Raw genomic sequence first — 72,089 nt, forward strand, 5'->3', positions numbered from 1 at the left:
CATTGTTCCAGAGAACGGAGTCTTAGTCATCTTGCCCATGAGGCATGGTTCGCAAGCATCAACTGATTCATAATCAAGTGATTCCAAAAGCCCATCAGCATGGATTTTCTCCATGCGCTTTACACTAATATGACCTAAACGGCAGTGCCACAAATAAGTTGCACTATCATCATTAACTTTGCATCTTTTTGGCTTGAATATTATGAATATGTGTATCACTACGATCGAGATCCAACAAACCATTTTTGTTGGTGTGTATGAACATCGAAGGTTCTATTCATGTAAACAGAACAACAATTGTTCTCTAACTTAAATGAATAACCGTATTGCAATAAACATGATCAATCATATTTATGCTCAACGTAAACACCAAATAACACTTATTTAGGTTCAACACTAATCCCGAAAGTATAGGGAGTGTGCGATGATGATCATATCAATCTTGGAACCAATTCCAACACACATCGTCACTTCACCCTTAACTAGTCTCTGTACATTCTGTAACTCATGTTTCGAGTTGCTAATTTTAGCAACCGAACAAGTATCAAATACTTAGGGGCTACTATAAACACTAGTAAGGCACACATCAATAACCCGTATATCAAATATACCCTTTGTTCACTTTGCCATCTTTCTTATCCACCAAATATTCAGGGAATTTCCACTTCCAATGATCATTTCCTTTGCAGTAGAAGCACTCAGTTTCAGGCTTTGGTCTAGCTTTGGGCTTCTTCACGGGAGTGACAACTTGCTTGTCATTCTACTTGAAGTTCCCTTTCTTTCCCTTTGCCCTTTTCTTGAAACTAGTGTTCTTGTCAATCATCAACACTTGATGCTCTTTCTTGATTTCTACCTTCATCAATTTCAACATCAGAAGAGCTCGAGAATCGTTTTCGTCATCCCTTGCATACTATAGTTCATCACGAAGTTCTAGTAACTTGGTGATGGTGACTAGAGAACTCTGTCAATCACTATCTTATCTGTAAGATTAACTCCCACTTGATTCAACTAATTGTAGTACCCAGACAATCTGAGCATATGCTCACTGCTTGAGCTATTCTCCTCCATCTTTTAGCTATAGAACTTGTTGGAGACTTCATATCTCTCAACTCGGGTATTTGCTTGAAATATTTAACTTCAACTCCTAGAACATCTCATATGGTCCATGACGTTCAAAATGTCTTTGAAGTCCCGATTCTAAGCCGTTAAGCATGGTGCACTAAACTATCAAGTAGTCATCATATTGAGCTAGCCAAACGTTCATAACGTTTGCATCTGCTCCTGCAATAGGTCTGTCACCTAGCGGTGCATCAAGGACATAATTCTTCTGTGCAGCAATGAGGTTAATCCTCAGATCACGGATCCAATCTGCATCATTGCTACTAGCATTTTTCAACATAGTTTTCTCTAGGAATATATAAAAAATTAAACGGGGAGCAATATCGCAAGCAATTGATCTACAACATAGATATGCTAATACTACCAGGACTAAGTTCATGATAAATTAAAGTTCAATTAATCATATTACTTAAGAACTCCCACTTAGATAGACATCCCTCTAATCCTCTAAGTGATAACGTGATCCAAATCAACTAAACCATGTCCGATCATCACGTGAGATGGAGTAGTTTCAATGGTGAACATCACTATGTTGATCATATCTACTATATGATTCACGCTTGACCTTTCGGTCTTCGTGTTCCGAGGCCATATCTGTTATATGCTAGGCTCGTCAAGTTTAACCTGAGTATTCCGCGTGTGCAACTGTTTTTCACCCGTTGTATTTGAACGTAGAGCCTATCACACCCGATCATCACGTGGTGTCTCAGCACGAAGAACTTTTGCAACGGTGCATACTCAGGGAGAACACTTATACTTTGATGATTTAGTGAGGGATCATCTTATAATGCTACCATCAATCAAAGCAAGATAAGGTGCATAAAAGATAAACATCACATGCAATCAATATAAGTGATATGATATGGCCTTCATCATCTTGTGCTTGTGATCTCCATCTCCGAAGCACCTCCATGATCACCATCGTCACCAGCGCGACACCTTGATCTCCATCGTAGCATCGTTGTCGTTTCGCCAATCTTATGCTTCTACGACTATCGCTACCGCTTAGTGATAAAGTAAAGCATTACAGGGCGATTGCATTGCATACAATAAAGCGACAACCATATGGCTCCTGCCAGTTGCCGATAACTTGGTTACAAAACATGATCATCCCATACAATAAAATTTAGCATCATGTCTTGACCATATCACATCACAACATGCCCTGCAAAAACAAGTTAGACGTCCTCTACTTTGTTGTTGCAAGTTTTACGTGGTTGCTACGGGCTTAGCAAGAACCGTTCTTACCTACGCATCAAAACCACAATGATAGTTTGTCAAGTTGGTGAGGTTTTAACCTTCGCAAGGACCGAGCGTAGCCACACTCGGTTCAACTAAAGTTGGAGAAACTAACACCCGCCAGCCACCTGTGTGCAAAGCACGTCGGTAGAACTAGTCTCGCATAAGCATACGCGTAATGTCAGTCCGGGCCGCTTCATCCAACAATACCGCCGAACCAAAGTGTGACATGCTGCTAAGCAGTATGACTTATATCGCCCACAACTCACTTGTGTTCTACTCGTGCATATTACATCAATGCATAAAACCTGGCTCGGATGCCACTGTTGGGGAACGTAGTAATTTCAAAAAAATTCCTACGCACACGCAAGATCATGGTGATGCATAGCAACGAGAGGGGAGAGTGTTGTCCACGTACCCTCGTAGACCGTAAGCGGAAGCGTTAGCACAACGCGGTTGATGTAGTCATACGTCTTCACGATCCGACCGATCAAGTACCGAACGTATGGCACCTCCGAGTTCAGCACACGTTCAGCCCGATGACATCCCTTGAACTCCGATCCAGTCGAGTGTTGAGGGAGAGTTTCGACAGCACGACGGCGTGGTGACGATGTTGATGTTCTACCGACGCAGCGCTTCGCCTAAGCACCGCTACAGTATTATCGAGGTGGACTATGGTGGAGGGAGGCACCGCACATGGCTAAGAGACGATCAACTTGATCAACTTGTGTGTCTAGAGGTGCCCCCCTGCCCCTGTATATAAAGGAGCAAGGGGGGAGGCGGCTGGCCTAGGAGAAGGGCGCGCCAAGGGGGGAGTCCTACTCCTACCAGGAGTAGGACTCCTCCTTTCCTTGTTGGAGTAGGATTCCTTGTTGGAGTAGGAGAGAAGGAAAGAGGAGGAGAGGGAGAAGGAAAAGGGGGCTGCACCCCTTGTCCAATTCGAACCAGAGGGGGGCAGAGGCCTCCTTCCTTTTGGCCTCTCTCCTCTATTCCCGTATGGCCCAATAAGGCCCATATACTCCCTGGCGAATTCCCGTAACTCTCCTGTACTCTAAAAAATACCCGAATCACTCGGAACCTTTCCGAAGTCCGAATATAGTCATCCAATATATCGATCTTTATGTATCGACCATTTCGAGACTCCTCGTCATGTCCCCGATCTCATCCGGGACTCCAAACTCCTTTGGTACATCAAAACACATAAACTCATAATATAACCGTCATTGAACTTTAAGCGTGCGGACCCTACGGGTTCGAGAACTATGTATACATGACCGAGACACATCTCCGGTCAATAACCAATAGCGGAACCTGGATGCTCATATTGGCTCCCACATATTCTACGAAGATCTTTATCGGTCAAACCGCATAGCAGCATACGTTGTTCCCTTTGTCATCGGTATGTTACTTGCCCGAGATTCGGTCGTCGGTATCTCAATACCTAGTTCAATCTCGTTACCGGCAAGTCTCTTTACTCATTCCGTAATACCTCATCCCGCAACTAACTCATTAGTTGCAATGCTTGCAAGGCTTAAGTGATGTGTATTACCGAGTGGGCCCAGAGATACCTCTCCGACAATCGGAGTGACAAATCCTAATCTCAAAATACGCCAACCCAACAAGTACCTTCGGAGACACCTGTAGAGCACCTTTATAATCACCCAGTTATGTTGTGATGTTTGGTAGCACACAAAGTGTTCCTCCGGTAAACGGGAGTTGCATAATCTCATAGTCATAGGAACATGTATAAGTCATGAAGAAAGCAATAGCAACATACTAAACAATCGAGTGCTAAGCTAACGGAATGGGTCAAGTCAATCACATCATTCTCCTAATGATGTGATCCCGTTAATCAAATGACAACTCATGTCTATGGTTAGGAAACATAACCATCTTTGATCAACGAGCTAGTCAAGTAGAGGCATACTAGTGACACTCTGTTTGTCTATGTATTCACACATGTATTATGTTTCCGGTTAATACAATTATAGCATGAATAATAAGCATTTATCATGATATAAGGAAATAAATAATAACTTTATTATTGCCTCTAGGGCATATTTCCTTCACTTCTGTGACGCACCATTTATCGTCATGGAAGTGGACACTTCTGTGATGATAATTTTGGTAATGTCATGGAACACTTCTACGACAACACAGGTATGACTATCTTGATTCTGTCATAAATTTGTCATGGATGTACATGCATGACAAAAAAGCGACCTACTGTGACAAACACGTATCATCACGGAAGTGTATTTTTTTTGTAGTGTTTGTGCCACTTGAAATGTTCTTGTTGAAGTTGGGCCTTGAGTTCTTCTTGCTCCAAAATTGCCCTGAAGTAAGGGCCATGTGTTCATGATAGGCATACTTCGTATCTTTGAGGTTAGTCTCCTATTCTTCCTCTTTGTCCTCTTCCTCCATACTAACCTTGGCCTTTAGAGCAAGGTTGGGTTTCTTTACTCGTTGAGAGCGAAGTACTGCATTGTCGGCGGTCTTGTCCAAGATGCTCATAGCAATGAACTCATCCAACACATCACTTGAGGACAAGGTGTGGAAGTCCGGCCTTTGACGAATGACGGAGGACATGGCTTTGTGGTAGGACATCATTGCCTTGAGGAATTTGTGTTGGAAATATGCCCTAGAGGCAATAATAAAATGATTATTATTATATTTCCTTGTTCATGATAATTGTCTATTATTCATGCTATAATTGTGTTATCCGGAAATCATAATACATGTGTGAATACATAGACCATAACATGTCCCTAGTGAGCCTCTAGTTAACCAGCTCATTGATCAATAGATAGTCATGGTTTCCTGACTATGGACATTGGATGTCATTGATAACGGGATCACATCATTAGGAGAATGATGTGATGGACAAGACCCAATCCTAAGCATAGCACAAGATCGTGTAGTTCGTTTGCTAGAGCTTTTCCAATGTCAAGTATCATTTCCTTAGACCATGAGATCATGTAACTCTCGGATGCCGTAGGAGTGCTTTGGGTGTACCAAACGTCACAACGTAACTGGGTGACTATAAAGGTATACTACAGGTATCCCCGAAAGTATATGTTGGGTTGACACAGATCGAGACTGGGATTTGTCACTCCGTATGACGGAGAGGTATCCCTGGTCCCACTCGGTAATGCATCATCACAATGAGCTCAATGTGACCAAGTGTTTGGTCACGGGATCATGAATTACGGTACGAGAAAAGTGACTTGCCAGTAACGAGATTGAACAAGGTGTTGGGATACCGATGATCGAATCTCGGGCAAGTAACGTACTGATTGACAAAGGGAATTAAATACGAGATTGATTGAATCCTCGACATTGTGGTTCATCCGATGAGATCATCGTGGAACATGTGGGAGCCAACATGGGTATCCAGATCCCGCTGTTGGTTATTGACCGGAGAGTCGTCTCGGTCATGTCTGCATGTCTCCCGAACCCGTAGGGTCTACACACTTAAGGTTTGGTGACACTAGGGTTGTAGAGATGTTAGTATGCGGTAACCCGAAAGTTGTTCGGAGTCCTGGATGAGATCCCGGACGTCATGAGGAGTTCCGGAATGGTCCGGAGGTGAATATTTATATATAGGAAGTCCAGTTTCAACCATCGAGAAAGTTTCGGGGGTAATCGGTATTGTACCGGGACCACCGGAAGGGTCCCGGGGGTCCATCGGGTGGGGCCACCTATCCCGGAGGGGCCCATGGGCTGAAGTGGGAGGGGAACCAGCCCCTGGTGGGCTGGTGCGCCCCCATGGGCCTCCCCCTGCGCCTAGGGTTGGAAACCCTAGGGGTGGGGGGCGCCCACCTGACTTGGGGGGCAAGTCCCCCCCCCCTTGGCTGCCGCCCCCCTTGGAGATTGGATCTCCTAGGGCCGGCGCCCCCTAGGGATCCTATATATAGTGGGGGGGAGGGAGGGCTGCCACACCCAAGCCTTGGCGCCTCCCTCTCCCTCGTAACTCTCTCTGTCTCTCTCTCTCTCTCTCTCTCTCGTTGGAGCTTGGCGAAGCCCTGCCGAGATCACCGCTGCTTCCACCACCACGCCGTCGTGCTGCTGGATCTCCATCAACCTCTCCTTCCCCTTGCTGGATCAAGAAGGAGGAGACGTCTTCCCAACCGTACGTGTGTTGAACGCGGAGGTGCCGTCCGTTCGGCACTTGGTCATCGGTGATTTGGATCACGACGAGTACGACTCCATCAACCCCGTTCTCTTGAACGCTTCCACTCGCGATCTACAAGGGTATGTAGATGCACTCCCCTTTCCCTCGTTGCTAGATGACTCCATAGATTGATCTCGGTGATGCGTAGAAAATTTTAAAATTCTGCTACGTTCCCCAACAGTGGCATCATGAGCTAGGTCTATGCATAGTTTCTATGCACGAGTAGAACACAAGTTGTTGTGGGCGTTGATTTTGTCAATTTACTTGCTGTTACTAGTCTTATCTTGATTTGGTGGCATCATGGGATGAAGCGGTCCAGACCGACCTTACACGTACGCTTACATGAGACTGGTTCCACCGACTGACATGCACTAGTTGCATAAGGTGGCTAGCGGGTGTCTGTCTCACCCACTTTAGTCGGATCGGATTCGATGAAAAGGGTCCTTATGAAGGGTAAATAGAAATTGGCATATCACGTTGTGGTTTTGACGTAGGTAAGAAACATTCTTGCTAGAAACCTATAGCAGCCACGTAAAAACATGCAACAACAATTAGAGGACGTCTAACTTGTTTTGCAGCATATGCCATGTGATGTGATATGGCCAAAAGGATGTGATGAATGATATATGTGATGTATGAGATTGATAATGTTCTTGTAATAGGAATCACGACTTGCATGTCGATGAGTATGACAACCGGTAGGAGCCATAGGAGTTGTCTTAATTTATTTATGACCTGCGTGTCAATATAAATGTCATGTAATTACTTTACTTTATTGCTAAACCGTTAGCCATAGTAGTAGAAGTAATAGATGACGAGACAACTTCATGAAGACACGATGATGAAGATCATGATGATGGCGATCATGGTGTCATGCCAGTGATGATGATGATCATGGCGCCCCAAAGATGGAGATTAAAAGGAGCAAATGGTATTAGCCATATCATGTCACTATTTGATTGCATGTGATGTTTATCATGTTTTTGCTTCTTATTTGCTTAGAGCGACGGTAGTAAATAAGATGATCCCTCACAATAATTTCAAGAAAGTGTTCCCCCTAACTGTGCGCCGTTGCGAAAGTTCGTTGTCTCGAAGCACCATGTGATGATCGGGTGTGATAGATTCTAACGTTCACATACAACGGGTGTAAGCCAGATTTACACATGCAAAACACTTAGGTTGACTTGACGAGCCTAGCATGTACAGACATGGCCTCGGAACACAAGAGACCGAAAGGTCGAACATGAGTCGTATGGAAGATACGATCAACATGGAGATGTTCGATGATGATGACTAGTCCGTCTCACGTGATGATCGGGCACGGTCTAGTTGAGTCAGATCATGTATCACTTAGATGACTAGAGGGATGTCTAATCTGAGTGGGAGTTCATTAAATAATTTGATTAGATGAACTTAATTATCATGAACTTAGTCTAAAGACCTTTGCAAAATGTCTTGTAGATCAAATGGCCAACGCTCATGTCAACCTCAACTTCAACGCATTCCTAGGGAAAACCAACCTGAAAGATGATGGTAGCAACTATACGGACTGGGTCCGGAACCTGAGGATCATCCTCATAGCTGCCAGGAAAGCATATGTCCTAGAAGCACCGCTAGGTGATGCACCCATCCTAGAGAACCAAGATGTTATGAACGCTTGGCAGTCACGTGCTGATGATTACTCCCTTGTTCAGTGTGGCATGCTTTACAGCTTAGAACCGGGGCTCCAAAAGCGTTTTGAGCGACACAGAGCATATGAGATGTTCGAAGAGCTGAAAATGGTTTTCCAAGCTCATGCCCGGGTCGAGAGATATGAAGTCTCCGACGAGTTCTACAGTTGTAAGATGGAGGAAAATAGTTCTATCAGTGAGCACATACTCAAAATGTCTGGGTTGCACAATCGCTTGTCCCAGCTGGACATTAACCTCCCGGACGAGGCAGTCATTGACAGAATCCTTCAGTCACTCCCACCTAGCTACAAGAGCTTTGTGATGAACTACAATATGCAGGGGATGGTGAAAACTATTCCTGAAGTATTTTCAATGTTGAAATCAGCGGAGGTGGAAATCAAAAAGGAACATCAAGTGTTGATGGTCAATAAAACCACTAGTTTCAAGAAAGGCAAGGGCAAGAAGAACTTCAAGAAGGACGGCAAGGGAGTTGCCGTGCCCGGTAAACCAGTTGCCGGGAAGAAGTCAAAGAATGGACCCAAAACTGAGACTGAGTGCTTTTATTGCAAGGGAAAGGGACACTGGAAGCGGAACTGCCCTAAATACTTAGCGGACAAGAAGGCCGGCAACACTAAAGGTATATGTGATATACATGTAATTGATGTGTACCTTACCAGTACTTGTAGTAGCTCCTGGGTATTTGATACCAGTGCGGTTGCTCACATTTGTAACTCAAAACAGGAGCTGCGGAATAAGCGGAGACTAGCGAAGGACGAGGTGACGATGCGCGTCGGGAATGGTTCCAAGGTCGATGTGATCGCCGTCGGCACGCTATCTCTACATTTACCTACGGGATTAGTTTTAAACCTCAATAATTGTTATTTAGTGCCAGCTTTGAGCATGAACATTGTATCTGGATCTCGTTTAATACGAGATGGCTACTCATTTAAATCCGAGAATAATGGTTATTCTATTTATATGAGAGATATGTTTTATGGTCATGCTCCGCTGGTCAATGGTTTATTCTTAATGAATCTCGAACGTGATGTTACACATATTCATAGTGTGAATACCAAAAGATGTAAGATTGATAATGATAGTCCCACATATCTGTGGCACTGCCGCCTTGGTCACATCGGTGTCAAACGCATGAAGAAGCTCCATACAGATGGACTTTTGGAGTCTCTTGATTTCAAATCATTTGACACGTGCGAACCATGCCTCATGGGTAAAATGACCAACACTTCATTCTCCGGAACAATGGAGCGAGCAACCAACTTATTGGAAATTATACATACTGATGTGTGCGGTCCAATGAGCGTTGAGGCTCGCGGTGGCTATCGTTATGTTCTCACTCTCACTGATGACTTAAGTAGATATGGGTATGTCTATTTGATGAAACACAAGTCTGAGACCTTTGAAAAGTTCAAGGAATTTCAGAATGAGGTAGAGAATCGTGGGGGAGAATATTTAAGTCACGAATTTGGTACGCACTTAAGGAAATGTGGAATCGTTTCACAACTCACGCCGCCTGGAACACCTCAGCGTAACGGTGTGTCCGAACGTCGTAATCGCACTCTATTGGATATGGTGCGATCTATGATGTCACTCACTGATTTACCGCTATCATTTTGGGGATACGCTCTAGAGACAGCTACATTCACTTTAAATAGGGCACCGTCTAAATCCGTTGAGACGACACCGTATGAATTATGGTTTGGGAAGAAACCTAAGCTGTCGTTTCTAAAAGTTTGGGGATGTGATGCTTATGTCAAGAAACTTCAACCTGAAAAGCTCGAACCCAGGTCGGAAAAATGCGTCTTCATAGGATACCCTAAGGAAACCATTGGGTATTCCTTCTACCTCAGATCCGAAGGCAAGATCTTTGTTGCCAAGAATGGGTCCTTTCTGGAGAAAGAGTTTCTCTCAAGAGAAGTAAGTGGGAGGAAAGTAGAACTCAATGAAGTACTGCCTCTTGAACCGGAAAGTAGCGCAGCTCAGGAAGATGTTCCTGTGGTGCCTGCACCGACTAGAGAGGAAGTTAATGATAATGATCAAGGTACTTCGGATCAAGTTGCCACTGAACTTCGTAGGTCCACAAGGACACGTTCCACACCAGAATGGTATGGCAACCCTATCCTGGAAATCATGTTGTTAGACAACGGTGAACCTTCGAACTATGAAGAAGCAATGGCGGGCCCAGATTCCAACAAATGGCTTGAAGCCATGCAATCCGAGATAGGATCCATGTATGAAAACAAAGTATGGACTTTGACAGACTTGCCCGATGATTGGCGAGCGATAGAGAATAAATGGATCTTTAAGAAGAAGACGGACGCGAATGGTAATTTTACCATCTATAAGGCTCGACTTGTCGCTAAGGGTTATCGACAAGTTCAAGGGGTTGACTACGATGAGACCTTCTCACCCGTAGCGAAGCTGAAGTCCGTACGAATCATGTTAGCAATTGCCGCATACTATGATTATGAGATATGGCAAATGGACGTCAAAACGGCATTCCTTAACGGCTTTGTTAAGGAAGAATTGTATATGATGCACCCGGAAGGTTTTGTTGATCCTAAGAATGCTAACAAGGTATGCAAGCTCCAGTGCTCCATCTATGGGCTGGTGCAAGCATCTCGGAGTTGGAACATTCGCTTTAATGAAATGATCAAAGCGTTTGGGTTTATGCAGACTTATGGAGAAGCCTGCGTTTACAAGAAAGTGAGTGGGAGCTCTGTAGCATTTCTCATATTATATGTGGATGACATACTTTTGATGGGAAATGATATAGAACTTTTGGATAGTATTAAGGCCTACTTGAATAAGTGTTTTTCAATGAAGGACCTTGGACAAGCTGCTTACATATTAGGCATCAAGATCTATAGAGATAGATCGAGACACCTCATAGGTCTTTCACAAAGCACATACCTTGATAAGATATTGAAGAAGTTCAATATGGATCAGTCCAAGAAGGGGTTCTTGCCTATGTTGCAAGGTGTGAAATTGAGCTCAGCTCAATGTCCGACCATGACAGAAGATAGAGAAAAAATGAGTGTCGTCCCCTATGCCTCAGCCATAGGGTCTATCATGTATGCCATGCTGTGTACCAGACCTGATGTAAACCTTGACGCGAGTTTGGTAGGAAGGTACCAAAGTAATCCCGGCATGGAACACTGGACAGCGGTCAAGAACATCCTGAAGTACCTGAAAAGGACTAAGGATATGTTTCTCGTATATGTAGGTGACGAGGAGCTCGTCGTAAAGGGTTACGTCGATGCTAGCTTCGACACAGATCTGGATGACTCTAAGTCACAAACCGGATACATGTATATTTTGAATGGTGGGGCAGTAAGCTGGTGCAGTTGCAAGCAAAGCATCATGGTGGGATCTACATGTGAGGCGGAGTACATGGCAGCCTCGGAGGCAGCGCATGAAGCAATCTGGATGAAGGAGTTCATCACCGACCTAGGAGTCATACCCAATGCGTCGGGGCCGATCACTCTCTTCTGTGACAACACTGGAGCTATTGCCCTTGCCAAGGAGCCCAGGTTTCACAAGAAGACCAGGCACATCAAGCGTCGCTTCAACTCCATTCGTGAAAATGTTCAAGATGGAGACATAGATATTTTCAAAGTACATACGGATCTGAATGTCGCAGATCCATTGACTAAACCTCTTCCGCGAGCAAAACATGATCAACACCAGAACTCTATGGGTGTTCGATTCATCACAATGTAACTAGATTATTGACTCTAGTCAAGTGAGAGACTGTTGGAAATATGCCCTAGAGGCAATAATAAAATGATTATTATTATATTTCCTTGTTCATGATATTTGTCTATTATTCATGCTATAATTGTGTTATCCGGAAATCATAATACATGTGTGAATACATAGACCATAACATGTCCCTAGTGAGCCTCTAGTTAACTAGCTCGTTGATCAATAGATAGTCATGGTTTCCTGACTATGGACATTGGATGTCATTGATAACGGGATCACATCATTAGGAGAATGATGTGATGGACAAGACCCAATCCTAAGCATAGCACAAGATCGTGTAGTTCGTTTGCTAGAGCTTTTCCAATGTCAAGTATCATTTCCTTAGACCATGAGATCGTGTAACTCCCGGATGCCGTAGGAGTGCTTTGGGTGTACCAAACGTCACAACGTAACTATGTGACTATAAAGGTATACTATAGGTATCCCCGAAAGTATCTGTTGGGTTGACACGGATCGAGACTGGGATTTGTCACTCCGTATGACGGAGAGGTATCTCTGGGCCCACTCGGTAATGCATCATCACAATGAGCTCAATGTGACCAAGTGTTTGGTCACGGGATCATGCATTATGGTACGAGTAAAGTGACTTGCCGGTAACGAGATTGAACGAGGTATTGGGATACCGACAATCGAATCTCGGGCAAGTAACGTACCGATTTGACAAAGGGAATTGAATACAGGATTGATTGAATCCTCGACATCGTGGTTCATCCGATGAGATCATCGTGGAACATGTGGGAGCCAACATGGGTATCCAGATCCCACAGTTGGTTATTGACCGGAGAGTCATCTCGGTCATGTCTGCATGTCTCCCGAACCCGTAGGGTCTACACACTTAAGGTTTAGTGACGCTAGGGTTGTAGAGATGTTAGTATGCGGTAACCCGAAAGTTGTTCGGAGTCCCGGATGAGATCCCGGACGTCACGAGGAGTTCCGGAATGGTCCGGAGGTGAATATTTATATATAGGAAGTCCAATTTTGACCATCGGGAAAGTTTCGGGGGTAATCGGTATTGTACCGGGACCACCGGAAGGGTCCCGGGGGTCCACCGGGTGGGGCCACCTATCCCGAAGGGCCCCATGGGCTGAAGTGGGAGGGGAACCAGCCCCTGGTGGGCTGGTGCGCCCCCCATGGGCCTCCTCCTGTGCCTAGGGTTGGAAACCCTAGGGGTGGGGGCGCCCACCTGACTTGGGGGGCAAGTCCCCCCCCCTTGGCCGCCGCCCCCCTTGGAGATTGGATCTCCTAGGGCCGGCGCCCCCCTAGGGGTCCTATATATAGTGGGGGGGAGGGAGGTCTGCCACACCCAAGCCTTGGCGCCTCCCTCTCCCTCGTAACACCTCTCTCTCTCTTTCTCTCTCTCTCTCTCTCGTTGGAGCTTGGCGAAGCCCTGCCGAGATCACCGCTGCTTCCACCACCACGCCGTCGTGCTGCTGGATCTCCATCAACATCTCCTTCCCCTTGCTGGATCAAGAAGGAGGAGACGTCTTCCCAACCGTACGTGTGTTGAGCACGGAGGTGCCATCCATTCGGCACTTGGTCATCGGTGATTTGGATCACGACGACTACGACTCCATCAACCCCGTTCTCTTGAACGCTTTCGCTTGCGATCTACAAGGGTATGTAGATGCACTCCCCTTTCCCTCATTGCTATATGACTCCATAGATTGATCTTGGTGATGCGTAGAAAATTTTAAAATTCTGCTACGTTCCCCAACAATTTGCGCTTGATCCAATTGTCATCCATGTCCTTGCTTCCATGATCTCGGAGCGAGACCGCGAGTTTGGTTACCCTCCGATAGAGCTCACGAGGTTCTTCATCTTCTTTCATTGCAAACTCATCGGCTTCGTCTTGCACCACTTCATAGTTGGAGCGTTGAATGCTTGCGCTTCCCCGGTAGATGGAAACCACTTGGCGCCAAGCATCTTTGGCCAAGGAGTAGGGCCGGAGATGAGGAAGGTCTTCGGGTGGGATAGCTTCTTGAATGATGAAGAGAGCATTCTCATTGAATTGATTATCCACGGCTTCTCTAGGAGTGAAGTTGCTTCGGTCATGCGGATAGAAACCTTCTTCAATGATTCTCCAAAGGTTAGTGTTCACATGATTTAAATGACGCTTAAAATGATAGACCCAAGAGTCAAATTCAACATTCTTCTCAATCTTAGGGGCTGGCCCGGCATGATTCAAATGAGTGGAAGGGAGAGGTCCACCATAAACAAGCAGAGGTTCCACATGGGCAAAGATGCCGGTGCCACTCTTACCACCAGTAGGAAGGGCTTTCTCGCTAGTAGCTTCCCCCTTGTCGGAGGTAGCATCCATCACCTTGTTGGCGGGATCACCCACTTTCAACGGTGCGGTGGAAAGTTTAAGCTCTTCTAAGAAATCTTTAAACATGCTTTTGACCTCGGTACTCATGGAGGTTTTCAACGTGTCCAACGCCACATTGAACTCCTCACGAGAGACCGCGGTTCCCCCATCTCCCGTAGGAGATACCAGATTTGCACTGGAGTGCTCCTCCTCACCTTCTACGACGTCAACCATACTCTTCGGACGGTAAAGTCCTTAATAAAGAGACGAGGCTCTGATACCAATTGAAAGGATCGATATGGTTGACTAGAGGGGGGTGAATAGGCAACTAACAATTTTAGCTTTTCTTTAACAATTTAAACTTTGCATCAAAGTAGGTTGTCTAGATATGCAACTAGGTGAGCAACCTATATGATGCAACAAAGATAGGAACACAAGCAAGCAAGGGATATATCACAAATAAGCTTGCACAAGTAAAGGCACGAGATAACCAAGAGTGGAGCCGGTGGAGACGAGGATGTGTTACCGAAGTTCCTTCCCTTTGAGGGGAAGTACGTCTCTGTTGGAGCGGTGTGGAGGCACAATGCTCCCCAAGAAGCCACTAGGGCCACTGTATTCTCCTCACGCCCTCACACAATGCGATATGCCGTGGTTCCACTATTGGTGCCCTTGGAGGCGGCGACCGAACCTTTACAAACAAGGTTGGAGCAATATCCACAAATCAATTGGAGGCTCCCAACGACACCACGAAGCTTCACCATAATGGACTATGGCTCTGCGGTGACCTCAACCATCTAGGGTGCTCAAACACCCAAGAGTAATAAGATCCGCAAGGGATTAGTGGGGGGAATCAAATGTCTCTTGGTGGAAGTGTAGATCGGGGCCTTCTCAACCACACCCAAGCAAATCAACAAGTTTGATTGGCTAGGGAGTGAGATCGGGCGAAAATGGATCTTGGAGCAACAATGGAGCTTAGGGTTGGAAGAGGTAGTCAACTGCAGGAAGAAGACACCCCTTTTATAGCTTAGGACAAAAATCCAACCGTTATCCACCTACCAGCCCGCGACCAGCGGTACTACCGCCCCAGACCAGCGGTACTTCCGCTTGCTGATAAGCGGTACTACCGCAAGGCCACGCGGTACTACCGTGCGGACCCGCGGTATTACCGCAGTAGCAGCAATAGCTAGGGCAGACCTGTAGCACAAGGGCTGAGGGCGGTGCTGGAATTTAGTCTATTTTGGGCAGCCCAATAACTATTTCAGAAATTCCTAATAAATCCTAGAGGCCCACTTAGCCCATTTGTGCAAGGCAAGGGATACTACTAAAGTTTAGTCCCACATTGCTAGTTTAGTGGGAGTTGGACCTCCTTATAAGGGAGGTTCTTTCCCCACTTGTATGAGCATGAGAACAAGAGGGATATCCACGTGCGCTCCTCCTCCGCCGCCCACCACGCCATGCCACGCCTCGTCACGACGCGCCGCGCCGCGGGTTGCGGGAATGAGCCAAGCCGATATCTAAATTTTTGCCATGCACGACGGGTATACGAAAGGTCATGTGGGAGTTGAAACGTTTTCTGTAGTGGACACTAAATTCGAACGGCGTGCCTCTTCGGCCGCTGCCTGTTCGCTTCGTCTCCCTTTGTTGCTTCACCTCCTGCCGCACCCTCTTCGCGTCCTTCTCCTGTGCCTATATAAGAGAGGTCGCTCCTCTCCAGAGAGACACAACAGAAGCTCCTCTTCCTCTCGCCACAAAGTTCCGACCACTGCGCTGCTGCTACGTTCTTCCCCATCCCGTCTTGCGGCGTGCACGGCAGGTCAGGACAGTAGGCCTCCGAAACTGCACCTTTTGAGTCCTGTACGGGAGAAGGGTGATAAGGTTTTTGGGGAGCGCTCAGTGCGACTACTGGCTGCTTCATCACGGACGATCCGGTCGCCGACGACTAGTTCCCCGACGACGACTTCTTCCCCGACGTCCATGACCTCCTCGACGACATGGCAGGCGAGGACACCGACCCCAAGTCCAGCGCTTCTGCTGCTGTTGTCCCGTGCGTGTTCTTGTCTTTCTTGTTAAAGGTTCTGCCGCAGTTCCTTGTTCTAGTTCTTGTCCTACACATGATAGGTTCTACTTCATATATGCTACTTGCTATACTGTCTGCTTTAGATATGATAGGCTACGGTTCATATATGCAGAAGCTATTTACCTTCTCTCTGTCAGAACACATGAATTGTTTTATCTCTATTATATTAGTCATGCTTTATCTAGTATTTCTATTAATAAAATCATTTGGTAAATTGCTCATATTTCCAACAATCCAAAAACCTTATTATAGGAAATTTACCCCAAGTGGTTTTGCTGCTTCCATGAGACCTCCTATGTTTGAGGGTATCCACTATAAGAGGTGGTGCGTGAGAGCAGTCTTATGGCTTCAAACCATGAGTTGCTATGATGCCACTCTCGGCAAACCTGAAGGAGAGCTTGATGCTCAACAGGCACAAGCTTTTCAGAAAATGGATACTCTGTTTAAGGCTGCTCTCTTGAGTGTTCTTGGTGAGAACATAGTTGATGCTTATGCGTCAATTGATAATGGGAAAGATCTGTGGGATGCACTCGATGAAGGAAATATGCCCTAGAGGCAATAATAATGTTATTATTTTATTTCCTTATATCATGATAAATGTTTATTATTCATGCTAGAATTGTATTATCCGGAAACATAATACTTGTGTGAATACATAGACAAACCAAACGTCACTAGTATGCCTCTACTTGACTAGCTCGTTAATCGAAGATGGTTATGTTTCCTAACCATAGACATGTGTTGTCATTTGATTAATGGGATCACATCATTAGGAGAATGATGTGATTGACATGACCCATTCCATTAGCTTAGCACCTGATCGTTTAGTATGTTGCTATTGCTTTCTTCATGACTTATACATGTTCCTATGACTATGAGATTATGCAACTCCCGTTTACCGGAGGAACACTTTGTGTGCTACCAAACGTCACAACGTAACTAGGTGATTATAAAGGAGCTCTACAGGTGTCTCCAAAGGTGAATGTTGGGTTGGCGTATTTCGAGATTAGGATTTGTCACTCCGATTGTCGGAGAGGTATCTTCTGGGCCCTCTCGGTAATGCACATCACATAAGCCTTGCAAGCATTAACTAATGAGTTAGTTGCAAGATGATGTATTACAAACGATAAAGAGACTTGCCGGTAACGAGATTGAACTAGGTATTGAGATACCGACGATCGAATCTCGGGCAAGTAACATACGTGACAAAGGGAACAACGTATGTTGTTATGCGGTCTGACCGATAAAGATCTTCGTAGAATATGTAGGAGCCAATATGAGCATCCAGGTTCCGCTATTGGTTATTGACCGGAGACGTGTCTCGGTCATGTCTACATTGTTCTCGAACCCGTAGGGTCCGCACGCTTAAGGTTTCGATGACAGTTATATTATGAGTTTATGAGTTTTGATGTACCGAAGTTAGTTCGGAGTCCCGGATGTGATCACGGACATGACGAGGAGTCTCGAAATGGTCGAGACATAAAGATTGATATATTGGACGGCTATATTCGGACACCGGAAGTGTTCCGGGTGATTTCGGAGAAAACCGGAGAGCCGGAGGGTTACCGGAACCCCCCCGAGAAGTAATGGGCCATATGGGCTTAGTGGAGAGAGAGGGGCACAGGGTGGGCCGCGCGCCTCCTCCCCCCTGGTCCGAATTGGACTAGGAGAGGGGGGCGGCGCCCCCCTTTCCTTCTCCCTCCCCACTTCTTTCCCCCTCCTAGTAGGAGTCCTACTCCTACTAGGAGGAGGACTCCCCTTGGCGCGCCAAGGGCGGCCGGCCTCCTCCCCTTGCTCCTTTATATACGGGGGCAGGGGGGCACCCTAGACACACAGTTGATCTCTGGATCGTTCTCCTTAGCCGTGTGCGGTGCCCCCCTCCACCATATCCTCGATAATATTGTAGGTGCTTAGGCGAAGCCCTGCGACAATAGAACATCAAGATCGTCACCACGCCGTCGTGCTGACGGAACTCTTCCCCGACACTTTGCTGGATCGGAGTCCGGGGATCGTCATCGAGCTGAACGTGTGCTAGAACTCGGAGGTGCCGTAGTTTCGGTGCTTGATCGGTCGGGCCGTGAAGACGTACGACTACATCAACCGTTGTATAACGCTTCCGTGTCGGTCTACAAGGGTACGTAGATCACACTCTCCCCTCATTGCTATGCATCACCATGATCTTGCGTGTGCGTAGGAAATTTTGAAATTACTACGTTCCCCAACAGTGGCATCCGAGCCTAGGTTTTATGTGTTGATGTTATATGCACGAGTAGAACACAAGTGAGTTGTGGGCGATATAAGTCATACTGCTTACCAGCATGTCATACTTTGGTTCGGCGGTATTGTTGGACGAAGCGGCCCGGACCGACATTACGCGTACGCTTACGCGAGACCGGTTCTCCCGACGTGCTTTGCACAAAGGTGGCTAGCGGGTGACAGTTTCTCCAACTTTAGTTGAACCGAGTGTGGCTACGCCCGGTCCTTGCGAAGGTTAAAACACACCAACTTGACAAACTATCGTTGTGGTTTTGATGCGTAGGTAAGATTGGTTCTTGCTTAAGCCCATAGCAGCCACGTAAAACTTGCAACAACAAAGTAGAGGACGTCTAACTTGTTTTTGCAGGGCATGTTGTGATGTGATATGGTCAAGGCATGATGTTTATGTATGAGATGATCATGTTTTGTAACAGTTATCGGCAACTGGCAGGAGCCATATGGTTGTCGCTTTATTGTATGCAATGCAATCGCGCATGTAATGCTTTACTTTATTACTAAACGGTAGTGATAGTCGTGGAAGCATAAGATTGGCGAGACGACAACGATGCTACGATGGAGATCAAGGTGTCGCGCCGGTGACGATGGTGATCATGACGGTGCTTCGAGATGGAGATCACAAGCACAAGATGATGATGGCCATATCATATCACTTATATTGATTGCATGTGATGTTTATCTTTTATGCATCTTATCTTGCTTTGATTGACGGTAGCATTATAAGATGATCTCTCACTAAATTATCAAGAAGTGTTCTCCCTGAGTATGCACCGTTGCGAAAGTTCTTCGTGCTGAGACACCACGTGATGATCGGGTGTGATAGGCTCTACGTTCAAATACAACGGGTGCAAAACAGTTGCACACGCGGAATACTCAGGTTATACTTGACGAGCCCAGCATATACAGATATGGCCTCGGAACACGGAGACCGAAAGGTCGAGCGTGAATCATATAGTAGATATGATCAACATAGTGATGTTCACCATGAAACTACTCCATCTCACGTGATGATTCAGACATGGTTTAGTTGATTTGGATCACGTGATCACTTAGAGGATTAGAGGGATGTCTATCTAAGTGGGAGTTCTTTAATATGATTAATTGAACTTAAATTTATCATGAACTTAGTACCTGATAGTATTTGCTTGTTATGTTTGATTGTAGATAGATGGCCGTGCTGTTGTTCCGTTGAATTTTAATGCGTTCCTTGAGAAAGCAAGTTGAAAGATGATGGTAGCAATTACACGGACTGGGTCCGTAACTTGAGGATTATCCTCATTGCTGCACAGAGAATTACGTCCTGGAAGCACCGCTGGTGCCAGGCCTGCTGCTGGAGCAACACCAGATGTTATGAACGTCTGGCAGAGCAAAGCTGATGACTACTCGATAGTTCAGTGTGCCATGCTTTACGGCTTAGAATCGGGACTTCAACGATGTTTTGAACGTCATGGAGCATATGAGATGTTCCAGGAGTTGAAGTTAATATTTCAAGCAAATGCCCGGATTGAGAGATATGAAGTCTCCAATAAGTTCTATAGCTGCAAGATGGAGGAGAACAGTTCTGTCAGTGAGCATATACTCAAAATGTCTGGGTATAATAATCACTTGATTCAATTGGGAGTTAATCTTCCAGATGATTGCGTCATTGACAGAATTCTCCAATCACTGCCACCAAGCTACAAGAGCTTCGTGATGAACTATAATATGCAAGGGATGAATAAGACTATCCCGAGCTCTTCGCAATGCTGAAAGCTGCGGAGGTAGAAATCAAGAAGGAGCATCAAGTGTTGATGGTCAACAAGACCACTAGTTTCAAGAAAAAGGGCAAAGGGAAGAAGGGGAACTTCAAAAGAACAGCAAGCAAGTTGCTGCTCAAGTGAAGAAACCCAAGTCTGGACCTAAGCCTGAACTGAGTGCTTCTACTGCAAGGCGACTGGTCACTGGAAGCGGAACTACCCCAAGTATTTGGCGGATAAGAAGGATGGCAAAGTGAACAAAGGTATATGGATATACATGTTATTGATGTGTACCTTACTAATGCTCGCAGTAGCACCTGGGTATTTGATATGGTTCTGTTGCTAATATTTGCAACTCGAAACAGGGACTACGGAGTAAGCGAAGATTGGCTAAGGACGAGGTGACGATGCGCGTGGGAAATGGTTCCAAAGTCGATGTGATCGCAGTCGGCACGCTACCTCTACATCTACCTTCGGGATTAGTATTAGACCTAAATAATTGTTATTTGGTGCCAGCGTTAAGCATGAACATTATATCTAGATCTTGTTTGATGCGAGACGGTTATTCATTTAAATCAGAGAATAATGGTTGTTCTATTTATATGAGTAATATCTTTTATGGTCATGCACCCTTAAAGAGTGGTCTATTCTTATTAAATCTCGATAGTAGTGACACACATATTCATAATGTTGAAGCCAAAAGATGCAGAGTTGATAATGATAGTGCAACTTATTTGTGGCACTGCCGTTTGCATATCGGTGTAAAGCGCATGAAGAAACTCCATACTGATGGGCTTTTGGAACCACTTGATTATGAATCACTTGGTACTTGCGAACCGTGCCTTATGGGCAAGATGACTAAAACACCGTTCTCGGTACTATGGAGAGAGCAACAGATTTGTTGGATCATACATACAGATGTATGTGGTCCGATGAATTGAGGCTCGTGGCGGATATCGTTATTTTCTCACCTTCACAGATGATAAGCAGATATGGGTATATCTACTTAATGAAACATAAGTCTGAAACATTTGAAAAGTTCAAAGAATTTCAGAGTGAAGTTGAAATCATCGTAACAAGAAAATAAAGTTTCTACGATCTGATCGTGGAGGAGAATATTTGAGTTACGAGTTTGGTGTACATTTGAAAATGTGAATAGTTTCGCAACTCACGCCACCCGGAACACCACAAGCGTAATGGTGTGTCCGAACGTCGTAATCGTACTTTACTAGATATGGTGCGATCTATGATGTCTCTTATGATTTACCGCTATCGTTTTGGGGTTATGCTCTAGAGACGGCCGCATTCACGTTAAATAGGGCACCATCAAAATCCGTTGAGACGACGCCTTATGAACTGTGGTTTGGCAAGAAACCAAAGTTGTCGTTTCTGAAAGTTTGGGGCTGCGATGCTTATGTGAAAAAGCTTCAACCTGATAAGCTCGAACCCAAATCGGAGAAATGTGTCTTCATAGGATATCCAAAGGAAACTATTGGATACACCTTCTATCACAGATCCGAAGGCAAGACTTTTGTTGCTAAATTCGGAAACTTTCTGGAGAAGGAGTTTCTCTCGAAAGAAGTGAGTGGGAGGAAAGTAGAACTTGACGAGGTAACTGTACCTGCTCCCTTATTGGAAAGTAGTACATCACAGAAAACCGTTTCTGTGACACCTACACCAATTAGTGAGGAAGCTAATGATAATGATCATGAAACTTCAGACAAGATACTACTGAACCTCGTAGATCAACCAGAGTGAGATCCGCACCAGAGTGGTACGGTAATCCTGTTCTGGAAATCATGCTACTAGATCATGATGAACCTACGAACTATGAAGAAGCGATGGTGAGCCCAGATTCCGCAAAATGGCTTGAAGCCATGAAATCTGAGATGGGATCCATGTATGAGAACAAAGTATGGACTTTGGTTGACTTGCCCGATGATCGGCAAGCAATTGAGAATAAATGGATCTTCAAGAAGAAGACTGACGCACGTAATATTACTGTCTACAAAGCTCGATTGTCGCAAAAGGTTTTCGCAAGTTCAAGGGATTGACTACGATGAGACCTTCTCACCCGTAGCGATGCTTAAGTCTGTCCGAATCATGTTAGCAATTGCCGCATTTTATGATTATGAAATTTGGCAAATGGATGTCAAAACTGCATTCCTGAATGGATTTCTGGAAGAAGAGTTGTATATGATGCAACCGAAGGTTTTGTCGATCCAAAGGGAGCTAACAAAGTGTGCACGCTCCAGCGATCCATTTATGGACTGGTGCAAGCCTCTCGGAGTTGGAATAAACGCTTTGATAGTGTGATCAAAGCATTTGGTTTTATACAGACTTTTGGAGAAGCCTGTATTTACAAGAAAGTGAGTGGGAGCTCTGTAGCATTTCTGATATTATATGTGGATGACATATTACTGATTGGAAATGATATAGAATTTCTGGATAGCATAAAGGGATACTTGAATAAGAGTTTTTCAATGAAAGACCTCGGTGAAGCTGCTTATATATTGGGCATCAAGATCTATAGAGATAGATCAAGACGCTTAATTGGACTTTCACAAAGCACATACCTTGACAAGTTTTGAAGAAGTTCAAAATGGATCAAGCAAAGAAAGGGTTCTTGCCTGTGTTACAAGGTGTGAAGTTGAGTAAGACTCAATGCCCGACCACTGCAGAAGATAGAGAGAAAATGAAAATGTTCCCTATGCTTCAGCCATAGGCTCTATCATGTATGCAATGCTGTGTACCAGACCTGATGTGTGCCTTGCTATAAGTCTAGCAGGGAGGTACCAAAGTAATCCAGGAGTGGATCACTGGACAGCGGTCAAGAACATCCTGAAATACCTGAAAAGGACTAAGGATATGTTTCTCATATATGGAGGTGACAAAGAGCTCATCGTAAATGGTTACGTTGATGCAAGCTTTGACACTGATCCGGACGATTCTAAATCGCAAACCGGATACGTGTTTACATTAAACGGTGGAGCTGTTAGTTGGTGCAGTTCTAAACAAAGCGTTGTGGCGGGATCTACATGTGAAGCGGAGTACATAGCTGCTTCGGAAGCAGCAAACGAAGGAGTCTGGATGAAGGAGTTCATATCCGATCTAGGTGTCATACCTAGTGCATCGGGTCCAATGAAAATCTTTTGTGACAATACTGGTGCAATTGCCTTGGCAAAGGAATCCAGATTTCACAAGAGAACCAAGCACATCAAGAGACGCTTCAATTCCATCCGGGATCTAGTCCAGGTGGGAGACATAGAGATTTGCAAGATACATACGGATCTGAATGTGCAGACCCGTTGACTAAGCCTCTTCCACGAGCAAAACATGATCAGCACCAAGCTCCATGGGTGTTAGAATCATTATGTGTAATCTAGATTATTGACTCTAGTGCAAGTGGGAGACTGAAGGAAATATGCCCTAGAGGCAATAATAAAGTTATTATTTATTTCCTTATATCATGATAAATGTTTATTATTCATGCTAGAATTGTATTAACCGGAAACATAATACATGTGTGAATACATAGACAAACAGAGTGTCACTAGTATGCCTCTACTTGACTAGCTCGTTAATCAAAGATGGTTATGTTTCCTAACCATGACAGTTGTCTTTGATTAACGGGATCACATCATTAGTTGAATGATCTGATTGACATGACCCATTCCATTAGCTTAGCACCCGATCGTTTAGTATGTTGCTATTGCTTTCTCATGACTTATACATGTTCCTATGACTATGAGATTATGCAACTCCCGTTTGCCGGAGGAACACTTTGTGTGCTACCAAACGTCACAACGTAACTGGGTGATTATAAAGGAGCTCTACAGGTGTCTCCAAAGGTAATGTTGGGTTGGCGTATTTCGAGATTAGGATTTGTCACTCCGATTGTCGGAGAGGTATCTCTGGGCCCTCTCGGTAATGCACATCACATAAGCCTTGCAAGCATTGCAACTAATGAGTTAGTTGCGAGATGATGTATTACGAAATGAGTAAAGAGACTTGCCGGTAACGAGATTGAACTAGGTATTGAGATACCGACGATCGAATCTCGGGCAAGTAACATACCGATGACAAAGGGAACAACGTATGTTGTTATGCGGTCTGACCGATAAAGATCTTCGTAGAATATGTAGAGCCAATCTGAGCATCCAGGTTCCGCTATTGGTTATTGACCGGAGACGTGTCTCGGTCATGTCTACATTGTTCTCGAACCCGTAGGGTCCGCACGCTTAAGGTTTCGATGACAGTTATATTATGAGTTTATGAGTTTTGATGTACCGAAGTTGTTCGGAGTCCCGGATGTGATCACGAACATGACGAGGAGTCTCGAAATGGTCGAGACATAAAGATTGATATATTGGACGGCTATATTCGGACACCGGAAGTGTTCCGGGTGATTTCAGAGAAAACCGGAGTGCCGGAGGGTTACCGGAACCCCCCCCCCCCCGGGAGAAGTAATGGGCCATATGGGCCTTAGTGGAGAGAGAGAGGGGCAGCCAGGGTGGGCCGCGCGCCTCCTCCCCCCTGGTCCGAATTGGACTAGGAGAGGGGGGGCGGCGCCCCCTTTCCTTCTCCCTCCCCACTTCTTTCCCCCTCCTAGTAGGAGTCCTACTCCTACTAGGAGGAGGACTCCTCCTTGGCGCGCCATAGGGGCCGGCCGGCCTCCTCCCCTTGATCCTTTATATACGGGGGCAGGGGGCACCCCTAGACACACAAGTTGATCTCTAAGATCGTTCTCTTAGCCGTGTGCGGTGCCCCCTTCCACCATAGTCCTCAATAATATTGTAGTGGTGCTTAGGCAAAGCCCTACGACAGTAGAACATCAAGATCGTCACCACGCCGTCGTGCTGACGGAACTCTTCCCCGACACTTTGCTGGATCGGAGTCCGGGGATCATCATCGAGCTGAACGTGTGCTAGAACTCGGAGGTGCCGTAGTTTCGGTGCTTGATCGGTCAGGCCGTGAAGACATACGACTACATCAACCGCGTTGTCATAACGCTTCCGCTGTCGGTCTACGAGGGTATGTAGATCACACTCTCCCCTCTCGTTGCTATGCATCACCATGAGCTTGCATGTGCGTAGGAAATTTTGAAATTACTACGTTCCCCAACACTCGAGGCCAAGTTTGGGGTCTCGGATGCTGGCACTGAGCTGTACATCATGGAGCAGTTCTATGATTACAGGATGACTGAAGAGCGCTCCGTGGTTGAGCAAGCTCATGAGATACAATCATTTGCTAGAGAACTTGAGCACTTCAGTTGTATGCTACCGGACAAGTTTGTTGCCGGAGGTATCATCACTAAGCTTCCTCCTTCATGGAGGAACTTTGCTACCTTGCTGAAGCATAAGAGGCAGGAGTTTTCCGTCCCGGATCTCATTGGCACTCTTGATGTGGAAGAAAAGGTGAGAGCAAATGACACACGTGCTCGAGGTATTGAGGGAGGATCTAGTGCCAATGTGGTACAGAAGCAGAACTTCCAGCCCCACAAGTTCAAGAACAAGGGCAAGTTTGATGGGAACAACAAGGCTGTGCAACACACGAACTTCAAGAAGAAGAATGGCAAGAAGAAAGGTGCTTGTCATGTGTGTGGGGATCCTGATCATTGGGCTCCTAGTTGCCCTAATCGCTATGACAAGCGTCATCCTGGGGAAGGCGGCAAGACCACTAATGTTGTCATTGGAGACACTGACATGAAGGATGCTGGGTATGGTATATTTCCCACTATTCTTTCAGTATGTCATTCTCCTGACTGGTTGATTGACACGGGTGCTAATGTGCATGTATGCGGTGATATTTCCATGTTTTCGTCTTATCAGACCGCAGGGACTTCAACCGTGTTGATGGGCAACGGTTCAAGTGCTTCTGTTTGTGGTGTTGGCACGGTCGATCTGAAGTTTACTTCGGGGAAGATCGTGCGGCTGAAGAACGTGCATTATGTCCCCTCCGTCAATAAAAATCTTGTTAGTGGATCTCTTCTGTGTAGAGATGGCTACAAGCTTGTCTTTGAGTCGAATAAATTTGTAATATCCAAGTATGGAACCTTTGTTGGTAAAGGCTATGAGTCAGGAGGCTTGTTTCGTTTATCCTTATCAGACGTTTGCAATAAAGTTGTTAATCATATTTGCAACAATAGTGAATCCAATGTGTGGCATTCACGTCTTTGTCATGTTAACTTTGGTTGCATGTCGCGACTAGCGAAGTTGAACTTAATCCCTAGTTTCACCACCGTCAAGGGATCTAAGTGTCAAGTGTGTGTGCAAGCTAAGCAACCTCGTAAGTCTCACACGACTGCGGAAATAAGAAATCTTGCACCACTAGAGCTCATACATTCAGATCTATGTGAAATGAATGGTGTGTTGACAAAAGGTGGAAAGAAATATTTCATGACGTTAATTGATGACTCCACTAGATACCGCCGTGTGTATCTTCTGAAATCTAAGGATGAGGCTTTGAACTTTTTCAAGATCTATAAAGCTGAAGTGGAAAACCAACTTGATCGGAAAATCAAGAGGCTTAGGTCCGACCATGGTGGAGAGTATTTTTCCAATGAGTTTGATGCTTTTTGTGCGGAACATGGTATAATCCATGAGAGGACGCCTCCCTACTCACCTCAGTCAAATGGGGTGGCTGAAAGAAAGAACCGTACTCTAACTGATTTGGTTAACGCCATGTTAGACACATCGGGTCTCTCCAAGGCATGGTGGGGGGAGGCGATATTGACAGCATGTCATGTCCTGAACCGAGTCCCCACAAAGAACAAAGAGATAACTCCATTCGAGGAATGGGAGAAGAAAAGGTCAAAACTCTCTTATCTGTGAACATGGGGTTGTTTGGCGAAAGTCAATGCTCCAATTTCAAAGAAGCAGAAGCTTGGACCAAAGACTGTGGATTGTGTTTTCCTGGGATATGCTTTTCATAGCATTGGCTATAGATTCTTGCTTGTAAAATCTGAGGTACCTGACATGCATGTCGGTACGATCATGGAGTCGAATGATGCGACTTTCTTTGAAGTTATCTTTCCCATGAAGGATATGGCTACCTCATATAATCAGGAGATGCTTAGTTCATCGAATCAGGAACCGGTTACAATTACCGAACCTACAATTTCGATGGAACACTTTGAAAGTCCTGTGGAGGAGAACAATGAAGTTCCTATTAGGAGCAAGAGACAGAGGACTGCAAAGTCCTTTGGTAATGATTTTCTTGTGTACCTCATAGATGACACTCCCAGTTCTATTTCAGAGGCCTATGCATCTGAAGATGCTGACTACTGGAAGGAAGCGGTTCGTAGCGAGATGGATTCCATCTTGGCGAATGAAACTTGGGATATAATTGATCGTCCTTATGGGTGCAAACCTATAGGATGCAAATGGGTATTCAAGAAGAAGCTTAGGCCTGATGGTACTATTGAAAAGTACAAGGCTCGGTTCGTGGCTAAGGGTTATACCCAAAAGGAAGGTGAAGACTTCTTTGATACTTACTCACCCGTGGCTCGACTAACCACTATTCGAGTTCTACTTTCACTAGCTGCCTCGCATGGTCTTCTCGTTCATCAAATGGATGTTAAGACTGCTTTCCTAAATGGAGAGTTGGACGAGGAAATTTATATGGAACAACCAGATGGGTTTGTACTAGATGGTCAGGAAGGGAAATTGTGCAAGTTGCTGAAGTCTTTGTACGGACTTAAGCAAGCACCCAAACAGTGGCATGAGAAGTTTGAAAGAACTTTAACAGCTGCAGGCTTTGTTGTGAACGAAGCTGACAAATGTGTGTACTATCGCCATGGTGGGGGCGAGGGAGTTATCCTGTGCTTGTATGTTGATGACATACTGATTTTCGGAACCAATCTGAATGTTATTAAGGAGGTCAAGGATTTCCTATCTCGTTGTTTTGAGATGAAGGATTTAGGAGTGGCTGATGTCATTCTGAACATCAAGTTGTTGAGAGACGATGATGGTGGGATTACATTGCTTGCATCTCACTATGTGGAAAAGGTCTTGAGTCGCTTTGGCTATAGTGACTGCAAGCCCTCTCCAACACCATATGATGCTAGTGTGTTGCTTAGAAAGAATCGAAGAATTGCTAGAGACCAATTGAAGTATTCTCAGATTATTGGCTCGCTTATGTACTTAGCCAGTGCTACAAGACCCGACATCTCTTTTGTTGTTAGCAAATTGAGTCGGTTTGTTTCAAAACCAGGAGATGTGCATTGGAAAGCTCTAGAAAGAGTTTTGCGTTATTTGAAAGGCACTGCAAATTATGGAATTCACTACACCGGGCATCCAAAGGTGCTTGAAGGGTATAGTGACTCAAACTGGATCTCAGATGCTGATGAGATAAAGGCCACGAGCGGTTATGTATTCACTCATGGAGGTGGTGCTGTTTCTTGGAAGTCTTGCAAGCAGACCATCTTAACGAGGTCAACAATGGAAGCAGAACTCACAGCACTAGATACAGCTACGGTTGAAGCAGATTGGCTTCACCGGCTCTTGAATGACTTGCCAGTTGTTGAGAAACCTGTACCGGGTGTCCTTATGAACTGCGACAATCAAACTGTGATCACGAAAGTGAGCAGCTCAAAGGATAACATGAAGTCATCAAGACACGTTCAGAGAAGGTTAAAGTTTGTCAGGAAAATGAAAAACTCCGGAGTTATTGCGTTGGATTATATCCAAACGTCTAAAAATCTGGCAGATCCTTTTACCAAGGGTCTATCACGTAATGTGATAGATAATGCATCGAGGGAGATGGGTATGAGACCCACAATATGAGTTGTTCACAGTGGTAACCTATTCTTTGTGATCGGAGATCCCGTGAATTAGATGTGGAAGACAAGTTGTTGGTCAACTGAGAGGAGAGTATCCTTACTATTCACAATACCACTCCATGAAGATGCAATACTCTTCTAATCTGCATGGCAGGTTGATGTATATCTTAATGTGTTCTAAGTGGCTTATTTAAGCAGAGATGTTATCCTGCAGAATATCTTTTGAAGAACACACCTATATGAGTCTGATTGTCAAACGTCGCAATCTATGAGAGTAGGGTTCTCTCTAGTAAACTCATGAAAGGTCATGGAGTATGACGCATAAGCTCCACCCGCGGGGAAGATCCACGGTAGCCACGTATCGGTCAAGGCTTTATGTGAAGCTAGATTCACAGAAAACTTGCAGTTCAAGGCCCAGTCCACTGTTCAAGTTGCTTGCTAGTGTAGCATAGAGTTCTAGGTGGAAGTTCAACTTAACAGTCTCCACTGCAGTACCGGTATATAAAACAGTGTTTTGGAACCAAAGGCAAATTTCTATGTGCCTCTGGGATCTGGTGGGGGATTGCTAGAATTTAGTCTATTTTAGGCAGCCCAATAACTATTTCAGAAATTCCTAATAAATCTTAGAGGGCCATTGCTAGTTTAGTGGGAGTTGGACCTCCTTATAAGGGAGGTTCTTTCCCCATTTGTACGAGCATGAGAACAAGAGGGATATCCACGCGCGCTCCTCCTCCGCCGCACGCCTCGCCACGCCACGGCTCGTCACGACGCACCGCAGGTTGCGGGAATGAGCCGAGCCGATATCTAAATTTTTGCCACGCATGACGGGTATACGAAAGGTCATGTGGGAGTTGAAACGTTTTCCGTAGTGGACACTGAATTCGAACGGCGCGCCTCTTCGGCCGCTGCCTGTTCGCTTCGTCTCCCTTTGTTGCTTCACCTCCTGCCGTAGCCTCTTCGCGTCCTTCTCCTGTGCCTATATAAGAGAGGTCGCTCCTCTCCAGAGAGACACAACAGAAGCTCCTCTTCCTCTCGCCACAAAGTTCCGACCACTGCACTGCTGCTACGTTCTTCCCCATCCCGTCTTGCGGCGTGCACCGCAGGTCGGGACAGTAGGCCTCCGAAACCGCACCTTTTAAGTCCTGTACGGGAGAAGGGTGATAAGGTTTTTGGGGAGCGCTCAGCGCGACTACTGGCTGCTTCATCACGGACGATCCGGTCGCCGACGACTACTTCCCCGACGACGACTTCTCCCCCGACGTCCACGACCTCCTCGACGACATGGCAGACGAGGACACCGACCCCAAGTCCAGCGCTTCTGCTGCTGCTGTCCCGTACGTGTTCTTGTCTTTCCTGTTAAAGGTTCTGCCGTAGTTCCTTGTTCTAGTCCTTGTCCTACACATGATAGGTTCTACTTCATATATGCTACTTGCTATACTGTCTGCTTTAGATATGATAGGCTATGGTTCATATATGCAGAAGCTATTTACCTTCTCTCTGTCAGAACGCATGACTTGTTTTATCTCTACTATATTAGTCATGCTTTATCTAGTATTTCTGTTAATAAAATCATTTGATAAATTGCTCATATTTCCAACAGGCGGCACTGCCGCGGGCGCGGTACTACCGCTCCCCCTGCGGTACTACCGCAAGGCAGGAAACCCCTAGCCTGGGAAGAGCGCGGATAAAGAAACATCCATGCCTACTTCCGCTGATAAACGGAAGAAGCAAAAATCCGACACAGTACTACCGCAGAGGAACGGTACTACCGCCAGGCAACTGAGCTAGGCCGCGCATGGTACTACTACGCAAGGGATGCGGTACTACCGAAGTGGCACAGATGTAAAAAATTACATCCGCCCCTACTACCGCGAAGGAGCGGTACTTGGCCTGGGGGCCACGGTACTGCGGCTCCAGAGGAGCGGTAGTACCGTGGGCACCTGCGGTACTACCGCACCGAAGTGCGGTACTACCGCGGGTGCCTGCGGTACTACCGCTCAACGAGGAGCAGTACTACCGCTCAACGAGGAGCAGTACTACCGCAAGTCCACCAACAACAGCCAGGACAAGGAAAAGAGGATCAACGGAGGATGCTCCAAAGTGCAGGGAAAAGGAGGGGACAAGGAATAAAACGTGTACGTGATGATTCCACCCAAACCTTTCCGACACAGACCCCCTCTTGATAGTACGGCTTTCCTACGACTCAAATCCACCAAAAAGAAACATAAAAAAGACGCCGTCTTCAACAGTCTTCAAGGGGCACCAAAACGTCTTGTACCTAGCGATGAAACGTCTCGGAAACTCAAGACACACGATTAGTCCGCAAAAGCATTGTCATCAATCACCAAAACATCTTAGGGATAAATATGCCCTTACACCAATGTACAATTTTAACGCATACATTAAATATTTTTTGATAAACTTTTGATATTTTTAAATACATTATGGACATTTTGAAATTAAATGTTTTCAAAACTTTTTTTAATACATGGTAATGTTTTTTCAAATACATGTTTTACATTTTCTTAATGACAATAAACATTTTACAAAACTACACTAACACTATTTTACATGGTTCAACATTTTTAAATTTGCATACACTTTTTTCTAATACATCTCACGTATATTCTGTTAAGGTTACGACACATGTTTTTACAAAACAAAAACATTTTTTGTCATTGTACACACTTTTTTTTGAAAATGTCATAAACACACTTTTTGAAACTCGTGAACATTCTTGAAATGTTACACTTTTTTGAATGTACGAAACATTTTTTTGATTCACACAAATATTATTATACATTGTTATAAACATTTGTTTGAATTGTCCTTAGAATTTGTGGTATTTTCTGGAGGTCACAAAATATTTTCAGGTTTCATAAAATGTTTATCTATCAAAAAGTGTTTGCAATTAAAATTTTTGCTCAGGTTTCAGAAAAAAAAACAATTATGTTTCAAGAAGTGTTTGCACTTTAAAATTTTGTTCAGGTTTCAAAAAATGTTTATGTTGCAAAATGTGTTCACTTTTTCAACGTTGTTGGTTTTTAAAAATTATTCAAAATTTTAAAAAAGTTTTCGGACTTTATGAAATGTTTGAAGATTACAGAAATAAATATGTTTTCAATACTTGTTTGCCCCTAAAAAGATTTTTCAAAGTTCGACGCGTTGGTTTCTGCTTAAATATTTTCGGCCTCTTATTATGTCAGTCATTGTCGTCTGCTGTAGTGGGTAGCGAAATCAGGTCAACAATGCCAGGTCCCGACTTCGACTCCACGGCATTTTTTTTGGAATTATTACCTCGCGTGTTAAGAAAAAGGAAGAAAGAATTTTTACATCTCGTGTGAAGAAAAAAAACTCGTTTCATGTCTGGTGGGCCGGCCCAGTCGATTCCGCAGCCAACAATCCGAAATATTTTGAAAAGCATTATTTACGAAATTCCAAAAACGTATTAAAAATGTGAAACAATTTTGAAAATCAAAAATATTTTTCATAGCATCTGAAAAACTGTTGGAATTCTGAAGATATTTTGACAAATGTGATTTTTTTGAAATAGTGAACAGTTTTTAAAATGTGAATAGAATTTTAAAATTCGAAACATTTTCTAAAAACACCAAATAAATTTAATTTGCGCCAAAAATAACAGCAGGAACATTTTTTAACTTCGGAACAATTTTAGAAATGTGTGAACATTCTTTGAACTTCACGAATTTTCAGTTTGGGCCGGTTAGGATTAGTGGGCCGGCCCAAATTCTTTTCGATGAGAGTAGCTGGTTATTCCGGCCGGGATTGTTGTATTCCCAATTTGTCAAACAGGTTTAGGGTCCAAAATAGACCGGGATTACAAATTTAGAGTGTCAATTTCCGGGATCAAAGTTCTTGGTTTGATTTAGTTTTTGTCTACAATTTTAAGGTTTATTTTGGACCTTTTCTTTTAAAATCGCAAATAACCTTCCTGCACTGCAACCACGGGAACAAAGAATTTCTTTTCTTTTGTAATACTCGATCCGACGGCTCGGGCCTGGAGTAACCTGCAAGGCTGGGCGCCTGGGCCCAACCCAACCTCTCTGCCCCGTCGCCGTCCATTCGCACGCCATAGGACGATGCTTCGATGCCTTAAGGTACCTATCTTTGTGTCTATAACATATGGACCCAACAGATAGCTGGTTCACATGTCAGCCTAAAAACATGTGTCTTTGAGGCACCGAAGCTGTGTCCCCACGCACGACGTCCTCACCGCCCGCCCGGCTAAGCCACCGTCCCGTCCCCGCGGTATTTCTTTCCTCTCCTCCAAGACACCACGCCCGCCCCTCCACCAGACTCCCGTCGGCATTTATACCTCCGGCGGCACACGCATCGTACACACACAGAACCGCGGCCAGCCCATCGACCGCCCGATCCCCAGATCAGGAAGCAAAGCTGAAACCCCAGTCGAATCGGAAACCTAGCGCCATGTCTGCCACGGCGGGGGACGAGGCGGCGGTGGCGGAGCGCCTGGAGGCGCTGCGGAGGAAGCTGGGCAAGAAGCAGCACTTCGAGGAGGCCGTCGCCGACCTCGCCGCCACGCTCCGCGACCGCTACGCCGGCGCCTCGCCCGCCCTCCGCGAGTCGGTAAGGCCGACCCGACCTCACCTCCGCCATCCCTTCGAGAGATTATTAGTTTGGTCGTAGAAGGGAGAGGTTGCCGCTTTGCATGGATCTAGGAGGAGAGGATTTGGGGATGGGAAATTCGATTGGTGCGGAGCCGGATCGTGCATAGTATCCAAATTACATTTGTTCAGATACAACTGTCGAAATTAGCAGCAAGGCTTCGGTTAGTTAAGCTGCGCCCGTTTTGGTTGAATCAACCAGCAATGAACGCTCTGCTTCGGGTGATAGATGATGGCCATTCCAGTTTCAGAGTTCTTGGGTATTCTCAATTACCCAAGCAGCAGAAAGTGTTAGTACTGTCTCTACTGCAGCTGGTGTGGTATGTAGGTAAAACTACGATTCTTAACCTTATTTGTTCCGCTGAAGCTAGCCTCAGCATCGATTTGCTACAGAAATCCTTGCCTAGCATCCGAGGTGGACCTTGGAAATAACTTTATATACTAAGGTGCCAAGCCTAAATCATGTTAACCAGTGTCTGGATTAATAACTAATGTTTCCTCAAAACAAAGGAACCAACCAATATGACATATCTTATAATTGTTGAAAACTAGCGCAATATATGGATAACCTATTTAAGGCAATTGTTTTCCATGTTCTATATGAACAAAAAACTTGTGATCATGGGTCTAATGAGTTAAAATCGCCAGATAACAAGAACTAAAATACCATCGAAATGAACAGGGTTATATGTACATGATGTGATGAAGAGAGTAATATAGCTGTGCCATTTGACTTCCATGGCTGGATGCACTTTGTATTGTCAGCATAAACAAATATATGGTCATGAACAGTCACGATTGTGCACACCACATGTCACAAAGGCATCAGACTGGAAGTATAAGAGTTCAAAACAGATGTTAGCGGGGATATTTGCCATAGAGAGCATTCGGCTATGGAGAGTATTTCCATTATCTCCTGAACCGATCTTCTTGGTACTCGGTACAAATGCACCTAGCACTGTTTTAGATGGAAATGTTCTCATGGAACATTCTTTTTGCCTACTATACAGCCCATGACTCTGCGAGCCATGTTATCATTTTACGGGTTGCTGCGCGCTACAATCCAGTTTTCTTTTTCATGCCTGTCATCCTATTTTTCTGCCTTGTTTTGTTGTCATTCATATATGTGAACTACTTTTTGCAGATGTACTCTACGGTTTGCCGTGTTGCAACCGTCCTTCAAACTAGATATACAGCACCTGGATTCTGGCGTGCTGGTCTGAACCTCTTTGTAGCAACAGAGAAGCTGTTAACTAATCCTGCTGAAAAGGAACGCCTCAAAACCTGCATTTTGAGGGCCCGGGAGCATCTTGATGAAAAAGAAAATGAGGAGTCAATGCCAACCAACAGAGAACCAGGTATGTAATCAAGATTTTAACTTGTGAATTTAGTAACACATCAATACTTAGCATGAATACATTTTATGAAATTCCACAAGGCAACATTCTCATGGCACATCCCTTGCTGGTAATTCCTGTATTGATTGGTCTGGTTGTGTTCTGGCAGCGATGTCAATAATAATTCAGTTTGTAATGTCCATAGTTTAATACTCCCTCCGTCCCATACTATAAGAGCGTTTTTGACACTACACTAGTGTAAAAAACGCTCTTATATTATGGGACGGAGGGAGTAGATGGTATTACGTGCTATATCATGGCAACCTGTATAAACATAGGAGACATTTGGCCATATAAGCCTTTTTGTGTGCTTACTTTGGTTACGTCAAGTGTCTGTCCTCAGAAGTCTTTACCCTTTGAAATATCTACTTACTAATAAGATGTTGCCTTTCCCAGACACTAGATTCCTTTTTGAAGGCCACCTTACCGTGGGACAAGAACCTCCTCCTCCAGCATGGCTTGTCGCCCAGAATTTAACACGAGAATTGAACATCTTAGAGGAACCTTCTGGAGATCAAAACGGGAACAACACTAGAACGGAGTTGAGGCCTGAGGAGATGACACCTGCTATAATGAACTTCTTAAACACCTTATCAGGGGACGCGGAGCTTGAGAGTGCCTTGGAAGCATCACTGCAGGTAGGTTCACGAGGACCAATTTTTTTGGTGCCCATTTTCACATCTTAACCTTTCTATATTTAGTTTGTTGATGCACACAATGTTTTTGGTATCTTCACTAACCATAGAAGGTATACAAATATAGATTTTGGCGTTCTAAGTGCTATAGTAAGAACAAATTTGATAAATTTGTTAGTATCTTATCCAATGTGTATTTTACAATAGTTTGTGAGTTACCTTGAGCCTAGCCTGCACCACACGTGAGTGGTGCTGAATTGCTAAAATCAGAGCTCAGCAATGCTTTGATGGATTTGGAACTCTGCTATCTTTGATGACCTACATTCTCAAATTTACAGAGCCTTGTTGTTTGCTAAAATGGGATGTGCCAGTACAATTAATTTGCAACTTCCTAGTGCTGCTATCACAAATCTGTCATGATGGAGAGTCTATTGTGCGGTTCTCAAGTATTTGATATTTGAATATTTGTACGAATCTTGAGTATGGATCTACTATTGGCAGGGTATCACTGCGCAGCCCAAGGTACCACCGGCTTCAAAGGAGGTCGTTGCTAATCTCCCGGTTGTAACTGTTACTGAAGAAGTCATTGCTAGGCTGGGCAGCGAGACTGAGTGTGCTGTTTGCCGGGAAAACTTGGTTGTGGATGACAAGATGCAGGAGCTGCCGTGCAAGCACCTTTTCCATCCTCCTTGCCTCAAGCCGTGGCTGGTAATTTTGCTCGTACACCCTCATAACCATTGCTCTTGAAGCGACATTGATCATTGTACAATTCAGCGCAGCTAACTGATCTTGATGGCCATCCCGCAGGATGAGAACAACTCATGCCCGATCTGCCGGCACGAGCTGAGGACGGACGACCATGCGTACGAGAGCCGGAAGGAGCGGGAGCGAGAGGAGGAGGAAGACCGGAAGGGAGCGGCCAATGCTGTCAGGGGTGGGGAATTCATGTACATCTGATATCTGAAGGGGAATTACTGTTTCTGTTAGTGAGCAAATCGTAATGTGACCAATCTTCTTATCTGCTCGGTCGTGATGCCTGAAATTAAGCATGTCTTGTGTTGTTCCCAGATTCACCGTGTCCCTAGTTTGTCACCAGCTTATCAAGCACAACAGGAAGTCATTAGAATTTACTCCAGAAAGCTTGCCATAGTTCACATCACATATGAAATGGGTACCCTTGGGGAGCGGCAATGCATAACTACGTCATGTAATTCACCTTTCCTTTTTGCGGGGAATGCGATTTACTTGAATTTGCTTAAATATTACACCGACAGGAATCATAGTGCTGCAGTGGTATTTTAGACGGATGATAATGATAGATCACATCTGGAAAAACATCCATTGGTAATACTCGTGCCAGATCATCGAGCCTTTGGCCCAGTTATCATCTCATGCTGTGGTACTCCCTCGGTTTTTTTAATCCGTATATAAGGTTTGGTCAAAGTCAAACTTTGCAAAGTTTGACTAACTTTATATTAAAAAATATAAACATTCACAGTATAAAATTAATATTATCAGATGCATAATGAAACGTATTTTCACACTATATAGTTTTAGTATTGTAGATGTTTATATTTTTTAATATAAATTTGGTCAAACTTTATGTAGTTTGACTTTGACCAAATCTTATATGCGAAGTAAAAAAAACAGAGATAGTACGTTATGTTTCTACACACCTGTCTGCACATGTGCTAATTTTCTTGTGGTTCAGTGGATTCGCGGAAGGCGGATTTTGCGCAGCCACATGCATATGCACCAAGTGTGGGATGCACAAAGCGCAGAATTTTGGAACTGAGCATCCCCCAAGGCTGGACCACCATGACGTTTGTTCCCTGCTGTCATTTTTCTTTTTGGCGAGATTAGTTTATCCTAGAGCTTAGTGCTACGTTCGACTCCCCATCTTTAATCTTTGAAATGAACACCACACGTCGCCTAATAACGATCTTGATTGAGACACAAGCATCAAATCTAAGGACATCTTCGACGCCGACCCTCGAAACAGCCTCATCACGTAAGACTCCGACATCCCCGGCCCACTCAAATCCTTTCTCCCGGTCTCAATCTTTTTCACTCAGCGCCTGCACCCCCTTGCTTTGCAACCACACTCTCAATGTTCAATGCTTCTGTCGTACCTCTCCGGTAGCCTAGGCATTGTCGGGCATCCGCAGCCCCCACCCACACGCCCACTCTCCTTATACTACGGTGCCGCCCACCCAGGATCTGTGTGTAGTCAATTACCCTTGGCCCTCCTGTCGACACCGTCCATGATGGACACCATGCCCGACAGGTGTTCGATCAAATGCCATTGAGCTTATTTTGAAACTTCACATCTTTTTTAGAGTAAGAAGAATGACGGAGTACTCGGTGAGGTGGGATGAGTTGTTGTGCGATGCGTGGTTGGATGTATTTGCCAACTTCGTAGGCAGGAGCAGAAGGCAGACCTTTTGGCAGTGCCATGGTTCGTTTCATGCACAAAAGCACATTGCGCCTTATGACATGCACATCATCCATGAGCGCAATGTCAAGTCACTAGCGTATTGATGGTACACCAACCAGTACTCCGTCACGAAGTTTTGTGGCGCAGTTGATCGGCTGGAGGCAATGTGGGCATTGCGTGCGGTAACGATGGAGACCGTAAGTTTTGCTTCTTCTTGCTCTACATGTTGATTGATTCATTCATTCACTCAATGTTGTTGTCCATGTTGTGTAGCCTGCACGCATCGTAGTGATGTACTACAAGTTAGAGGGCAGACCATTCACGTACATACATTGTTGGATGAAGCTCAAGGGACAGTATATGTGGGACAACATGATCCATCCATGAAAAACTTGTTGTTCAAACTTGTTGAACAACCGGTTAATCTCGTTGAATTTGAACTATTGTTGTACTAGACATATTTGCATGCTATTTATGGATGATTTGTGCTATTTAATTTATATTCGAACTTTGATGAATTCTATCGTGTTTGATGTAATGCGTCTGGTTAGTTGAAATCCGATGTGAAACGTATGCGGATAACTTTGAATGGACGACTCTCGCATCTGTGTCCGCGGACGGGTGCGATGTCAGGTTTAGGGGTCAGTGTTGGAGATGCCCTAAGCCTATGGTTTTACCTTTGCCCGGGTACAACAAACTGGACTAAGAATCCAAACAATGCTTGACTCTCGTTGGCCACTCTTTCAGTTTTGTTTGAAACTAGCATAGTGCATGTGCGTTGTTACAGAGTCGCGCACATGATCAAAAGACGTCAATATCTCGCAAAAGAAAGTTAATGTCTTGCATGATTCATGATTAAGAATGGCAAAAATGCAGTAAGTGGGATGCGGTAGGCATCAAAGAATTTGTTGTGACCGCAGTAGGCCATTTGGAAGATTTAAAGTGAGACAACATTTCGAAATTTGTAAACATGGGAGAATGGGCATTACAATTTGTTCGCTCCCCTATGGTATGATATCAAACTTGAAACAATTGATTGGGAAGAGAAACTAAAACTAAAATCATGGTTTTGAGTTGTAATCTTATTTTTGCAATTGTTATTTGTGTCTTCTACATGAGTGTTGGTTTAAAATAAAGTAGTAGTTTATTTGTTTATTTGTGTTAGGCCCAGCACATGAATAAAGTATAATTATTTACATGTCTCTTGAAAGGTTGCTACTTCCACATGTGAAGAAGAGTGTATTTGTTTATTGTCAAGGTTGTTTGCCCCACTGGTGAATTTACCACCAACTTTAACCTTTATAAGCAGGAAAGACTAGGGCTTTATTCTAAATTCATGTGCACTTGTGATCTATCGTCTTTATGTTTGTCTTTAAACCCTAAAACCTTTTTGCTTTGGATTTTCATTTTTAGCAAAGTCACACCATTTACTATAAAAATAATACCAAAATGGCATCTTATACCTAATATTTATCGAGAAAAATAATAGTCAGTACAATGGAATGACAACTGGAGATAGATCAACCAGTACAAATAGTGTTACACTACAAAACATATTGCCGTCTTCTTCCTCTGATTGTACACGGTCTATCGGAGATTAAAAATCACTGGACTAACAGTAAAGGAAGGGATACCTGTAAGCGCCTTCACCATCCTAGGATTTAAAGACCACAATAAACACTTGCCCCTTGATAGAAGATTTAGAAGTCGTTAGAGAAGTGTCGATTGGAGCATCACCCCACGCAAAACAAGCTTGAAATACATCGCCACCTGTCCAGATGATTGGAGAAACCGGACCATGCCACAGAACAACACACAAGAAAATGTTGAAGTCATCGCATCAATGGCCAACCAACTACTCTCCTTGAAGGACACACCAATGATCATGATTTAGAGAGAGCCAATAGATCCCGGGACACAAACTCTCTAGGCCTTCCGCTGGCACCGGATCGGATGTTGTCAAGGTAGGGAGAGTTCGAAGAGACCTTGTTCCAACACGCCATCGCCGCCATCATTTGCTTTAAACTATATGATCTGTTGACTCATTGGCGCAAGGACCAACTGCGGCCAAGAAGTTAATCAAGCTATGGTTAGCACGTTTAACAACCCTCCATATGAATATCAAAGTGCACGATAAAAACTCCCGTGTGAGTCGCTTTGCAGGGATGTGCATGATGAGTGTTATTTTTATGCTCATCAAACCTGAGTTTAAGCCGAGATATTTCTTAAAAACTGAGATATTCGCTCCGAGATTGCCACTAATGACTAATGAGTGCAAAAGATTCCAAATATCCTATATTTATTTTGTTTCCAGAGGAAATGAGCTATATATGGATGAAATCAAGTCAATACATGGAAAGGAGTAAAGAGGAGATAGAGGAGATCAAGTGGGAGGCGCACAGGATGAACTAGAGCAATAGACGATGTTCCATATGACCGCACGCGCTCGTATGCGCGATCATATGGTCTGCCAGGGGTGCCCTCTTATCCATCACTACAAATACAATGAAGGGGCCAACGCCAGAAACAACACAGATCATCGCTGAAACCTCTATATTCGTCTTCCACAACAACCCTAGCCGTCTCTCCATAGCCGCCACCATCACCACCATCTTAGTACTCAGCCAACTAGCCATACTTTATAATCGGATATCACACCCGGCATCCATGGTAAGACATATTATCAATCAATTTTCATGATGTGTTCTTCAATGATTTCTTCGTGTGATCTAATATCCATGTGTGAGTAGTTCGGTAACGTCATGAGTTGAGGCATAGCCCTACAACCCAATATATTTGTTGGAGGGATCGATGGAGGTACTTGTTGGGAAACGTAGTAAAAAATAAAAAATATCACCCTACGAACACCCAGGAACAATATGAAGATGCATAAACAGTTTGTATCACGATTGTTATCGACTCTGGAGTGTAGCGGAAGTAGACGAGTCGGTGTAGATCATACTTGGAGAACCTCAAACTGTTGATGATGATCCCGCCAACCACCCTCGAACAGAAGATTGAAAACACGACCTCTCTACTTGGTTGCAAGCATACAATCTTCATGATCCAGCAGCGCTTCGCCATCCAGAGCTAATCGTGGCCGGAGAATTAGAGGGATGATATTAGAACCACACTACCCTTCTAATTATGAGGATTAAAGGAACTAGGTCTAGCTCTAATTATATCAACTAGGATCAACTAGAGGAGGCTCCAAAACTTGTGTACACAAAAGGGCCAATACCTCAAGTATATATAGGTTAGAGGAGGAGGGAAGGGCTGCCACCAAGGAGGGAAAGCCCCTCCTTGCTGCGCCAGCAAAGGGGGAGGAGTTGGACTCCCCCACCTCCAATTGTGCCTCCCCTATAGGAAAGGGGGGCGCCACTTCCTTATGGGCCATGGTCGCCCAATACTCCTTCCATTACTTGGCCTTTTAAGGCCCATTGATATTAAACTAAATATAAAAGTCTCCTAACAATTACTACAACTTTTTATTATTAATTTAACATCTCCAGAAACATTTTTCACGTATATATTATTTATCGGGAATACCTGGTATTGCCCGATAATCTCTGGAACCTTTCTGGTGACCTCGAAACGCTTCCGGTTCCTCTCGAAGCTATTCCGAATATTAATGAAACAATTCCACAAATAAATCCTTGATACTCTCGTCCTAACACTCAGCAGATTGTGATTACCTTAAGCTTGTGACCTCGTAGGTTCGTTAAATCATGGACATGAACGAAACCCCTTCGTTCAATGATCGATAGCGGAACCGCGGACGTCCATATCAATCCCTATGATTACATGAATGACATTATATTGAACCTTTCATTATCATGTGAGGTTCCCTTTGCTTCACGATACTTTGCAAAACCCAAGGTGAGATGTATCGGTGTCCTCTTTTGTCATACACATGCTCACTATACCGGTCTCCTAGTTGCCGATTTTGTTCTTCTTTCTCGTTGACATGTTCCGTCATCCCCGTGACGTAGTCACCTATGTCTGGCCAGAGATGTTGAATGTAGTCACATCGAGAGGGCCATAAGAATATCTCTCCATCGTCGGAGGAGCAAATTCCACTCTCGAGCTATTGTGTCCCTTGTCAAACTTTCTGATGAACCTTTAAGTTGTCTAAGTTGTCATTATGATCACCGTGTTACAGATGATGTTTGAGCAATACCAAAGCTCATCGTATGATAAGAAGTGACTACGATACTCTCATGGTCTAAGGAACTAAACACACATTAACACTCCGTGTTATAGTAGTTGATTTATGACGATATTATCTTAATGTATAACAAACAAGTTTGGGTCGATTCAATATGACCATACTTCTAATGTCATACTCTCAATGTTGTTTTGAGACTATCGTTACTCTTAATGACATCTCAAGATCCGGAAAATGTGATCACGAAAAACACTTGAGCTAGTCTTAGAGGCGGTACTAGGAATCTTATTTTACCATTTATCATTCCACACGTGCATATAAGTTTTCCACTGAATCGCATATTCCAGGATCATAGCAGTTTTAGCATGAAATATAAACTCTTAATTTTGAATACAGAAATATAATAAATACAATATTATTGCCTCTAGGACATATTTCCAACAAACTCCCACTTGCACTAGAGTCAATAATCGAGTTTACATAGTCTCTTTAACACCTATGGCTATTGATACGTATCCATCGTATTTACTTTTCCAAACACTTCTGCTCTTGTTTTGGACTCTAATTGGCATGATTTGAATGAAACTAACCTGGACTGACAATGTTTTCAGCAGAACTATATATCATGGTGTTGTTATTTGTGAAGAAATAAAAGTTCTCGGAATTGTACGAAACTTTTTGGAGATTTTTATGGAATATATAAAAAATACTGGAGCCAAGACCCACCAAAGAGTGCTGATAACTAATGTCTACTACACAACCTTCTTCTTGTAGACGTTGTTGGGCCTCCAAGTGCAGAGGTTTGTAGGACAGTAGCAAATTTTCCTCAACTAGATGACCTAAGGTTTATCAATCCGTAGGAGGCATAGGATGAAGATGGTCTCTCTCAAGCAACCCTGTAACCAAATAACAAAGAGTCTCTTGTGTCCCCAACACATCCAATACAATGGTAAATTGTATAGGTGCACTAGTTCGGCGAAGAGATGGTGATACAAGTGGTATATGGATGGTAGATAATAGTTTTTGTAATCTGAAAATATAAAAACAGCAAGGTAACTAATGATAAAAGTGAGCGTAAACGGTATTGCAATGCGTTGAAACAAGGCCTAGGGTTCATACTTTCACTAGTGCAAGTCCTATCAACAATAATAACATAATTGGATCACATAACTATCCCTCAACATGCAACAAAGAGTCACTCCAAAGTCACTATTAGCGGAGAACGAATGAAGAGATTATGGTAGGGTACGAAACCACCTCAAAGTTATTCTTTCCAATCAATCCGTTGGGCTATTCCTATAAGTGTCACAAATAGCCCTAGAGTTCGTACTAGAATAACACCTTAAGACACAAATCAACCAAAACCTTAATGTCACCTAGATACTCCAATGTCACCTCAAGTATCCATGGGTATTATTATACGATATGCATCACACAATCTCAGATTCATCTATTCAACCAACACATAGAACCTCAAAGAGTGCCCCAAAGTTTCTACCGGAGAATCACGACGAAAACGTGTGCCAACCCCTATGCATAGGTTCATGGGCGGAACCCGCAAGTTGATCACCAAAACATACATCAAGTGAATCATGTGATATCCCATTGTCACCACAGATATGCACGACAAGACATACATCAAGTGTTCTCAAATCTTTAAAGACTCAATCCGATAAGATAACTTCAAAGGGGAAACTCAATCCATTACAAGAGAGTAGAGGGGGGAGAAAACATCATAAGATCCAACTATAATAGCAAAGCTCGCGATACATCAAGATCGTATCACCTCAAGAACACGAGAGAGAGAGAGAGATCAAACACATAGCTACTGGTACATACCCTCATCCCCGAGGGAGAACTACTCCCTCCTCGTCATGGAGAGCACCGGGGTGATGAAGATGGCCACCGGAGAGGGATTTCCCCCTCCGGCAGGGTGCCGGAACGGGTCTAGATTGGCTTTCGGTGGCTACGGAGGCTTCTGGCGGTGGAACTCCCGATCTAATGTGCTCTCCGGTCGTTTTAGGGTATATGGAGATATATAGGCGGAAGAAGTACATCAGGGGGCCATGAGGGGCCCACGAGGGTGGAGGGCGCGCCCCCTGCCTCGTGGATTCCTCGTTGATCCCCTAACGTGCACTCCAAGTCTTCTGGGCTTCTTCTGATCCAAAAATAAGTTCCGTAAAGTTTCAGGTCAATTGGACTACGTTTGATTTTCCTTTTCTGCGATATTCTAAAACAAGGGAAAAACAGAAACTGGCATCGGGCTCTGGGTTAATAGGTTAGTCCCAAAAATAATATAAAAGTGTATAATAAAGCCCATAAACATCCAAAACAGAAGATAATATAGCATGGAGCAATCAAAATTATAGATACATTGGAGACGTATCAGCATCCCCAAGCTTAATTCTTGCTCGTCCTCGAGTAGGTAAGTGATAAAAACAGAATTTTTGATGCGGAGTGCTACTTGGCATAATTTTAATGTAATTCTTCTCAATTGTGGTATGAATATTCAGATCTAAAAGATTCAAGATAAAAGTTCATACTGACATAAAAATTATAATACTTCAAGCATACTAACTAAGCAATTATTTCCTCTCAAAATAACCTGGACAAAGGAAGTTCATCCCTACAGAATCATATAGTTTAGTCATGCTCCATTTTCGTCACACAAGAATGATCTCATCATGCACAACCCCGATGACAAGCCAAGCAATTGTTTCATACTTTAGTAATGTCAAACTTTATAAACCTTCACGCAATACATGAGCGCGAGCTATGAATATAGCACTATGGGTGGAATAGAATATGGTGATGGGGGTTATGTGGAGAAGACAAAAAGGAGAAAGTCTCACATCAACGAGGCTAATCAATGAGCTATGGAGATGCCCATCGATTGATGTTAATGCAAGGAGTAGGGATTGCCATGCAACGGATGCACTAGAGCTATAAATGTATGAAAGCTCAACAAAAGAAACTAAGTGGGTGTGCATCCAACTTGCTTGCTCACGAAGACCTAGGGCACTTGAGGAGGCCCATTGTTGGAATATACAAGCCAAGTTCTATAATGAAAAATTCCCACTAGTATATGAAAGTGACAAAACAAGAGTCTCTCTATCGTAAAGATCATGGTGCTACTTTGAAGCACAAGTGTGGAAAAAAGGATAGTAGCATTGCCCCTTTTATTTTATTTTTTTATTTGCCCCCCCTTTTTTTGCCTTTCCTTTTTTTTTATTTTTTTGGGACAATGCTCTATTAATGATGATCATCACACTTCTATTTATTTACAACTCAAGAATTACAACTCGATACTAGAACAAAGTATGACTCTATATGAATGCCTCCAGCGGTGTACCGGGATTGCGATTAATCAAGAGTGACATGTATGAAAAATTATGAACGGTGGCTTTGCCACAAATACGATGTCAACTACATGATCATGCAAAGAAATATGACAATGATGATGCGTGTCATAGTAAACGGAACGGTGGAAAGTTGCATGGCAATATATCTCGGAATGGCTATGGAAATGCCATAATAGGTAGGTATGGTGGTTGTTTTGAGGAAGATATAAGGAGGTTTATGTGTGAAAGAGCGTATCATATCACGGGGTTTGGATGCACCAGCGAAATTTGCACCAACTCTCAATGTGAGAAAGGGCAATGCACGGTACCGAAGAGGCTAGCAATGATGGAAGGGTAGGAGTGCGTATAATCCATGGACTCAACATTAGTCATAAAGAACTCACATACTTATTGCAAAAATCTACAAGTCATCAAAAACCAAGCATCACGCGCATGCTCCTAGGGGGATAGATTGGTAGGAAAAGACCATCGCTCATCCCCGACCGCCACTCATAAGGAAGATAATCAAATAACACCTCATGTTTCAAATTTGTTACACAACGTTTACCATACGTGCATGCTACGGGATTTGCAAACTTCAACACAAGTATTCCTCAAATTCACAACTACTCAACTAGCACAAATTTGATATTATTACCTCCATATCTCAAAACAATCATCAAGCATCAAACTTCTCTTAGTATTCAACACACTCATAAGAAAGTTTTTACTAGTCTTGAATACCTAGCATATTAGGATTATTTAAGCAAATTACCATGCTATTTAATACTCTCAAAATAATATAAGTGAAGCATGAGAGTTCATCTATTTCTACAAAATAAAACCACCACCGTGCTCTAAAAGGATATAAGTGAAGCACTAGAGCAAATGACAAACTACTTCGAAAGATATAAGTGAAGATCAATGAGTAGTCGAATAATTATGCAACTATGTGAAGACTCTCCCATTTAATAATTTCAGATCTTGATACTTTATTCAAACAGCAAGCAGAACAAAATAAAATAAAATGACCTCCAAGCAAAACACATATCATGTGGCGAATAAAAATATAGCTCCAAGTAAAGTTACCGATGAACGAAGACGAAAGAGGGGATGCCTTCCGGGGCATCCCCAAGCTTAGGCTCTTGGTCGTCCTTGAATATTACCTTGGGGTGCCTTGGGAATCCCCAAGCTTACGCTCTTGCCACTCCTTATTCCATAGTCCATCGAATCTTTACCCAAAACTTGAAAACTTCACAACACAAAACTTAACAGAAAACTCGTAAGCTCCGTTAGTATAAGAAAATAAATCACCACTTAGGTACTGTTGTTAACTCATCATAAATTCATATTGGTGTTAAGCCTACTGTATTCCAACTTCTCTATGGTTCATACCCTCCGATACTACTCATAGATTCATCAAAATAAGCAAACAACACATAGAAAACAGAATCTGTCAAAACAGAACGGTCTGTAGTAATCTGTATCAAACGTATACTTCTGGAACTCATAAAATTCTCAAATAAATTTCTTGACCTGAGGAATTTATCTATTAATCATATGAAAAAATAATTAACTAAATAGCACTCTCCAAATAAAAATGGCAGCAATTCTCGTGAGCGCTAAAATTTCTGTTTTTTACAGCAAGATCAACAAGACTTTCCCCAAGTCTTCCCAACGGTTCTATTTGGCACAAACACTAATTAAAACATAAAAACTCAATAATAACATAGGATAGATAAATTATTTATTACTAAACAGGAGCAAAAATCAAGGAATAAAAATAAAGTTGGGTTGCCTCCCAACAAGCGCTATCGTTTAACGCCCCTAGCTAGGCATGATGATTTCAATGATGCTCACATAAAAGATAAGAATTATAACATAAAGAGAGCATCATGAAGAATATGACTAGCACATTTAAGTCTAACCCACTTCCTATGCATAGGGATTTTGTGAGCAAACAATTTGTGGGAACAAGAATCAACTTGCATAGGAAGGCAACACAAGCATAACTTCAAGATTTTAAGCACATAGAGAGGAAACTTGATATTATTGCAACTCCTACAAGAATATGTTCCTCCCTCATAATAATTTTCAGTAGCATCATGAATGAATTCAACAATATAACCAGCACCTAAAGCATTCTTTTCATGATCTACAAGCATATAAATTTTATTACTCTCCACACAAGCAAAATTCTTCTCATGGATAATAGTGGGAGCAAACTCAACAAAATAATTATCATGTGAGGCATAATCCAATTGAAAACTAAAATCATGATGATAAGTTTGATGGATATCATTATTCTTTATAGCATACAAGTCATCACAATAATCATCATAGATAGCAACTTTGTTCTCATAATCAATTGGAACCTCTTCCGGAATAGTGGATTCATCACAAAATAAAGTCATGACCTCTCCAAATACACTTTCATCAATATAATCATCATAAATAGGAGGCATGCTTTCATCATAATAAATTTGCTCATCAAAACTTGGGGGACAAAAAGTATCATCTTCATCAAACATAGCTTCCCCAAGCTTGTGGCTTTGCATATCATTAGCATCATGGATATTCAAGGAATTCATACTAACAACATTGCAATCATGCTCATCATTCTAATATTTAGTGCCAAATATTTTAATGCATTCTTCTTCTAACGCTTTGGCACAATTTTCCTTTCCATCATACTCATGAAAGATATTAAAAAGATGAAGCGTATGAGGCAAACCTAATTCCATTTTTATAGTTTTCTTTTATAAACTAAACTAGTGATAAAACAAGAAACTAAAAGACTCGATTGCAAGATCTAAAGATATACCTTCAAGCACTCACCTCCCCGGCAACGACGTCAGAAAAGAGCTTGATGTCTACTACACAACCTTCTTCTTGTAGACGTTGTTGGGCCTCCAAGTGCAGAGGTTTGTAGGACAGTAGCAAATTTCTCTCAAGTGGATGACTTAAGGTTTATCAATCCGTAGGAGGCGTAGGATGAAGATGATCTCTCTCAAGCAACCCTGCAACCAAATAACAAAGAGTCTCTTGTGTCCCCCAACACACCCAATACAATGGTAAATTGTATAGGTGCACTAGTTCGGCGAAGAGATGGTGATACAAGTGGTATATGGATGGTAGATAATAGTTTTTGTAATCTGAAAATATAAAAACAGCAAGGTAACTAATGATAAAAGTGAGCGTAAACGGTATTGCAATGCGTTGAAACAAGGCCTAGGGTTCACACTTTCACTAGTGCAAGTCCTCTCAACAATAATAACATAATTGGATCACATAACTATCCCTCAACATGCAACAAAGAGTCACTCCAAAGTCACTAATAGCAGAGAACGAATGAAGAGATTATGGTAGGGTATGAAACCACCTCAAAGTTATTCTTTCCAATCAATTCGTTGGGCTATTCCTATAAGTGTCACAAACATCCCTAGAGTTCGTACTAGAATAACACCTTAAGACACAAATCAACCAAAACCCTAATGTCACCTAGATACTCCAATGTCACCTCAAGTATCCGTGGGTATGATTATACGATATGCATCACACAATCTCAGATTCATCTATTCAACCAACACATAGAACCTCAAAGAGTGCCCCAAAGTTTCTACCAGAGAATCACAACGAAAACATGTGCCAACCCCTATGCATAGGTTCATGAGCGGAACCCGCAAGTTGATCACCAAAACATACATCAAGTGAATCACGTGATATCTCATTGTCACCACAGATATGCATGGCAAGACATACATCAAGTGTTCTCAAATCTTTAAAGACTCAATCCGATAAGATAACTTCAAAGGGGAAACTCAATCCATCACAAGAGAGTAGAGGGGGGATAAAACATCATAAGGTCCAACTATAATAGCAAAGCTCGCGATACACCAAGATCGTATCACCTCAAGAACACAAGAGAGAGAGAGATCAAACACATAGCTACTGGTACATACCCTCAGCCCCGAGGGAGAACTACTCCCTCCTCATCATGGAGAGCACCGGGGTGATGAAGATGGCCACCGGAGAGGGATTGCCCCCTCCGGCAGGGTGCCGGAACGGGTCTAGATTGGCTTTCGGTGGCTACGGAGGCTTATGGCGGCGGAACTCACGATCTATTGTGCTCTCCGATCGTTTTAGGGTATATGGAGATATATAGGCGGAAGAAGTACGTCAGGGGGGCCACGAGGGGCCCACGAGGGTGGAGGGCGCGCCCAGGGGGTGGGCGCACCCCCTGCCTCATGGCTTCCTCGTTGATCCCCTGACGTGCACTCCAAGTCTTCTGGGCTTCTTCTGATCCAAAAATAAGTTCCATGAAGTTTCAGGTCAATTGGACTCCGTTTGATTTTCCTTTTCTGCGATATTCTAAAACAAGGAAAAAACAGAAACTGGCACTGGGCTCTGGGTTTATAGGTTAGTCCCAAAAATAATATAAAAGTGTATAATAAAGCCCATAAACATCCAAAACAGAAGATAATATAGCATGGAGCAATCAAAAATTATAGATACGTTGGAGACGTATCAATAACCCACAAGTATAGGGGATAGCAACAGTTTTCGAGGGTAGAGTATTCAACCCAAATTTATAGACTCGACACAAGGGGAGCCAGAGAATATTTACAAGTATTAGCAGTTGAGTTGTCAATTCAACCACACCCGGAGATTAAATATCTGCAGCACAATGATCAGTAGCACAATAATATGATAGTTTTGATAGCAGTGGTAACAACAGCAATAGCAACGGTAGCAGCAGTAACAGTTTTCTAGCAATTGTAACAATAGCAATAGCAATAGTAACTTAGCAAGAGCAATATGTGGAAAACTCGTAGGCATTAGGTCGGTGAATTTGCTGGATGATATTCATCATGTAACAGTCATAACCTAGGGCGACACAGAACTAGCCCCAGTTCATAAATATAGTGTAGGCATGTATTCCGTAAATAGTCATTCATGCTTATGGAAAAGAACTTGCATGACATCTTTTGTCCTACCCTCCCGTGGCAGCGGGGTCCACTACAAAAAAAAAGACATGTCCGTGACATTTTGGGCTGAACAAATTTTTTTTCTGTCATACTTATGACACTTCTATGACAGTAGTTGTGATAAAACACGGTATCATCATAGATGTGGTGGGGTCCTACTTCTATGACAAAAAATCATGAAAAAAATGGGCTTTTCATCCTGGGCGGGCCGGAGACGCAGCTGCATGACATTCTTTGGGCCGTCCATGACGGAAAAAACCATGGTAGAAGCCAGGGCGAGGAAAATATCGGGGTGTTCCTGGTTATGGTGGGTGGTCGGGGCCGAGCGATGCGCGTTTCTCTCGTACACGCACGCGCGTGGGTGCGAGGCATTGGTCTCTAACTGAACCCGAGCGAGGCGTTGGGCTCTAACTAAACCCGAGCGATTGCACTGCAGGCTACGCGTTACTGAACCTGAGCGATCGATCGATGGCTGTTAACTAAACCCGATCGAGCGATTCCTTCGCTACTGCTGCTAATTGAAGCCGATCGATGCTGCCTCTGGATGAACAGTGAGCGTTGCTGGGGGGGTTTGGATGAACAGTTTCCGGTGGGGTGGATGAACAGGACCCCGTGGTGTTGCCTCTGGATGAACAATGAGTGTTGCTGGGGGGTTTGGACGAACAGTTCCCGGTGGGGTGGATGAACAGGACCTCGTGGTGTTGCCTCTGGATGAACAGGACCCCGATCGATCGAGCCGGTTGGGGCTAGATGAACAGGACCCCGTAGAGGGCTGGATGAATAGGACCACCCCGTGGAGGGCAGGATGAACAATAGACGGTGGAGGGCTGGATGAACAGTAGCCTGTGGAGGGGTGGTTGAACAGGAGCCCGTGGAGAGGGCTGGTTGAACAGTAGCCGGTGGAGTAGCGCGCGGTGGAGGCTGGATGAATAGGAGCCCGTGGATGAACATTCGCAGGTGGAGGTTGGAGGAGGTCGACGGTGGATGAAGAGTAGCCCGTGGAGGCTGGAGGGGGTCGACGGTGGAGATGAACAGTATCCCATGGAGTCCTGTTTTGTGGTACGCCACACCCCTCCCGATGAACAGGACCCCCGTTTCGACCGTAGCGCTCCAATACAAGTCCGTTTCCTCCGTTTTGCGGTATGCCACACCCCTCCCGATCAACAGGACCCCCCGTTTTAACCGTAGGAGGTCCGTTTCCTCTGTTTTGCGGTACGCCAGACCCCTCCCGATGAACAGGATCCCGTTTCGACCGTGGCCAGTCGAACACAAGGCCATTTCCTCCGTTCTGTGGTATGCCAGGCCTCATTTCCATCGGCTGTTCCGTCGAAGCCCTCCCGATGAACACGACGACACATTCCGTTCCGACCCAGCCGGTTGGCTCCCCATGAACACGACGACGACATTGTTTCTCTGTCCCGACCCAGCCATGTACACGAGCCCTGGCCGCACGTACGCGCGAGTTGGTGTTCGAGACCCCGCCTGTATGTACGTATGTGGCCGTATTTACTTTCTTGCACCCTGGCCGTTGTACGTACGTGTACATGCTACGTGCGCGCCTCTGCTATGACACGTGCGCGCCTCTACATTGACCAGTATGTACGTACACGTTCGCGACCAGAATGACAACACTACGTACGCTTCGACCAGGTGGGTCCCAAATGTCAGGCACTTCCTTGCGTGCGAAGATGTAGCTGGTGGGTCCCAGCAGTCAGGGGGGCGGATCATTTTTTTTGCTCGGACGCACTTCCTTGCGTGCGAAGATGTAGCTGGTGGGTCCCAACAGTCAGGGGGAAACATTTTTTTCGCGAAATACGGTGGCCCGTCCGGTGGGTCCCCGCTGTCAGGTGGAGGAATAATTATTTTGCACGTAATAAGGAGGCACTTCCTTGCTGCAGCCGTGGACCCAGATGTCAGGCTCTCCACGTACAGTCCAGGTCCGATGGAAGACGTTCCTTGACCACTGTCGGTGTCAAAACCGGCGGATCTCGGGTAGGGGGTCCCGAACTGTGCGTCTAAGGCGGATGGTAACAGGAGGCAGGAGACACGATGTTTTACCCAGGTTCGGGCCCTCTTGATGGAGGTAAAATCCTACGTCCTGCTTGCTTTATTCTTGATGATATGGGTATTACAAGAGTTGATCTACCACGAGATCGAAGAGGCTAAACCCTAGAAGCTAGCCTATGGTCTGATTGTATGTTGTCCTACGGACTAAAACCCTCCGGTTTATATAGACACCGGAGAGGGTTAGGGTTACACAAGGTCGGTTACAAAGGAGGAGATATCCATATCCGTACTGCCTAGCTTGCCTTCCATGCCAAGTAGAGTCCCATCCGGACACGAGACGAAGTCTTCAATCTTGTATCTTCATAGTCCAACAGTCCGGCCAAAGGATATAGTCCGGCTGTCCGGAGACCCCCTAATCCAGGACTCCCTTAGTAGCCCCTGAACCAGGCTTCAATGACGATGAGTCCAGCGCGCAGTATTGTCTTCGGCATTGCAAGGCGGGTTCTTCCTTCGAATACACCACAGAAGAATTTGAATACAAGGATAGTGTCCGACCCTGCAAAATAAGTTCCACATACCACCGTAGAGAGAATAATATTTCCACAAATCTAATTTGCTGACTTGTTTTGGCAACATGACATTAAGCCATGGCCCGGTGATTATTCGAACCATTTCCTTTAACTAGCCCCGCACATAACGCGAGGCAGTTTTTTGACACGTCTTGTCAAAGCAGAGATTGTGTCCCCCTTATTACGGGATTCTCATCAATACGGGCGTGGGTAACCCAACCGCGCCATCGATTACGGTACTTGGGGGATAAGCGAGTTTTACCAGGCTAGTGGGGGCGCATAGTTTCGGCCGCCCTTATAAAGGGACAAGGTTTAACCTTTTTCTACCCACGCCTTCTTCCTCCTTGCCTATCCGTTCTTGCGCACTCGAGCTCCAAGCCCACATCCTTCCCCTCAACCTTCTCCAATCATGTCCGGAGCGGGAGGCAAATGGATGGCTTCCTCCGTTACAGAGGGACACATCAAGAAGCTGCGCGGAGCTGGATACTTGGCCGCGAATATCGCGCATCGGCTGCCCGCTGCGGGGCAGATCGTTCCTACCCCTGAACCTCACGAGAGGGTAGTTTTCCTCCACCACTTCCTCTGCGGACTGGGGTTTCCCCTCTGTCGGTGTCAAAACCGGCGGATCTCGGGTAGGGGGTCCCGAACTGTGCGTCTAGGATCGATGGTAACAGGAGGCAGGGAACACGATGTTTTACCCAGGTTCGGGCCCTCTTGATGGAGGTAAAACCCTACGTCCTGCTTGATTAATATTGATGATATGGGTAGTACAAGAGTAGATCTACCACGGGATCAAGGAGGCTAAACCCTAGAAGCTAGCCTATGGTATGATTGTTGTATGATATCTATCGACTAGCCTGGCCTCGGTTTATATAATGCACCAGAGGCCTAGGATAACAAGAGTCCTAGCCGAATACGCCGGTGGGGTGGAGTCCTTGTCTTGATCGCCAAGTCTTGTGGAATCTTCCTTGTATGCGGCAGCTGTCCGAACTGGCCCATGAGTATACGTCCACGGGGGTCCTCGGCCCAATCTATCAGATCAGGAGATGACGTGTTGAGTACCCCCTAGTCCAGGACACCGTCAGTAGCCCCCTGAACCGGTCTTCAAGTTAGGGACGCTCCTCGATTCTTCCGAACTGTTCTTCATCTTCGGTTGACGGTCTTGAAAACTGGTTCAACAAATCTTCTCATCTTCGGTCTTGAGGATCGCCGAAATGCATTCAGCGAGTTTACACGTCGGGTATCCGAGGAGCCCCTTTAAGTTTCCGGCCTTTATCAATGCCTTGTTGTTTTTATGCCACACCTCGGGTTTGAAGTTGTTCCTGGGAGGCAGTGTCCTCTTGCGTCCGAGCTCTAACGCCGGACTGCATTCGAGGTATCTTTTGCGGCCGAGCACCAATGCCGGACCGCTTCCGAGCTCCAACGCCGGAATGTATCCGAGCTCCAACGCCGGACTATGTCCAAGCTCCAACGCCGGACTGTATCCGAGCTCCAACGCCGGACTATATCCGAGGTGTCATATCACCTTGGTTCAAAAAAGTTGAAGTAGTTTAGCCGAGCTTAATGTCGGAAATGCCCTCTATGGAGCCAGCCACTAGCGCCTGAGCTTTATGCCGGACTGCTTCCGAGGTGGTGCACCACCCCGACTGTGGGCCGATTTTTCATCAATATTTTTTATTGGTGCAATTTATTCTCTGCCGAGATATATCCAGTAGCCCTCAAGGTGTGTATCGGTCTAAAACCCGAGATGCACCTGAAGGATGACGTAAGACCGCTGATCCCAGTAGCCGCTGAGACTCAGGTTGATTTGCAAAATCGGCCTGAGGATCAAGTCCTAGCTCGACAGAATACTTCGGGACACGAAAAGCGGCGTGCTCAGTCCTCGAGACTCAGGTTGGGTGCGGCCGACCAACCCGAGGATCAAAATCTCCTCGGAAACTGTATTGCACTTAAAATTTTCTGCATTGAATAGGCAATGCAGTAGCCCCCGAGACACTGGTTGGGTGGCAACACCAGATCAGGGGATCGATGTGCCCCTTTAATATTTAAATAATAAGGCTGAAGCCCAGTAGCCCCCAGGCCTTAATGTGGGCACGGGTGGCCGAATTAAGGATTGATATCCATAGTAAAATCACAAATTATGTGTAATGACTCTATGTATCCAAGTACTTTACATCATTAATGCTTGGATCCGCATTGTACAAAACTTTGTTGACCGACCATCGGCTTCCACCTCCTCGGCTAGTAGCCGAGGAGTGTTTGTCCTACTTTATAAAGCCTTTATGAGGGCCAAGATTTACGACAAACAAGGCAATCTGGCCATACGGTTTTATGAACAAAGGTACGCAGAGAGATATGTTATATTACCGTTTAACAGAAGAAATGTCTTCCAAAGAAAATAGTCCCGCTATCGGTTCCTTTCCTTTGGGTTGTCATGCTAAGCATGACCATGAAACCTCGGCTCGAATGTAAGAGAAAAATATCGAGGATTTAGTTTGGGAGGCCAGTTAATAGCCCCTGGTAGTGTTCGGCGACAGTCGAGGTCAAGCCGTAAACACTTCAGCCAATGTTATGAACGGCCCATCATTTAACATAGTCATCGGATCGCTGACCAGTTTACGCTTATTGTGACAGTCAGTTTTCGGCTTTCTCCACTGAGGTGCTTAACCATGTGAGCTGGAAGCACAATCGCAGTGGTTCTCCCTTTGCACGCCTAGCCGAACAAAACGGAACGTAGGAAGCAAGTGCAGGAGCCCGGGCAACCCAAGTATTGACCGAAGACACAATTCGAAACCGATGCATATATAGCAATATCTGAGAATGTTTTTGCCGAATCCCTAAAGGTGTCCGGCGTTGCACTGCGAGACTAATGCTGGAAAAGTACAAATAGTTTAGAAGTGCCAAAAAGCTTGGAAAACCAAGAAACGTCAGTAAAAACATGACGTCCGAACAAGATCAAGTGTTCGGTGCCAATCCGAAAATTGGTCTTAGAAAAAAGAAGTGCTTCTGTCGTCCTTTAACATGACACATCCTATTCAAGACTTCGAGTGGGTCAACCTACGGCTTCAACCTCCTATCCTGAGGGCGGAGTACTTCTCATTAGGCCAGTTTAGCAAACTGAACTCTAGCGGCTTTGAGAGAGAAATTAGGCTCCCCGGCTAGTGACCGCACACTCGCGTCAAAAAAAGGAGTGATAAATAATAATAATAGAACTTTGCAACGACTGAGAAGAAGAACACTTATTATAAAACGGCTCAAATAAACTTAAGAGCCCCCAAGTGACTTGGGTAGAAGAATGATTGCATGTATCGAAGTACTTATATCATATCTATGTTCAACCGAACTTTAAACGCGTCTTAACCGACCGTCGGCTTCTCCCTCTTCGGTTAAGGACCGAAAAGTGTTATGTACTCCATCGGTCGAGAATATCGACGGTGTTTCCAATAACCAGGCAATCAGGCCATAAGGCTGTAACAGACAAAGCGCGCTCAGGGAACTTATGCTATATTACTGCGAAGAGTAAGAAGCATCTTCGAAGAAAATAGTACCCCCACCGATACCTTTCTTCGGTGCTCATTGTTATTATGAGACTTGTGCAATAGATTTTTTGTACTCATGAGTTCCGTTGTGTGCCGACCATCATTGAATAACTATAAGAGCGCTAGCTTTCGGCTTCACCCAGTCTGAGGTCCAGCTCGGGTGACCCGATCGTGACAATCGCAGAGGTGCTCCCTTTACTCCCTAGCCGAACAATCGGGAACGTAGGGGTAAACACAGGAGCGAGGCAACCCATCTTGCAAATCGCTTAAGTCAATATGGTGCATATTGTGGCGTAATACACGAACAAGGAACGAAGCCGTACAAGTATAATCATATGCAACAGGAAAAGCTTTATAAAGGAAGCCCCCAAGTAAACGGGGTATTTGAATTTATGCGTCACAAACAAAGTTTGGACAAGGAAATTTTTTTGAAGCAACTTTTTTCCAAAAAAGTATAATGCTTGGTCGAACCGAACGCAAGTTAGAAATTAAAGCTTTGAGCATGAAAGCGACTTAGCTGGTTAATGTGTTCGGTATTGATGACGCGGTCCGTGCTTGATGCGGGGCAAGGTTCCATCCCTCAAGCCGGTCCCGAGGTGGCGGAGCGGAGATCTTGACACGCCGAAGTGGTGACATAGCACGATCAATGCAGACCGGCAGAGTGACGCCGAAGTCCCAGGATCATTTTCCCGTGCACAAAAAATAGTGCAAACCGGAGATAATAGTAATAATGATAATTAAAAAAAATCGTTGCATAATAAATAATTTATGCAAAGTGGGTAATAAAAGAAATATGGCCTGGCGCCGAAGTCATTGTCGATGTAGGGCGTCGGCGTGATGCGGTAAAGGCGTGGCAAAGCCTGAATTCGCAGGTCGGTCCGAGCTCTGAGTGCGGCGTTCGCCGGACTATGTACGGAAACTGACCGAACCACCATGCGATTGTCGTTAATGCAGCCACCATTTGATAGACCTGTGTACATATGACGGACAAACCAGAGTAATAATTCCTTGGGAAAAATGAACCCAAACAAGCAAAAAATACTGGGATTAATAGCACCTGGTTTATTTGTTGTAGCAATCCGAAGGAAGGTGATTCCTAAAATTGGGACCCGATCCGCACACCCATTGCCTGATGGGCGATAAAATGACAGCATGGCAATGCTGGTAAAGGTTGACTCCCCGAGGCAAAGCCCTCGGCCCAGCTAACGTGACGGAGCTGGTCGGCTAGTGACGCCGAAGTGTCCGGAGTAGGTTGATGAAGAGATGGCGAAGCCCCCGGTCCAGCCGAGATGTCGAAGCCTCGATGTGAGCCGATGAGTCGAAGTAGGTCGGCGTGATGGACACCAGCTTGAAGAAGCAATAGTGCGGCCCTGTCGATGCAGGTCGTGACGTGGTCGATGCCGGCTTGATGAAGCGACCATGCGGTGATGCCGGTATGCCCGCTCTGTGTAATCCGTGGGGCGGCGATGTTGGTGATGATTTATCCTTCGCGATGCCGGGCTGTTGTTCGGCTTGCCGAGATGATGATCCGAAGAAGTTGAGCTCGGCTCAACAAAGTGACGCCGTGTCTAGCGCAGGTCGGCAGCCGTGGAGTAATATTGCCGGACTGGTTTGACACCAGCATGATGTTGAAGATCATGTTCAAAAGATCTTACAGTTAGTGGGATGTGTTCAGGAATAAAGCACAATACCCCATACAAAACTTCCTTCAAAAGGGATGTCCGAAATCCTGTTCATAAAAAAGATGAACTCGGGTCGGATTCGTTTTCGCGCAGAAAACAGATCCGAAAAGTGATGCACTAATCGGAAGGTTACCGGAGTTTGGACGGTCGGATCGAGCCGAAATTTTGAGAGGTGGTAGATATAGGAATTCCGCAGCCGATCAACGGTTGGATCTTCCAAAGGAAGTCCGAGCTAGAAGCTGGACACCACGCCCTAAACTCATCCAAATTCCCGTCCAGATTTGACAGGGCTCTGGTATATCATGGATTGCCAGAGATTCCTCCATTGGAACTCGACGAAATTTTCCAGGGTTGTTGTAGACTCAATTCCACACAATTCCACCAAAGCGATCGTCAAAGCGATACTCGAGGAGGTGGTGGTGGCAGATACGAGTTCGCTATCCAGAAAAACAGCACGGTCGCTTGAGGGCAATGTTGACGTTGAGCCCCCGAGCTCCATAGATGATTCCTCCGTGATCTTGATAGAGATCGGAGTTGATGTTTGATGAAGGCCCTTGTCCGGACATGGTGATCCGAACACGGGGTGCAATTCTTGGTCGAACCAAGGTGACCAGTCGAGCTGGTGACGAAGATGCCAAAGTCGCAGTTGATCTGCAGGCGAGCCATCGATCCTTTTGTCGATCACACAGCGGAACTCTCAATGAAAGCACCAATGTCGGTGTCAAAACTGACGGATCTCGGGTAGGGGGTCCCGAACTATGCGTCTAGGATCGATGGTAACAGGAGGCAGGGAACACGATGATTTACCCAAGTTCGGGCCCTCTTAATGGAGGTAAAACCCTACGTCCTGCTTGATTAATATTGATGATATGGGTAGTACAAGAGTAGATCTACCACGAGATCAAGGAGGCTAAACCCTAGAAGCTAGCCTATGGTATGATTGTTGTATGATATCTATCGACTAACCTGGCCTCGGTTTATATAATGCACCAGAGGCCTAGGATAACAAGAGTCCTAGCCGAATACGCCGGTGGGGTGGAGTCCTTGTCTTGATCGCCAAGTCTTGTGGAATCTTCCTTGTATGCAACAGCTGTCCGAACTGGCCCATGAGTATACGGCCACGGGGGTCCTCGGCCCAATCTATCAGATCGGGAGATGACGTGTTGAGTACCCCCTAGTTCAGGACACCGTCACCCTCCATCCATTCGTCCGTGGTCTCATGTTCTACTATGGGATGGACTTTCATGATCTGGCCCCGAACTTCGTCCTCAACATTTCGGCGTTCATCGTCGTGTGTGAGGATTTCCTCCGCACCCGGCCCCACTTCGGCCTGTGGTTAAAGACCTTCAATATCAAGCCGAAGGTGGTGGGCAGCCAAACAAGCAGAATGCGGTGGAGCCATGGTGGGCAAGATGCCCAACGTTACATGGCTTGAAGGCTCGTTCGTGGAGACCATAAAGGGGTGGCAATCGGCGTCGTTCTACATCACCAAGCCGTGCGACACCAAATGGGTGGCTGTCCCCAAGTTTCGATCCGGATTCCCCACACGGCTCACTTCCTGGAAAGAGAAGGGCTTGTCGTGGGGTTCATCAGTGGAGCTGGACGGACTCCAGAAATGTATCCTGAACATGGCAAGCAAGAAGCTCAAGCTTGTCAACATAGTCCAGGTCATGCTCGTCCGCCGGATCCTCCCGTGCCAACAACGGGACTTCAACTTGTGGGAGTTCGACCCGGCCCAGAACCAGACTCTGAGCGAGCTCTTCAACACGACGCACAAGGATGTCTGGAAGGTGCTGTTCAAGGGCGCAGAGGTCCCTCCCTCTCTCACCGAGGACCGCGGGTTAAGCGCGAAGCGCCGAGCTCATTCGGTGAGTTTCATACATCTGGTAGGATATCTATTTCCCCTAGCTTAACCATGTGCAGGGTCTGATCTTCATGCCTTTGACATGACTGGGTGGAGACGTCGGGGTAGATTAACTGTCCGGCCCCTCTGCCCGAAGACACTGCGGACGCTCTCCTGATGGAGATGCTGACTCCGGCTCCTTACAAGGTGCCGGAGAAGACCAAGAAGGCCAAGGGAACCCGAAAGAGCTCCCGACGCCAGGTGTTATCAGACTCATCGTCCGATAACTCCGCGACGCACTCCTCCGCCGAAGACGAGGAGGAAGATGAAGATATTCCCCCTCCAGTCGGGGGAGACAAGAAAAGGAAGGCCACCCCTACTGGGGGGCCGAAGGGTCCAAGAAGGGAAGGACTCTCCTTCCGGACTACTCCACCACCGCCGCCGAAGGCGAAGACGAGTGGCTGCTCAGGGCCAAGCCCCTGGCAAAGTCGTAAGTATTCGGATACCAGAGTAACTCATAGCATTCCTTTGTCGCACTGCTTCTCCTAACGCCGAATTATGATTGTGCAGACCGCCCCGAACCCGTATCGACGTATCCTCGTCGGACGGCTCCCTAGGCTTGTTGGATATGGATAGCGATCCACTTCCGACCGCCACCTCCCCTTGCCCTACGGACAACGCCGAGGTGTTGTCTCAAGAGGCACTGGGTCGAGGGGAGACAGTCCCGGAGGCGCCTCAAAGCGACCTTCCGGACTCTGGGAGCAGGGGGAGCAAAGCCCCCGAGGGCTCCGAGCTCGGCCCTCAGCCGAACACCGCGCCAGAACCTCTAGTGGTTCCGGACTCGGGCAGGCGGCCTCCTCCAAAGAGGGGCAAGACGCCTGTGCCGGTGACCTCTGCCCATCCAGAGGCACCAGACAATCTGCTGGGAGCGCTTCACAGCGCTTCCATTGACGAAGAGCACCACACTATTATGAGTGCGGTGGTCCAGAAGTTCAGTCCGCCCAGAGCGGACTGACTGAAGCCTGTGCCAGCCTTCTAACAGGCTTTGAGGTAAGTTTTTGAAATATAGGAGAAATATTACCGCATAGACAGTAGCCCCTGATGCTCTGTTCGGTGTTCACAAAGAAAAGCCGAACAGAGGATCAAACAAATCGCAGGAGTCTAATATAAGTATGTCTATATGCGTATGCAGGCTTCGCTGCTGGCCTCTGCCGCACTGACTGCGGAGGTCGCCGCACTGAAGCAGGACCTTAAAGGGTCCAAGAAAGAGCTCGGCCTTGCCAAGAGGCAGCTCGAGGAGAACAAGGGTAAGTAGTACCTAGTCTATGGATCTATATAAAAGGAAAGCGATTGCAAAATGACAGGATTATCGTAAATTTGCCAGGGGCCACGACCGAGGTGGCGACCCTGAAGCAAGCGCTGTCCGAGGCTGAAAACAAAGCGGCCAAGGAGCACACCGAGCGGGAGAGGCATGAGGCACGGGTGGGCGAGGTGCATCAAGAGCTCCACGCTCTCGTGATGAAGCACGAGGCGCTGGAGCTTGACTTGAAGACGCGAGAGTCTGAGCTTGCCACGGCCCTTGAGGGTGCAAAGAGTGCCAAGGCCGAAGCCCAAAAGGCCCTCCAGGAGATTGATGCGATGAAGAAGATAGCGACGGGTAAGGCATTCTATATGCAAAGTAAGCATGCAAAAGTAAATTACTTGTTACTTACCCGAATCCGGAGCTCTCCAGGAGCATTCGCAGATTTTCCCCACAGCGTGTCGGATGCCGCAACGTTTTACCAGGCCGAGGAGGGAAGCTCAACAGAGAAGTTGTTCTGGGCCCAATATACTGGGACCGAACACCCGGTGCCTATGAGCGACCAGCTAAAGCAGCTGGTCGAGCTACACAAGGCGGCCGAACAAGCCATGAAGGGCTTTATAGTCCGGCTGTGGCCTAGCGACGCCCTTCCGAACAGCTACTTCGGCCTGGTGAGGCGGCTTGTGGATGCCTGCCCACGGCTGGAAGTCGTCAAGTGGTCCGTCTGCATCGAAGGTGTACGCCGGGCTTTCGCCCGTGTGAAGGTGCAATGGGCCAAGCTAGACGCCGTGAAGCTGATCAAGGAAGGGCAGCCGGAGGGAAAGGAGCATCGCCACCCCAAGATGTACTATGAGGGTGTCCTGAAGGGTGCTTGTCTCATAGAGGACGAGTGTACGAAAGATATAATATTTGAGTAAACTTGCTCGTGTAATCCTGTAGTTATGAAAACTTGTTCATATGTGCTATGCAACGCTTGTTTGAATTTAAAATATTACCTTCTGTTTGGCTGTTTATCAAATCTGAGAGATGGCTAGTCGTCGGTTTCTGCCCCCATGCCACGAGTGCTGGGGTGTTCGGGATAAACCTGAGCACTCTTGTTCCCATTGTTGGGTCCTTCGAGGGAGGTGCTCTGCACAACGAACAAGGCAATTGGACTATAATGCGTTATCACTCTCACTTAGCCATAGAATTGTATAATTTTAAATTTCGCGAAACCCCTAGTATTCGGAAGGCCGAATTCGGGGCGCGATACACGCCTTAAGCCGGACAGGCCGACTCCTCGCTCTAAGCGACATAAGTCTTTAGGGACTCGAAAACCTCTCGAACAGCGACCAGTCTCTCGCCTTATCATGACAGTCAGTTTTAGCTTTCTCTACTGAGGTGCTTAGCCCAGCTAAACCAGGGCAGAATCGCAGTAGTTCTCCCAGTGCTACCTTAGCCGATATAGCATAACGCAAGGTACCAAAACATGGGAGCCGGGCAAACCCAACTATTGACCAAAGACATGATTCGGAGCTGATGCATATAATGCTATAAGTTCGGGGTGCCGCACTGTCGAAAGTGTTCGGACTTCTCACGCCGTATTGTGGGGTATGCTTGAGCCCCTAGCGTATTGGCCGTACCAGAGTGTACGGGTGCTGGATGTCACGAATGAGAATATATATATAAGAAGAAGAATGCAATAATAGTCTTAATGCTATGCATTGTTTATTAAAAAAAATGTGCGTTAGAGCAGAATGATACAGGTAGTGCGATAAGCAAAAAGTAGGACTATGTCCCCTCCAAGGGCAACTGAGGAATAATATTAAAGCAAGTATTTCACTCGTTATCGTAATCCACCTGGGAGTTCCGTGGTGTGATGTAGCTTTCTGCCTCCTTGGTTGCTGCATCATGTGTTCGACAATCATGCTGCCGGACAGGGTTTCCAGAGATTAATGTCCTGAAAGAGAGAAAAAGAACAAAGCGGGAAGCCCCTAGTACGGTTTAAGCCGCGTCTTGGGGCGTGCCGTAGTCGTGCCCCCTTCCCCACCTGTGCCCATGGTATTTTTAATGCGTAATTATGTACGCGTGGCACGGGTTTCGCCGTTTGGCTGGGACCGGGGTGGGGGCCGCATTGCTATGCGAGCTCGGAACGTGCCAGGCGGTCCAGTTGTCGATTACTCCGGGCGCGCTTGAAGTTGTCCGGGTCCTTAATCGCTGAACTAGTGGGTTGCCTTAAGAGGCTGCTTTGTGCTTCTGCTGCGAGGCCAGCAGTGTGCTCCTCCGTTCAGAGAGAGCGCTCTGTGTTTCCATTAACTATAATGACCCCTCGAGGTCCTGGCATCTTGAGCTTGAGGTATGCATAATGCGGTACCGCATCAAATCTCGTAAATGCGGTTCGCCCAAGCAGTGCATGATAGCCACTGCGGAACGAGACTATATCGAAGATTAACTCTTCACTTCAGAAGTTATCCGGCGATCCAAAGACCACTTCCAGTGTGACTGAGCCTGTGCAATGGGCCTTTACACCTGGTATGACGCCTTTAAAGGTCGTTTTTGTGGGTTTGATCCTTGAGGGGTCTATACCCATTTTGTGCACTGTGTCCTGGTAAAGCAGGTTCAGGCTGCTGCCGCCATCCATAAGGACTCGAGTGAGGTGAAATCCGTCAATGATTGGGTCTAGGACCAGTGCGGCGAATCTGCCATGACGGATACTAGTGGGGTGGTCCCTGCGATCGAAGGTGATCGGACAGGAGGACCATGGGTTGAACTTGGGGGCGACTGGCTCCAACGCATATACGTCCCTGAGCGCACACTTCCGCTCCCTCTTGGGGATGTGGGTTGCGTATATCATGTTCACCGTCCGCACTTGTGGGGGGAACCTCTTCTGTCCTCCGGTGTTCAGCTGCCGGGGCACTTCCTCGTCATCGCTATGTGGCCCCTTATCTTTGTTTGCGACATTTAACTTGCCGGCCTGCTTGAATACCCAACAAACCCTATTGGTGTGGTTGGCTGGCTTGTCGGGGGTGCCATGTATTTGACACGAGCGATCGAGTATGTAGTCCAAACTAGACGGGCCCGGAGTGCTTCTTTTAAATGGCTTTTTCCGCTGACCGGGTTTAGAGCCTTTGAATCCGGCATTGACTACCGTATCCTCGGTATTGTCGCTGTTAATGCGGCGCTTATGTTTGTTGCGACATGACCTGCCATTGCCGTCCTTGGTATCCGAAGTACCACGGTTCTTTGATATGTTATTATTGCGAGCCAGCCAGCTGTCTTCTCCCGCACAAAAGCGGGTCATGAGTGTCGTGAGGGCTGCCATAGATTTCGGCTTTTCCTGACCAAGGTGCCGGGCTAGCCACTCATCGCGGATGTTGTGTTTAAAAGCTGCTAGGGCCTCTGCATCTGGACAATCGATGATTTGATTTTTATTTGTTAGGAACCATGTCCAGAATTGCCTGGCTGATTCCTCTGGCTGCTGAATTATATGGCTCAGGTCATCGGCGTCTGGTGGTCACACATAAGTGCCCTGAAAGTTGTTGAGGAATGCGGCTTCCAGATCTTCCCAACAACCAATGGACTCTGCTGGCAAGCTGTTGAGCCAATGCCGAGCTGGTCCTTTAAGTTTGAGTGGGAGGTATTTGATTGCGTGTAGGTCATCATCGCGGGCCATGTGGATGTGCAGGAGGAAATCCTCGATCCATACCGCAAGATCTGTCATGCCATCGTATGATTCTATGTTTACGGGTTTGAAACCCTCTGGGATTTGATGATCCATTACTTCATCTGTGAAGCATAAGGGGTGTGCGGCACCTCTGTACTGGGCTATATCGCGACACAGCTCCAATGAGTCTTGCCCGCTGTGTTCGGCCCGGTCAGATTTACTTTTACTGTATCCGGCGTGACGTTTATCGTCTCGCATAGTGGCGCGCCCTCGTGATCCGTAGATCGATCTTGCATGTTTTGCTTTGTCCTCCAATACCTCTCACAGGTCTGGCGTATTTCCCCATGCCTTTTTATTTGAATGGTGTCGGGGTGCAGGCTGAGCTTTTGGCTGGAATGCCTCTCTATCGCTGTCCAGTGCCCTGTGGGCAGTGGTTCCTCTTCGTCTCCCGCATCGTCATCCATACCGTCGATGTCTTCGGAGTCAAAGTCGAGCATGTCAGTTAAGTCGTCGATAGTGGCTACTAAGTGGGTGGTGGGTGGGCAGCGAATTTCTTCGTCATCCACATCCCAATCCTGCCGGACATAGTTCGGCCAGGATCCTCCTGACAAGGAGAGAGACCTTAACGAGTTCAGTATGTCGCCAAAGGGCGAGTGCTGAAAAATATCCGCGGAGGTAAACTCCATGATCGGCGCCCAATCAGATTCGCTAGGAACGGGCGCAGGCGGTTCGGAGTCCGTGGCCGGAGAAGGATCCGGCAGTGTGACAACACGGCTCTCGTGCAGGATAAGGTCGATGTTTGGCTCGATCACCACTGAGGGTAAGGCCTCCGTGGCGGGGTCCATCCACCCGTCCATGGATGGCGCAACTGGCTCCGAATTGAGGGTCGGAGCGGCTGCCGGTGTCTGATGGTAGAGCTAAATCGTACTCATCGTGACTGCATGACGCACAAGGCAGAGGCTCGGATCCGTCGAAGTTCAAGTCTCCGTGGATATCGGCCATGTAGTTTAAACTTCCAAACCTGACCTGGTGGCCAGGGGCGTAACTTTCGATCTGCTCCAGATGGCCAAGCGAGTTGGACCGCAGTGCGAAGCCGCCGAACACAAAGATCTATCCGGGGAGAAAAGTCTCACCCTGGACTGCATCGCTATCGATGATCGTAGGAGCCATCAAGCCTAATGGCGACAACACAAAGGAACTCTTAATGAAAGCACCAATGTCGGTGTCAAAACCGGCGGATCTCGGGTAGGGGGTCCCGAACTGTGCGTCTAAGGCGGATGGTAACAGGAGGCAGGGGACACGATGTTTTACCCAGGTTCGGGCCCTCTTGATGGAGGTAAAACCCTACGTCCTGCTTGATTTATTCTTGATGATATGGGTATTACAAGAGTTGATCTACCACGATATCGGAGAGGCTAAACCCTAGAAGCTAGCCTATGGTCTGATTGTATGTTGTCCTACGGACTAAAACCCTCCGCTTTATATAGACACCGGAGAGGGTTAGGGTTACACAAGGTCGGTTGCAAAGGAGGAGATATCCATATCCGTACTGCCTAGCTTGCCTTCCATGCCAAGTAAAGTCCCATCCGGACATGAGACGAAGTCTTCAATCTTGTATCTTCATAGTCCAACAGTCCGGCCAAAGGATATAGTCCGGCTGTCCGGAGACCCCCTAATCCAGGACGCCCTCAACCACGTTGACCATGCCGCGCCGAGAGCACCAGGGCGGTGGACGACGACGAGGCCTAGGAAGGGGATGACGCGGAGCCGGGGAAGACGCGGAAGTGGATGCCCACTCGTAGAGGAGTACGAGGGTTCACTGGTTCACTGCGGTGTGAGGCTGCCGTCGCTGCAGAATAACAGGGCGTGTGTGAGTGGAGGGATGGTCTAGCCAGCGGTGGGAATAGTAGGGGGCGGTGACGCCTCTGCGGCAGCACAGCCAGCCACGGGAGGCAGGAGCATGCGGCACGACCGACACTGCTTTGGGCGGCTAGAGCAAGAAGACCACATGTTGAAGAAGCACTACGGCCATTGGATGGACATCGTACGGTCACTAGAGCTAGAATTGTTCATAATGACTAAGTTGACAAAGCACTCCGTCCCCGTCAACTTAGTAGGCCCACAAGTCAGCCTCCCACCAAGGTGGGTCCCAACCAGCAGGGGGAGTATTCATTTTTTGTTTATAATAAGGAGGCACTTCCGGTGGGTCCGAGCTGACAGCAGGGGGAACATTTTTTTCGCGAAATATGGTGGCCCGTCTGGTGGATCCCAGCAGTCAGGGGGGAAACATTTCTTTCACCAAATAAGGTGGCCTGTCCGGTGGGTCCCTGCTGTCAGGTGGAGGAATAATTATTTTCCGCGTAATAAGGAGGCACTTCCTTGCAGCTGTCGTGGACCCAACTATCAGCCTCTGCACGACAGTACTCTTCCGATGGAAGTCGTTCCTTGACCACGTTGACCACGCTGCGCCGAGAGCACGAGGGCGGTGGACGACGGCGAGGCCTAGGAAGGGGACGACGCGGAGCCGGGGAAGACGCGCCAGTGGATGCCCACGCGGAGAGGAGTACGAGGGTTCACTGGTTCGGCTGCGGTGTGAGGCTGTCGTCGCCGCAGAATAACATGGGGTGTGGGTGAGTAGAGGGATGCCATGGACAGCGGTGGGAGTAGTAGGGGGCGGTGAGGCTTGCATAGAAGGCGGGAGCAGGCGGTCCCGCCGGCGCTGGATTTGGCGGCTGGAGCAAGAAGATCAGAGATTGAAGAAACACGATGGCCGTTGGATTGACATCCAACGGTTACGTCTACTAGAATCATTTGTTGACGTATATAATAACTAAAAAAAATCTTGCATACGTGTCAACTTAATAGGCCCATAAGTCAGACCATTCCCTCTTTTTTTAATTATTTATATATAGCTCATTGCGACTTCTTATGCAATTTATTGCAGTCCGTTTTATTGGTTGGTCAGGGCCAATTTCACATATTTCTGTGGGTTCCAAACTATTTTTAATACCGAAATGTCGAGTCAGATTTAAAGTACTTTGAAGATATATTTAAATTAGGTTAATGCCCAGTGAAATAGGAATCTGAAGTGAAAAAATTCAGAAATTATAAAGTAATTGCCAATTTGTCATCTGTTTCTATATTTACAACCAATTTCATATTACTTTCAAGATTTGCAGGCGTCTTGAAAGAGTTGCAGCCCATCAGGGCATAGAAAAATAAATAGGCCTGGATTGGGTATTCTTCAGAAAAAAATAAACTGGGCTCATTTTCACAAAGAAAAAAATAGCTGGGCTGGTCACATGGTGAACATAAAATATAAGCCTCGGCTAGAAGGGCCACAGCCCAATTCAAACCCTGCTACGTCCCAGGTGTCAGCCGATCTTGTGTTGTTCTCTTGTCTATTGACTATATACGCTCACAATGTCATGGGTCCCAGATGTCAGAAAAACACTAGGAGGAAGCATTTTATTTTTCCTTACACTGACATGGTGGGCCCGTACTGTCATCCTCTCCATGTACTTTTGCCGATTCCTGTTGTTTGTTGACCAGGTTGACAACGCGAGAGGGCGGCGCCGCGGCGAGCGCACCAAAGTGCGTGGAGGACGACGGCGAGGCCTCGGACGTCGGCGTTAATGATTTAGGAGACGGTGGGGCGGCGATGCGTGCGCTGAGGCGCAGCCAGCCGTGGGAGGCGGAAGTAGGCGGCCCCACCGGCGCTGGTTTGGTTTTGGCGGCTGGAGGAAGACAGGACTGAAGAAACACGACAGACTGTAAAAGAAACATGAGTACTTAACAACCTTAACTGAAACCAACATGGGCACTTAACAACTATAGCTGAAAGCAGTATGAGTACTTATACAGGTTCAACCGTACAAAGCACACCTCGAACAGTGCTACTTTGCCTACAGTTAACCAAGGGTGAGGTCGCCAAGCCCTAGGACAAGGCCCAGGCGCCACCACGCGCATCCACAACCTTCTGAAAGCGGCTTCATCTCGCAATGTGGTCAATAAACAGGATATTCGCTTTAGAGCCATGGAAAAGCAGGAACATAATATTCTGTCCTATTCTCCAAGATGGACGGGCCTTCATTATTTGAGACCATCCATGAATAAGTATCTTTTCACCTCCAAGGGGAATGGAGTAGGTCGACATAAACATCATGTTGTGACCACGCGCAAGTCTGACCCGACCATGGTCAGGCATATGTATAGGAACAATAGAACTGGGCAGTTTCTGTTTCAAGAAGATCACAGCTGTAAAACTGTGTATAAGCAATAGTTTATGAACAACATATATAACAGAAAACAGCTCGTACCATAAATTTCTCGACCCAGTTGGACCTGTTCAATGAGTGCAGCAGTGGCACACATATCCCACGTGGCCTTCCATCATTGAAATGCCCCACAAGGACCTCAAGACAATCAATAAAGTGTAGGAACTTGTGGATGTCGTCCCAGTCAACTTCAGTGCCATCAGTAACAGCCGAGTTGTTATAGAATAACAAACGAGCAGCCTGCTTAACTCTGAAAAAACCTACATGTGCCACCAATTATAAGAAAACATTAGTTAGAAGTAGCATCTTCATGAGAGATTCGTTGCTACTTCTAAAGTTAAATTGTGATTACTTAGACAGAATAGGTGGATTAAGAAGTAATCGAGGCAACAAGCAAGAACCAGATACAAAACTAACATGGATGAACAATTGGAACGACGTCAGGGTGGAAGATCGCAGTGAAGATGAGATCAGGTTCTGCTATTTCCATCAACATTCGTGCGCCAACTTTTAGTCTGTAACACTTGAGAAAGTTTATCCAAGTTCGGCCATAAAAAAGCAGCGATCTTCTTGGTTCATGAACCCAACTCGGAACTTATATCCATGGCTTGTCTTCACTGTGACCATTAAACTGGTGTATTCAGTTATGCCAAGGCCGAGCATCTTGAGTACATGTGTTCTGGCAGAGCAAATAATGCACTGCAGGAAAAATAATATGAGAACACAATGTATTCCCTATCCAAATCTAGAAATAACTTCCTCCTTCACGTCAGTGTTGACCATCGTACTGGTAGTACCTTTTATCCAAATATAGCAATCCAAATTTCCAAATTACTCGACATCATGTTCAAAAAAACCCCACCCCCGGATAGAAAAGAGGATTCTAGGAACATACTGTGCGTGTTTTAAAATCCTGTGTTAGGATGAGAAGTAACAAGTGTGGCATCTCATCGAGGGCGCAGAAACCTGTAGGGTCCTCGCACTTTGGGCACTGCAAATGAAACACACTAGATTCAGTAGGAAGAAAAATGCATCAACGGCGGCGACTGCCATCCTAGGATTACCCGCGACCAAGGGACTTGGATTTATCGGGGGTGGATGGAGAATTCGTACTTGGTTCTCCATGAGAAAACCCTATGCAATCGCCGAGAGGGGGTTTTCTCTAAACAAGCAGACGAGGGAGAAGGGGATTCAGGCCCAGTGAAATATTGTCGCTTCGTCCGTCCAGCTTACTGCTAAATCTGGAAAGGTGGTTTTTTTGTGATTTTGATGGCTCATTGGGCATTACTACGGCACTACGACCGGGGTGTGTCTATCGTGCAGTTGTGCACTCTAATTTGGTGCATATGGCACGCGGGCCCCGTTGCCGGATGCCCCACATATCAGTGAAAGGAAGTAGAAAGACAGGAGTAACTAGTTATACATAAATATATTTTTGACAAAGAGATGTTCCCTCTGTAAAGAAATATAAAAATCTTTTATATCACAACTTTACACATAAGAAAAATCAAGGGGAATATATATAACATATATAATTATAAAAAACAGAGTTTTTTAACACAGTATAAATGAGTTGGTGATGATGGTGTGCCTGCCATCCTGCAATATAGGTCGTCCAATTTATATCTGACGGATAGGAAAGAAACTATGGCAATTTTGCAAAAAGGTACCCACATACCTCTCCACATTTGCAAATAAGACCTTCCCTCGTTCATCCTTTTCTCTCACAAGATAAAATACTCATACAAATGCATCTTGATGTTACGTGCAACGCACGGGCATTATGGGGGTTCAGCTGAGAATATAATACTCAGACAGGCTCACGGTTCTGGACTTTGGGCCGCAGGCCCACCCTGCATGTTTGGGGGCCCATGTGTTCTACCTCAGCGCTTTTCATATTGCAAGCGATCGGTACGGTGCTGGTTTTAGATGTTGTCGCAAGGCGAATACACAAAATTGAATAAAGCACGACAGCTGTTGGAATGAAATCAAACGACAGTTCCTAACCAACAATGAGAGTTACAATTCTATCAACGATATACCATGTGATAAATAATATTGTCGTATTACTTATACACACAGGACACTTGTTTCACCATGCCATATTATTACATCAAAATCTCTCGTAGGATAGATCAGTTCGGCAGTTGCGTGCTGTTACTGAAGAATTTAAAAGTTGATTTGGACCAGCTCTCCTTGCCGAGAAAGTTCGATTTTGAGATCATCCCCTACCGCGAGATATGATTTAGATTTGAACCTTGACCATCCTTTAGCATCAATCATCATGCGACCATCCTTTGTACTTACGGTATATTGAGCAGGTTCATTCACACCAAGGTTGCGCATGGTAAGAGAAACTTGGCCGCTGTCGCCCGGATTGTTGAACGACTCCCTCGTTGCTCTAGGAATTCTCTGTTTGCAAACAAGAAGACATACCCAAACAGTTAGATCAACA

General features: G+C 45.6%; 1 protein-coding gene across 1 annotated transcript; it reads left to right on the forward strand.

Annotated features, from left to right (window-relative positions):
- The first annotated feature begins 33,412 nt into the window (after positions 1-33,412).
- On the forward strand, positions 33,413-36,956 carry LOC125509376 (E3 ubiquitin-protein ligase AIP2). The gene is made up of 5 exons (XM_048674344.1): positions 33,413-33,770; positions 34,953-35,166; positions 35,602-35,843; positions 36,342-36,548; positions 36,648-36,956. Exons 1-5 carry the CDS (start codon positions 33,612-33,614, stop codon positions 36,795-36,797), a joined length of 972 nt encoding a protein of 323 aa, XP_048530301.1. The 5' UTR covers positions 33,413-33,611; the 3' UTR covers positions 36,798-36,956.
- Positions 36,957-72,089: the final 35,133 nt, after the last annotated feature.

The sequence above is a fragment of the Triticum urartu genome, chromosome 5, assembly GCF_003073215.2.
Source record: "Triticum urartu cultivar G1812 chromosome 5, Tu2.1, whole genome shotgun sequence".
Lineage (NCBI taxonomy): Eukaryota > Viridiplantae > Streptophyta > Magnoliopsida > Poales > Poaceae > Triticum > Triticum urartu.

Coding starts and splice junctions, on each gene's coding strand:
- LOC125509376 (XM_048674344.1), top strand. CDS start 33,612: ATGTCTGCCACGGCGGGGGACGAGGCGGCGGTGGCGGAGCGCCTGGAG. Junction 33,771..34,952: donor CGCCCGCCCTCCGCGAGTCG/GTAAGGCCGACC, acceptor TACTTTTTGCAG/ATGTACTCTACGGTTTGCCG. Junction 35,167..35,601: donor GCCAACCAACAGAGAACCAG/GTATGTAATCAA, acceptor TGCCTTTCCCAG/ACACTAGATTCCTTTTTGAA.